Raw genomic sequence first — 72,089 nt, 5'->3', positions numbered from 1 at the left:
TAATTTTAGGGGTCGCATCCGAAAAAGATAGGATAGCGCATAAAACTAATAGGTTAGCGTGTACATCTAGAATAGCACATGGTAACCATCGGGTAGTGCATCCAGTCAATAGGTTAGCACGTAGGGGTGACCTAGCACATAGGGGTCGCAGGGGTTCGCATAGGTAAGGGGGTTTAGCACGTAGGGCTAACCTAGCGCATAGGGTCAAACAAGTAGCGTCTGGGAGGGATAGATTAGCGCGTAGAGTCAGTCGAGCGCATAGGGTAGGTTAGGTGGCGCATTGGGGTAAAGAGTTAGCGCGTAGAGTTAGTCTAGCGCATAGGGTAGATAGATTAGCATGTAGGAAAGACAGCCTAGCGCGTGGGGTGGTTTTAGCACATTGGGTATCTGTTTTAGCGCATCTGAAAAAAAAATTTGAGATGAGCCGAGTTGAAAATTTGTTTTGGTCTGTCTGTCATGATTTTATGTTTTTGTCCAATATGAGTGTTGATATAACTTGTTTTGATTTGCAATTTTCTAAGTTATGTATAGATATCAATGTGTTGTGTTGATCAAAATATGAGTTGTTTTCGTGTTCTGTTTCAAGTTCAATGTGTGAAGCCTGAGTTGTGTTACAAGCCAATATGGGTTGGAAACTTGATTTGTGTTACAAGCTGATATGAGTGGGAAACTTGAGTTGTTTTACAAGTTTATGTGATTTGTGGAGACTTGAGTTGTATTACAAGTTTTGATATGGTTTTTGATAACTTGAGTTGTTTACAAGTTGATATGAAATGATAGGATTTTGAACTTGATGTAGATGAGCAAATTGTTTCATATTTGTTGATGTAAGTTTGATTTTGATATCATTGATTTGATGTGAAAAATGATATTGGATTTGTTTTGCTTGTTGACAGGAGCGATTGGGCGTGGTTCAGTCGCAGGAGAGATTCCCCAAACCATGGACATTGATACCGCAGTTGTCGCAGGCTGACCTTGACATTATTGAGAGATGTGGATTGACTTCTCTCCTGGATATGCCTCGGTTCATTGTGAACCGAGGGTTATTGACAACTTTGGTAGAGAGGTGGCACAGTGATACGAACACCTTCCATTTTGCCACTGGAGAGATGACAGTCACACCTGAGGACTTTTACAGGATCCTGCGTATTCCTGTAGTAGGTGCATTCCTACCTTACGAGCAGTCAGAGGAGGGTGGTATAGAGGCATTGCGCCACATATTCTAGGATGATACAGTCTACGGCTATGAGATCCCATGGCAGGAGTTTCTAGACCTAGATTATGCACCACTGCCAGCCATACTAGTAGGGTTTATTGGTGGATTCCTTTGTCCTGATCGTAGGTCAAAGGGATTCTGAGTGGGATGGGGGCTAGTTTTGGAGGAGATGGTCACTCAGGGCCGAAGGTTTGCATGGGGGTCAGCTATGCTAGCCCATTTATAAAGGAGTCTGCATGAGGTAGTATACCTCGGTTACAGCAGTTTGTCAGCTGGCGTGACATTATTACAGGTATGGTGCTAGGAGCATATTCCAGCAGTGAGGCCACTAGCAGACAGGGACAGGCCCATAGGTGTAGCATATGCCTACGGATACAGGGGTCTAATTGTCCAGCGTAAGCTGGGCAAACTAGAGCATTGGAGGAGGGTTTTTGATGATATAGATATGGTCACATGGCAACCATATACATGATGTGAGGTGTGGGCCGAGGATGGGCTGGAGATGCCCTTTGTTTTCATGATCAGGTTCCTAATTGGGAGGACCCCGTTCGTGATTGAGAGATTTGTGGTGACCCAAGTTTTGAGGTAGTTCGGGCGCCAGCAGGGTATTCCACAGGGAGCTTGCCTTTATGCATGGCGGCAGCAGGATGTGGCTGATTGGGGGCTGACTATTGATAGTGCCGTGGTGGTGGAGTAGTTTGTGGGGTTGGCTGGGCAGATATGGGACTATGCCCCGGAGATTCAGGATGCGGGTATGACAGATGAGTTTGCCTGATTGTTTGCTGCGCGGGTGGTGGCCAAGATATCTGATCCTGAGGAGATGAGGCTAGCATTTGATTCAGATGAGGAGGAGGGAGATGGAGGAGATGATAAAGATGATGGGGAGGATGGAGGAGGAGGACGAGGGAGAGGAGTTAGAGGGAGGTGGGGAGATAGAGGGAGGAGAGGGGATAGGGGTGTGGAGAGAGCAGTGTGACAGGGGAGGATAGATAGGGGGAGAGGTGGATTGGAAATCAGAGCCAGTGGAGAGGGGAGAGTGGGGGAGGTGCTAGCTACGGTGGGGAGTGAGGATGAGCCTAGTCGACTAGCATAGAGGAGGAGGATGGATGTACTCCCACCTCCAGCACCGAGGACAGGCCGAGTGGGAGGGGTTCCTCCAACACAGGTACCACTACGGGTTTAGATTCCTGGTCATATGGAGGATGCATAGATCTGGACTCTACAGGTGACCGTTCAGTAGCTACAGGCCCAGATTTTGACTTATCAGCGGCAGGTTGCTCAGTTGACCACTGAGCGAGACACTGAGATAGAGCGGAGGAGGTGGTGTCGAGCATGCAGAGAGTAGTGGTGGGTGGTCCGATGAGAGACACCTTGAGAGAGTTGGCGCTGAGAGCACAGGAGGTGGAGTATTATAGGTGGCACTATGAGGCTGTAGTACCCAGGGACCGGCAAGTTCAGAGTTTTGCATAGTTGAGATCTAGTTGATCTTGAGCCACTAGGTCACAGTCTGAGAGCTGAGGTGTTACGGGGCCACCGAGACAGGACCCTCCTAGAGATCCAGGGGCGGGTGCATCTGGAGCGAGACCATCTCCGTCAGGGGATAGTCATACTTGAGAGACATGGTCTCCGTTGTATTTTTGAGCATTTATTATTCTTTGTACTGGACATAGTGTTTTGACACATTTTATAGATTTTGATCATTTTTGAGATATATATATATATATATGGCCCCATTTGCTTTGATCATGTGATGTGTTTATGTGGATGCATGTTATGTGGGTTATTTTATGTGATGATGCAATGCTTAAATGTATGATGTAATGTATGATGCAGGATGTATGCTTTTATATGCTATGAGATGTATCTTGAAAATGAGATGTATGATTTAATATGCTGCTAAATGTATTCTTAATTACAAAATGTTAAATGATATGCAACTAATTGTAAAATGATATGCAACTAATTGTTTTTGGAGCATCCCTCATTCTGTATTTGCCATTTGATATAACCATATGTTATTTGCTTTCTTTGTAGGTTTCATCATTTGAGCATTGATTTGTTTAGGATATGTTGAAAATTTATACAAGCATAATGGTATAATTGAACCATAATGACCTGAGAAAAATTTACATGATTTTTGATTTTGCAAGATAGCACAAGCATCAAGGTATAATTGAACCAGGACGACCTGAGTGCGTATTGCGTAAATAGACAAGATTAGATCATTTGTATGCGTGAAGCAGAATCAGGCCTTTAGTGATATTCAATGTATCACATCCCGAGGCATGTATTCACACAGTACAAGCGATCACCTCCTAGACAGAAGACTAAGAAAATATTGGAAATTCTTCATGATCTCTAGCTGTGAAGCATTTTAGTGAGACAAGGAAGAGAATCCAATAATTCAAAAAAGTTCAAAATGCAAAACTAGTCAAGATTTTATGCTTTAGTGCAACATTCAGTACTTCAAAAAATCATCCATCCTTGGTATTTTTGTGATTTGTTTTGTTTTGTTTGGTGATGAAGCGTAGTTTTTGTTGTTGAATGTCAAGCTATTGAGTTTTGCATCTAGTCTTGATGTTTTGAATGTTTGCAATATTGAGACGATTTACATGCCCCTAGCTGAGTGTGCCTCTTGATTGTGAATATGTACAATGATTTCCAAGCCATGATGGATTCGTGATAAGAGGATATATATAGAAAAATCAGGATAGTGACTACGCTAAGTATGTCCTGAATGGATATGTGCTAAGTGTTGGGCGATGGTCGATAGTGTTTGTATGGATAAAATGGTATGGATATAGATGGAGGAGCCATTCTTTCACAAGAGCGCTTTTTTACCAGGTTTTCACCCTTTATTTTTATTGTACTTTGTTCTATGCTTTTTTTGGATTTTTTTTATTTTTTTGCTTATTTTGGCTATTTCCGTGCACTAGGCCACTTAAGTGTAGTACCTTTTCAGATGAATGTTGTTAGTTGGTTCGTCGAGCACATCACCTTCTTAATTTGTTAGCTGATAGGTACCTGATCCATAAACTGATATGACGACATAGGGACCCAACCAATTAGGTTCAAATTTCCCTTTCTTTTCTTGATCTTGCTAATTTCTTGGATTTTCTTTGAGGACTAGGTCACCAACCTTGAAGTTGCGGGGGATGACTTTATGATTGTAGCTCCTGCACATGTGCTACTGATATGCTTTGAGATGAGTGTAAGCATGCTGACGTCTTTCATCTAAGAGTTCAAGTTCTTGCAGTCGGTTAACTCGATACTCTTCATCCGGGATTAATCCTTTCAAAGAGACTCTGAGAGATTGGATTTCTACCTCCAGGGGTAAAATGGCCTCTGATCCATATACCAATGAGTATGGTGTTGCTCCTATAGGTGAGCGGATGCTGGTCCTGTATGCCCAAAGTGCTGGATTGAGTTGTACATGCCAATCTTTGCCTGCATCATTTACTGTTTTCTTGAGGATTTTCAAGATTGTCTTGTTAGATGCTTCCGCTTGACCATTGCCCTGTGGATAATATGGTGTAGAGAACCTATGTTGGATTTTGAATTTTTCACATAGTTCCTGTACATCTTGGTTTTTGAAAGGTCATCCATTATCTATGATGATTGAACTTGGAATACCATATCTGCAGATTAGATAATTTAGGATAAAAGAGGCAATTTGTTTCCCAGTCACTGTGGTCATGGGAACTGCTTCGATCCATTTGGTAAAGTACTCTATTGCAGTTATAATGAACTTGTGTCCATTTGAAGATGAAGGATGAATTTTGCCCACTAAGTCCAGTCCCCACTGACAAAAGGGCCAGGATGTTGTAAATGGCTGCAGTTCCTGTGCTGGTGCATGTATCAGATTACCATGGATCTGGCATTTAGGACATTTCTTAGCGAAGTGATATGAGTCTTTCTCCATTGTAGGCCAGTAGTATCCCATCCTTAGAATCTTTTTAGCAAGAGTAGGACCACTTGAATGTGTACCACAAATACCTTCATGAAGCTCGTGTAAAGCAGAATCGAAATTATTACGATCAAGACAACGAAGAAGAGTACCATCTAGACCTCGACGATATAAAGTATCAACGGTAAGGGTGTAACGAGTAGCTTGTCGGATAAAGTTACATTTTTGGTTACGGGATTGGTCAATGGGTAAAATATTGTGCTTGAGATAGTCATATATCGGTCCATATAACAAAGAATCTGAACCAGTCAAGGCATAGATAACCTGGGATTCAGAATGGTCATAGGCGGGGGAGAACAGTTGCTCTACCAGGAACTCGTAACAACTCTGTTGCTCTGAAATTTGTAGTAATGAAGCAATTGTAGCCATTGCATTGGCTGCTTTGTTGTTCAACCTTGGTATTTGCTCGAAGGTGATGTGCACAAAATACTATTTGAAGTCATCCACCATTCGCTTGTAGGGTAGTAGCTTGTCATCCTTTGTCTGATAGTCGTTGTTGATTTGATGGATGACCAGTTGTGAGTCCCCATAGACTTTTAACTCTATGATTTTCCATTCTACGGCCATTTTGATGCATATAACCAATGCCTCATATTCAGCCACATTATTGGTACAGGGAAACATAAGCCGATATGATCTTGGTATAGTGTGTCCTTCAGGAGTGATGAACAAAATGCCAGCACCCAAACCATGTTGTGTATAGGATCCATCAAAGTACAGGGTCCATTGTTTAGTAGAAAGAGCAAGAACGTCCCTGTCTGTAAATTCGATCTCCATGGTGTGTTTGCCTGGTAGGGGTGCTTCAGCCAACTTATCTGCAATTGCTTGTCCTTTGATGGCTTGTCTTTCTGTGTATTGGATGTCAAATTCACTGAGAATCATGACCCATTTAGCCAATCGGCCTGTAAGAGCTGCCTTGCTGAGTAGATATTTGAGAGGATCAATTTTTGCGACCAGCTTGATGGTGTGTGCTAGCATATAATGTCGAAACTTCTAAGATGCGAAGACCACTGTTAGGCAAGCCTTCTTAGTGAATGTATAGTTGAGTTTAGAGCCATTCAATGTCCTACTGATGTAATATATGGTGCGTTCCTTCCCTTGTTGATCTTCTTGTGCCAATAGTGCTCCCAGTGATATATCTATTGTTGAGATATATAAAATAAGAGGCTTTCTTGCGACTGGTGGTACCAAAACTGGTGGATTCATTAGATACTATTTGATTTGGTAAAAAGATTCTGCACACTTGGCCTCCCATTTGAATGGTACATTTTTGTGTAGTAAATGGTTAAATGGTAGACTTTTATCGGCTAGTTGAGTGATGAATCGCTTGATTGATTGAAGTCGTCCTTGTAGAGATCTAAGTTGACTGATATTCTTTGGTGGTGGCATGTCCATAATGGCTTGTACCTTTGCTGGATCTACTTCAATACCTTTAGCTGAGACTATGTAGCCTAGTAACTTGCCTGATGTAACCCCGAAGACACATTTCTTAAGGTTGAGCCTGACTTAGAATTTCTCCAATCGATCAAAGATCTTTGTTAGGATGCTGAGATGTTTTGCTCTGGTGAAGGATTTAGCTAGTAAATCATCCACATAGTCTTCCATAAATGTGTGCATCATGTCATGGAAGATTGTGGTCATTGCTCTTTGATAAGTGGCCCCTGCATTCTTTAAGCCAAAAGGCATAACATTCCAATAGTACGTTCCCCAAGGATAGGTGAATGCTATTTTATCTTGATCTTCAGGAGCTATTTTGATTTGGTTATAGCCTGAGAAACTGTCCATTAGTGAGAGCATTGCATGGCCTGCTGTGAGATCTACAATTATGTCGATACTGGGCAGAGGAAAGTCATCCTTTGGACAAGCTTTGTTGACATCTCTGAAGTCAGTGCATATTCTGATACTACCATCTGGTTTTGATACTGGAACGATGTTGGAAATCCATTCTGCATAGTCAATGGGTCGGATAAATCCGACATCTAATAGTTTCTTTAGTTCAGTTTTGACCATGAGTGCCACTTGTGGATTCATCTTTCGTAGCTTTTGCTTTACTGGTTTAACTCCTGTAGAAATGGACAGATGATGCATGATTAAGTGTGGATCCACTCCAGGCATATCTGCATAGGACCAAGAAAAGTTAATTTGCTGTTCTTTAAAGAAAATGATGAATGTTGATCTTTCTGCCTCTGTCAGAGATTCTATTTCTGGCTGCTTCCGTGGTACTGATGTTGATTGATTGAGTGGGCTCAATCAATATGGGTGATCACTCATGAAAGTGCTCAGGAAGAGTGTCAAGTCTCCCATCATTAGGTGCCTTAAAGAGGTTTTCACCCTCAGATGCGTCCTTTATTTTTACTTTTTTGTGATCTAGAGCTGCCATTGACTAGTTTTTAGCAGTAGATCTTTTATTTGGTTCATTTTTGCGACTGAGCGACTTGGCACTCCCTAGTTTGTAGACATCGTTATTTTGTTCAGTGGTAGTGCCTGTTTCCGGATTTACGATACATAAGTAATGGATAATAGATTCATCATTTGGGAAAATTGGTATATCATGGATTTTAGGTTCATCCCAGTCGATGAGGTCAGGAAAGACAAGTGGTAAGGAATCATTAGGTGGATCAAGTTTGGCTACTGTGAGTGTTAGGATAGAGTTTTCATCGTGATTGTTCTTGGTTTTAAAGAAGTCCAGGATTTTGTCGAGGTCTTTGATGGTATTATCTTTGACATATACTTGCTCATAATGTTCTTGTTCGCTTTCCTCGACCTCATAGATATTCTGTGGTCCAAATTCAAGAGGTCTATCTTCTGCGTTATGTTCTTCTTGGGAGAGAGATATAGAATCAGTATCACTAGGGATATCTGTAGTAGCATTGGAGCAGGTACCGCATTCATATTCATTGGAATCAGTCTCATAGGCATCATCCCAGATTTTATCTGTGTTGTAAACTGGTATGTTGTATGGTGAAAACAAATCTTTGATGATGGATACCATTTTGATGGTTTTTTTTGATTCTGTGTCAGATCCATCTTCTACTTTCTGAATTTGTTCATAGACCATGCTTCCTCAGGGAGGAATAACGGTATCTGGAGATGACATGATTTATTCTTGAGATATTGGTGTCTGAATATGAGCTACTACTGCAAATAGGGCCTTCTTATGACTTAGAAGCTTTTCCTGATGTAACTTCTGATCTTGATGTTCCCGTGCCTTGTGGATTGTTTCTGCGGATTCAAAGAGTGCTTCCTGCTAGGATTCTTCTTTGTAGTTTGTCTTTACCTTCCATTGAGGTTTGATAGTTAGGTGTGGTGGCCGTTTTAATAGGAACGTGAGTTTAGAACCCAATCCTGCTTTCTTTCTACTAGGTTGTGAAGGAAGATCTATAGGTTCAGTGACTCCTTCTTTGCGTTTCCCAATAGGTCCTTTATCGCCATATCCCATTTGCTTCATGATTAAGTAGCCTTTTCCATACAGGTGTGTTGGTAGAATAATGTCCAGAGCGGCTGCTCTATGATCTTCTTCCTCATCTTTGTATAACCAGCTAAGAATATCCTTATCTTCTGATTCATGTGCCAGAGTGCCTAGTTGGATGAAAGTACCATCAAATTTGGTGATGGACTGAGTAACCAGATGTGTTGATGTAGTAGGCAATCCATGAGATCTAGGTGATGTTGGCAATTTAGCCAAACATAAAGGCTCCAAAGAGTATTCTCCCATACCTTGGTCTTTAATTTGCATTTGCTGTTTGAAGTCTCCCCATAAGGAGTTGGATTTTGTTGTGTGTGGATCTGATGTTGAAGATCGTTGTTTTTCTCTATTATGAGGAACCAAACTGTCCTGGGCTACCTCCATTGCGTTGCAATGTTGAAATGGATTGTGATCAGCAGATATGGATATTTCATGTCCATCATAAGGAAATTTGACACACTGGTGACACGTAGAAGGTACTGCTTGCATTTCATGTATCCAGGGTCGTCCTAACAAAATATTGTAGGTAAGGTCTATGTCCAAGACCTGACATATAGTATCCTTTTGTATTGGTCCCACCTGAATAGGTAATATCACAGTTCCTTTAGAGGACCTTTCCTCATCATCATATGCTTTTATGATAATCTTCTTGCAGGGATCAATAGATTCTTCTGAGAAGCCTAATGCACGGATAAGCTTTAAAGTACATATATTAAGTCCGGCTCCTCCATCTATTAAGACTATTTTTACTCGGTGTTTGCAGACAATGACTTCGATATGGAGAGGATTATTATGCAGATGGATTAAGGAAACATCATCATGTTCGGAAAAGGTGAGGTTATGAGGTCCAGTCATATGGGCGACCATGGCTTGAAATCTGTCTGTATCCAAATTTTGAGGTACATTGGTTTCCAATAGCGCTTGCTCTAATATGTCTTTGTGCCTTGGTGATAGTTTTAGCAATTCTAGTATAGATATCTGAGCTGGAGTCTTGCGTAGTTGGTTAACCAAGTCATATTGGATTTTTGGTGTGGTAGTTGTAGGTGCAGTATGTCCTTTCAAGACATATTTTTGAGTTCGGGTTGTTACATTGACAACTTCATGATCGCGCTGATCTCGGATGGTGATGACATTTACTTGATGCTCTTCAGCTGATATGTGGTTGATGGTGTTGTTTTAGATGTGATTAATATGAGCTCCGTGTGTATCATCTGAAGTTGATGCTCCATCTTTGTTGTAATTAGGGAGAGGATTTTTGAAGGCTCTGTGATCACTATTTGTTTTGAGACCATCGACCGTTAAGTCACCTCGATCAATCATGTCCTGTACTATGTGTTTCAATCTCATGCACTTGTTTGTTCTATGACCCTTGTTGCGATGGAAATCACAATAGTGTGAATCATTCCACCAAGGTGGTTTGATTGGGGGTTCATAGTTGCTGATTGGAGGCAGAGAAAAAATCTTGTTTGCCAAAAGTTCTCTGAATGCGGATTCTAATGATTGTCCCAGTGGCGTGAAGATATGCTTTTGGAAATTGTTCATGTTGCGAGAATTGTTGTTAGGTCCTAGATTCATGTTTTTGCTTTGAGTATCGTTGGTGTTGTTTGTGTTGAGTTGTCCTTGATCAGTGTTTTGTGCATATGCGTTAGCATTTGGAGTAGCATTTTTAGGATTTTTCGTATTTTGAGGATTTCCAGATAATGCAAGCACAGGTTGTTTAGATTTGGGATCATGTGTTTCATTGTTTCCTTCATTTTTGTTTCGAGTCCAAAATCAAGATTTGTCAAGGTTGGTGTTGTTCTGGTTATTGTAGTTTGATGAGTTTGTTCCTTGTAAAATTTGAGTGTTCCCTTTTTGACACAAGCTTCTTCCACTTGAATGCTATTTTCAATCAATTTAGTGAAAGATGGTATGCATTGAAGTTTTAGTCTATAACTCATTTCGCCATTTAAGTTATCGATGAAGATTTCCATTTTCTCCTTTTCAGGAATATCTCAAGGATATCGGGAGACCATGCGTCGCCAGCGTTGAAGGAATACCATGAATGTTTCATTGTTCTTTTGTTTGGTATTGAAAACATCTAGCATGGTTATGGCATGTTGGATGTTATAGGAATAGTGGGTTATGAATTTGTTAACCAGCTCATCAAATGATCTCACGGGTGGTGTAATTTTGGATAACCATTCCATGGTTTGCCCTCCCAAGCTTCTAGGGAATAACCTCATCAAATAGGTGTCATCATGAGCAAATTCAAGGCTCAGTGTGTAAAATTCCTGAACATGATCTCGGGGATCACTTTTCCCATCATATTTATCAAATTTGGGAATGTCTGAGTTTGGAGGAAAAGGCACCATGTTCAATCTTCTATCAAATGGATAAGGACAGATTTCGTTTAAAGAGTACCACACTGTTGTCCCTTGTTGCATATCATGTATTTGCCTTTGCAACATTTGCATTTGTTGAGTAAGGGCAGCTAAAGGTAAACTTTCTTGGTGAGGGAAAAGTTTGTCCCTTGTATTTGTTCTCAGCTGAAAAGGTGTGGTAAATGGTATATGTTGTTCTGGTGTTTCTAGTTCAGGTATACGCATTTTTGGTATGCGGTGTTTAGGAATGCGTTGCTCAGGTATGTGTTGTTCAAAGTTATGGGTTTCTTCTTCTCTTTGTTGTTCTTGATATGCATATTGTCGAGATCCTGTTTTAAAGATGTTTGAGTCTAAATCTTCAGGAAGTTTAACGCCTTTACTTGTAAGCATGAGCAGATATTTTTCTTTGTCATTTTCCATGAGCCTTTCTACAAGCTTTTGGAATGAAGGGTTTTCCTAACATTCTTAAAGAAGTGCTTTAGTAATTTTAGGTTCTTCCGATTGTGGAACTTCAAAAGGATTTGACAATCTGCGATTCATACTTGATTCTGCGTGTGTCTCACTTTGTTTGTTGCTTTGAGAGCGAGTAACAGGCATTTTAGTAGAAACTTTCGGTGACAAAGGGGACAAAATCCTCTTCAATGTGTTGCGCGGGGGTGGGTGGTTCTGGTCGAGGTGTGTTATACGTGATGCACTCGTCGGGCAAGAATGCGGGATTGATCTTTCCACTACGGTTTATGGTTTGATTAAAAGCAGACTTTTGATAGTATGCTCTTGTTTTCAAGGGTTCCTTATCAAATTCGCTAGATTTGTTTTGAATATAATGTTTGATGTGATGAAAGAACAGCCGATGAGATTTGAATAGTTGACGATTGATGTATAAGAACTTGTTTCTCTTGATGAATTTGGAAAAACTAGGTTGTTGTTTCTTCAACATGATGTTATGATAAAGGTTCTTTCTTCTCAGAATAAGAGAATTAGTCATGCATGAGTGATCAATGGTTTCCTTTGATTGGTTTGGATTCAGTTGATTCTTGTTTTAAAAATTTCAAATCTTACTCTATCAAAGTGAAGGCTTTTAGATGCCCCTTCACGACAAAGTGTGTCAAATGATATGGATTAAAAGTCTCCTGATCTGAAAACTTGATTTGACAATTTGAGATTTTTAAACAAGTGTTTTGAGATAAAAATTCATAAGATGATAAAGGATTCTGTTGATACTGATGATGAAATTTCCGAATTATGATAGGAGAGACATCCTTTATGGCGTGATTCATTTAGGATTCTGACAACGTTCGTTTTGATACAAATTTAGCTCAAGAAATAGTTTTAGTGGTTTGTTTTTGTCACTCTGGTTTGATGAAAAAGTGATGTTGATAAAAAAGGCTTCTAAAAATGTTTTGAAATTTTCAAAAAAATTTCGGTTTTACTCTCTGTTTTTCTGTTTTGGGTCACGTGCTAGAACAGAGTCTATATGCGCTATTGAAATTCCTCTATGCACTAAAATAACAAGCACATGCGCTAGGCTGCCCCCAGACACGCAGTAAAGTTTTTGGACTGTTAAAATTGGTTTTCCAACTGTTGAAAAATCTATGCGCTATCCTGGGTCTGCGAAGCGCTAACTATTGGACTTTATGTGCTAATGTTTGGTCTTCACGCGCTAAGCTGTTGCTTCCATGCACTAGGCTATCTTTCTGATGCGCTAAAGAGTTTCAACACTGATTTGACCTATGGTAAAGATGCTACTATTTGAGCCCGAAGTGCTAACTTGAGGTTTGGATGCGCTAACATAAATACTCCACGCCCTAAGAAGTTGCTCTTATGCGCTAAACTGCCTTGAATTTCTTTTGATTTGGTTTTTGTGAATTTTGGATTTTTGTTGCAAATTTTTCAAGTTTTATGGATGATTTTCTAAAGTAATAAATGCAAACACGGCATAAAAAGTATAAACCATTTTGCCTAATCTAACAAAAAGTGTATGTTCTACGAGGATGTGTTCAAATCCCCAATGTTTTAACAGATTTGATACAAATAATACACTTCAGATAGACTCTTTAGTCAAGGGTCATAAATAATATCATAGCCCACTAGTCTCGATACTCCGTCAACTCAAACAACCGTGTCACCCCCTAGAGGGTGCCTGTTTTTTTGCCTTTTGCCAGTAATTAACTCAAAGTGAATCACTTCACAGCTGAGTAGTTATCTTGGGAGATATATGGTGATTAATCTTGGGGGCGGATTCTTCCCCACCCTTGCACTATGATGTTATAAATGTTTGGTTACTAACTCGGTTCAAAGTTTCTATTTCTATGGTTCATAATCAGGCTTCCTGTTCGGCCGTCAGTGATAAACTCCCTCAGGAGGCTTCCCAACCTTTAGAACAAAGGCTTTACGTATCTCCAGGATACTAGGGGAAGGCTAATCACTGCGCACAACCGTTGAAAAGGACTTTCATCACTTTCCACATTTGATTATAGTGGGTTGGAATTCTTGGTGTCAAAGCCATTCCCCACTTAGGTCATTCCCTTCACACCAGCCATAAATGGCTTTAAGAGTTGATTGCAACTCCTCGGGAAGGCAGGCCTGCTAAAGGTTTTATTACTTGAAGTGGAGAAAGTTGTAAGAGTGGTCTGGATTTTTGATCACCCAGTTAAGGGGAGAGCATATTCCTTCCACTTTCAAGACAAAGCAATCAAGTCAGTTTATTTTATCCTTTCAATTCAGTGATTTGCTAAAATCTATGTGGAGATGTTGCTCCACAAAAACATGTGTTTATTTTATCCTTTCAAAGCAATAATTTTTTGATCTATGAAAAGGAATTTTGGTCAACAAAGTAAATTTGATGTTTTGGTGGTCAACAAAAGAAATCGTTTTAAAGAAAATTTCCCACTCCACCTGTAAGAAACTGTCAGAATCCTGCAAAATTGCAATCCACGAGTTAGAAAATCTGGATTTCGGTGGACTTCTACAAGTCTAAATTCTATTGTTGTTACAATTTTAAAATTTTTTTATTTTTATTTTTTGTCTGGGATGCGCTATAGAACAGACTGTACGCGCTACAATATATGTTTGATGCACTAAAACAATATCTTTATATGCTGTACTGTGTTCCAGATGTGCTACACTGTTTTGCTCCCGCGTTGAGACTTGCAGGAAAATTACTGGTTTGATGCGCTAAAAGATAGTTTTTATGCACTGGCTGATGAACTCAATGTGCTATATGGTAAACAGGATGCGCTGTCTGACAGATCCAAAGTGCTAATAGATTTTGTAGATGCGCTACTCTATGTTTCTTCCGCGCTGAGACCTATAGGAAAAGTTTTAGTGGGGGTCATGCGCTAAATAAAGGACTTTACGCGCTATATTAGAGACTCCACTCGCTGAACAGTGGGCTAGATGCGCTACACTGTTTACTGGATGCGATTAACAGTCATTTGAATGCACTATTTTTTTTTTCCCGCATGCCTGCAAAAGAGGTTAGTTTCAAAAACCGATATGATATTTGGGGTCGGGCCCCACGGTGGACGCCAGGAATGTATGTGGGAAAAGTGGGTTGATAAAACTAAATATGTGAAAATATTGCTAAAAACTTGTCCACACACACACAGAGGACTTCTTGATGCAAGCTATGGAGTAATAACGTATTACTCAGCTTCCCAAGGTGGGTCCCATGGTTCTCTATCTTACAATGTCCCTCAAACCAATGTTTTTGCTCTCAGATCACTGAGCAAAATGGTTTAGGGATGGCAAATGCAAGAACAAGGGATGCTTTGATAGTTTTAATATGAAAGGTATGCTAAGCTATGTATGATCTTAAAATGTAATAAACTAGATTATAAGATGACAAGATTAGTATAAATACTATCCTAACATGATATATTAGTCTATGATTTGAGCTAAATGATGAAGAAATTATTCTAAGCATGCATATTTAGACTAATTCCTAATTTCAAAGAAGCTAAAATGATGAGCATAAAATGAGATATGAAAGCTTGAAGGTATTTGAGCATAAGTGTGATACTACAAATTTGGATGATTTAAAATGGAGGAATGAGAGCTCTATTTATAGCAAAAACAGAGCAATGGATGGCCAGGATTGAAAGATTCAATCAAGGGTTGAGTTTGAAAGTTGGGGATCCATGTGCACAATTTGCACCAATGAAATGGTGACAAGTGTCAACATAGGGTTGGGTTGAGAGAAGGGGTTGGAGGCATTAAAGGCCCGAGAAGACCTCATGGTTATCTAGAGGGTAAGGGTCAAGTCTAAGTTAGGCTTACCCATTAGATTAAGAGTTAATCCAAGGATAAATCTTTGTGCAAATGATTAAGAGATAATCATGGTCAAAGCATTAAAGTCCTGATGAGACCCTTGGGTTGGATGAAGGTTGAGTTAAAACAAATGTTTTAACCATGTAAGAGGGTTTGAGTTAACCATTAATGGTTATTGAAGACTTTGGGGGATTAAGTGGTTGAAAGTTGGAAGCCTTTAATGGCTATCAAAGAGTTTGAGGATTTAAGTGGTTGAAGGTTGAAAACCTTTAATGGTTATCAAAGACTTTGAGGTTTGAGAAGTGACTTCCCTTTGCTTAGGGATGTGACAAAATTTAGAGAAGGGGTTAGGCTAATTAGAAGTGATTAGAAGATTCTAGAAGGGATTAGAAAAGGGTTTAGGATTTTGCAAGTGGATGGAGGGATAATAGGATTTAATTGAAATAATTTAATTCAATTTGGTTGCCATTTGGAGAAATTAAATAAATTAGATTTATTCAATTTAGGATAACTATTTAATTAAATTTGTATTTAATTAAAATTAGATAGGGGGGATTTAATTGAATAAAATGATTTATTCAATAAATGGTATAGTGAATTTAATTTAAATAAATTGAGTAATTTACTTAATTAAATAGAGGAATGCAGGTAATTTAATTAAATTAGATTTAATTAAATAGAGAAATGAACATAAAATATTCATTAGGAATATGGTCATTTTATACGTCTACAGTTACCATCTCGGATCTTCTCAAGCAGTCAAGCTTCTTTCGGAGGATCTATCTCTTATACCAATTGTTGTCAACAATAATGAAGGAAAACTGAGAGGGGAGGTGAATCAGTTTTCACTGGATCAACAAACTTAATCTAAAAGACAAATCTAATTAACTACAACAATATAAAAGATAAGCAAGTTGATAGCACAACACACAACACCAAGATTTTGACGTGAAAAACCCGGTTAAGGAAAAAACCATAGTGGGAACCTACCCACAATAAAATGATACTCTGTAGTAGTATGTGAAATTAATTACAATGGAAAATGCACTGCATTCAGGCTCACTACCTAGAGCTCATTGCTCAATATACAATAACCAAGGCTACAACCTTCAGAGAAGGTTCACTACCTTACAAGGAAGTCTCGCTTACAAAATGTTCGGATAACAATCTGGAATCAAATGAACTGTAAGAATAGCATTTGCTAATGCCTGATGACAATTTCAGTTAAGTGTTGGCATTGCACACTCCAATAAGAATTGTAGGTATTGAAGGTGTTGTCATTGATGGCAACCTTGCAATCCTATGGCACCAGCAGGCACCGGCACTGACAGACTCTTCACCGACAAATAGTTCACTGGCAACGACAATAATGATTACCAACACCCTAGCTGACAGGATTTTGATTATTGTATATTGTATTTAATTGTAATATCTTTTGTAAGCCAACATGGCATATTGTAATAAGACTCATATATAAGTATGAGATCTTTTAGATCATTTTGATATATAGGATATATACACATGGATATGTAGAGTGAATATTAAGGCAAATATTGTAGAAAGGTTTATGGTTATTACATGAGCTTAACCTAGTACTGAACCTGGCATATCAGATGCTTTTTGTAGTAGTACATTACATTGGATTTCCATAATCCATTTTTGTAAGTCAATGAGACTTCCTTTTGTATTTGAGTAGTGAGCTCTAGGCAGTTGGCCTCCCTGCATGTGCAGGCACACTATTGTAAGTAATATCCATTCATTGGCCAGTGAGTGAATATTGTGGGTCACAAATCCCACCGAGGTTTTTCCCACACCGGGTTTCCTCGCCAAAAATCTTTTGTTATGGTGTGCTTTCTATGTTGTGTTTATTGTTTATATTTACTGCATTAATTCTTGTTTACCAGTACATTGTTTTGGAATGCAAATTATTTAATAAGGTCAGAAAATCTGATTATTAGTTAGATACTGATTCACCCCCCTGCCTTCTCAGTATCTTTGAGAATCCTAACAATTGGTATAAGAGCCCGGTCCTCTATTTTCAAAAGCCTAACAACTTGAGGGAGATTCTAACACTGATACAAATGGAAAACTTGAGAAAGCAATTGGAAACAACTCTTGGAGACTATGATGCAGAAAAGTTGAAGAATATCAAACTTGAAGATGATCTGAAGACTGCATAGGAATTCATTCATGGACTTCAAGAAAATATCACTATTGCTAGAAACAAAAGAAGAGAACTTCATGAGAAGATGCAGAATGATGATGATGAAAAGGAAACTCTTAATGACCTTGTGAACAAGTTGAGACAAGAAAATAGTGCTATGAAGAATGAGATGTAAGATATGACTATGAGGTTTTGTACAGACATTGAAGACAGAAAGAAGAATGAAGAAGACTTGACTAGGAGACTCAATGATGCTAGAAATGAAAATACAAGACTTAGTCATGAAAATGATATGTTGAAGACAGATTTGATGCACACACAAAATGATAAAATTGGACTTATGAGATAGAAGGGAATCTTAGAAAATGAGTTGGCTATTGCAAATCAACACAAAGAGAAATTCAAGAAAAGTTTAGAGGAACTTGACAACATGCTGAAAAATTAGAGACATGATGGAGATACTAATGGACTTGGCTTTGAAGTTGGTAAAAGCTCTGGTACTGCAAATAATCATGATCACAGTAAACCGGTAAGACAACCTAATGCCTACAAATTTAATGGGAAATTCTTTAACTGTAACAAGTATGGTCATAGAGAAAATCAGTGTAGATTTAGAAACTATCAGAACACTAATACACCCACCAGTCAATGTTCCAAATGCAACAAAATTGGTCATAATTCAGAAAATTGCAGAATGAATGGAAGATATTATGTTTGTGGAAGATTTGGACACCTATCTTACCAATGCAAAACACATATCGGCATAGGATATGGAAAGGCTATTCAGAAAAATAATGTGACTTGTTATGCTTGTAACAAAATTGGACATATTGCAAAATTTTGTAGAAGTAAGGCATCACCGACAAATAATAATGGACCCAATTTGAAAGGCAAAGAGAAGGTTGATGAGGTAAAGAAAGAATTTTCAAAACAATGGATTAAAAAGAGAGATCAAAATGTTGATGAGACTATTCCTTCACTAGTAGAATAGAGTATCACTCCACTTACAGGAGATTCTTCATCTAACTGAAAAGAAACCTTTTGGGGGTATGGCAACAAATTGAAAATCATGCAAAGTTTACCCTCGATTGATGGTGAGAAGATGAACTTCTTCTTTACCGGCAAATGTGTTAAGTTTCACTTAACCAACAAGCATTTATTGTGGTTGTTGAAGGAAAAGATATTATAAATCAATGTTTTTAACTCTTTTTCATTCACCAAGCATTCAAATTTCCTAAGAGTGCGAAAAACCTGAGCGAAGGCATCCACAACGAGAAGTGAAGCAAAATATTTCAAGCATCCAAACCTAAAAGGCAGATTAAGGTATTTATCAATGGCTTCCTCTTCTGCTCCTGAATTCATTGCAAACCCTACTGTTATTGAAGTGGTTAAATGCCCTAGGCCCGTATTCAAGATTATACCTGAAGTAGCGAAACATGATGATACCCTAGGTGCATTTTCTAAAATCCCTAAAGAAGTTGCATATGCAGAAGACCCAAGAATATACATACATTTCCATATTGAGAAACTAGGTTCAAATGAAATCATGAAAATGTACAAGAATGTTATTTGTGATGAGAATGGAGTTGTGAAACTAGAACATAAGATTATAGAAACCCTAGGTTTTGTGGAAATCCTTGACATTCTGAAATTCCCTAAGGAAGTTGTGAGGATTGTACTAAGTAGAGTTCATAGAGAATTCTTTTGGCTTGACTCTATCCACAAGATCACAAGAGAAGTAGTTAGGGTTGTGACTGGCTTACCTTCCACCAATAGCATGCCAGATAAAACCAAAGAAAGTTTCAAACAACACAGTGATGACTTTAATTGGTGCAACCCATGACAATAGATCCTTAAGAGTTAACGATGTGAAAGATGACAATGTTAGGTTCATTAGCATGATATTAGGATATAAAACTACACATGCTAACAGATTGAACTCAGTTTCCAATCTATGTAACAAGAGTGCAGATGATATGGTTAACAATGATGCTAAAATAGATGTATGTGAATGGTTGAAAGATGAGTTAATTGATAATCTGAAGAAAATTAAAGGAGATAAGAAAGGTACTTTCAGATTTGGCAATCTTCTTGTATGCCTAATGCTATATATTACAAAAGAAGTTCCCGGTATAGGTAGGAAAGACTTTGGTTTTGACATACTGGTAGGTAAACAACTGTTGGATACCTTCACCGGCATGGGAACTGACAAGGAAAACAAAATAACTAAATATTTCCAAGCATTTAAGGCTAAAATGAAAACAAGGAAAAGGTTACCTCAGAGTATTGTTGACAAGTATCAAAAAGAAATTTGTTTTGTAATTAAGAAGGATGAAATTTGGATGGAAGCAGTTCTTCCCAGAACTGTTTGGGTGATAGAGATGGGTTATGAGGCTGATGTAAACATAATTGAAACATATGCCAAAGCCCTACTTGAAGCCCCTAGAGAACCAGAAGAAAAAGTGTTTGGTAATGTTGAAACCATTGAAAGTGGTGTGCAAACACTTAAACAGAGGGAGAAAAGAGAGAAATATATCAGGAGTGCAACTAAACAGGTGAAAGAGATTAAGGAAAAAATTATGAATATTACTGGTATCAAAGAGAGTGATCTGGAAGGGTTACAACTGGAAGCTCATCTCTCACCGGTTGGAACTTCATCAGAAAGTGAAATCCTAGCTGAGTTTAAAAGAGTAGATAGGAAGAGAAAACCTTCACCAGTACTCTCTCCTACACCAAAGAAGGCAACAAAGAAACAATAGGCAGTGAGGCCCCCAACAAAGAAAATGACACCTAGGAAGAAAAAGGAAAAACAGGTTATCCCTCCTCCTGACAATCTATTAAATGAAATTACAGATGATGGAAACTTATCAAATGTAAGCAAATTATATGATACTTTTACAAATGAAGAAAAGGAAAGATAGAAAACAATATCATCTTACACCTAGACATCTACAAGAAAGTTTTGATAGAGGTTGTAGATGATTTACCTAGTGATTTGTATAGGCGGCTTGATGCTAAAGGGTTAGCCATTATGGAACTAGACAAGAAAATCAAGATTGAGAAATTGCTAGTTGTTCACCTTGTGAAATCAGTTGAGGAAATTGATGAGCTGATCAGCGAAGCTAACAGAACAATATTTTCTAGTGGTCACCAGCATGTAAGTCTAATGGTTGGCAGAGTAAATGAGATCTCTGAAGAGACAATAGATAAATGGGACATCTTCTTTATGGAGAAAGAGAAACAAGAAGAACTCAAAAGACCCAAAACTTTTAAGGTATACCAAAAGGATAAGGACAAAGGAAAAGGCAAAATAGGTGGACCACCAAATATAAAAGTGACAGACAATTTACCACCACCTACTATTACTCCAATGGTTCAGACAGATGCAACACCGGCTACTAAGGATGTGGAGACTCCACATGAGGATACAAATCCTGAATCTGAAGTTTTGTACACAATGAACATTGATACTCAGGAGGTCAATATTGTGGTTGATAAGGAGACTACTGGTGAGAAGAAATATGTGGCTATTGAGCCACCGACTGAAAATATTGAGGTAGAGACACATGCAGAACAAACAATGGAACATATTGAGATTGGGGTTAGTGAAATGGTAGCTGATACCATTGATGCAAACATTGAAAACTGACAGATAGGATACCGGTTACAGAAAATACAGAGAAGCCTACTGAGTCACCGGTAGTGGACAGTGCAAAGGTGCAAACAGAGAGACCGACAGTGGATACCACTGAAAAATCATCAGAGGCACCGAATGATAACATTGAGAAACCATCAGAAAAACCAGTAGTAGAGAGCATAGAGAAATAGGCAAAGACCCAAAATAAGAAACCCATTGAGAAACAAGCAGAGAAAAAGGTTGAGTCACAGGTACATACAGAGACAGTGCCACCGGCCACTGCTGAGAAGCCTAAACCTTTGCTAATAGAAATGCAGACACAAACTGACCCTCTAGAGGTCGAGGCAAGCAAAGTGGTTACTCACACCAACAACATGCAGATTGTGAAGGTAGTTGGACAGCCATCTGGTACTTCTATGATAGAGTTTAGACCAACAAATGTAATAGAGGTATTATAAGATTCAATTAAGAAAATCATAGATTGCAATGCATTGGCATATAAGGCTATAGATGATACCATCCCCATTCTTAAATTGATTGTACCCAAGTGCAATGTAGACAATAAAGATTATTTGAGTCAATTAGACACATTGTCTAATTACATCACCGATAACATATTGACTGTTGATCAAATAAATGAAGAGACATTTAAGGAGAAAATGAATAAGGAAAAACATAAATTCTTTGAAGAAATAATAAAGAAGTGCATGAAACACATTGACACCCTCTTACCAGAACTGAGCAAAACAATAATGGAATTTAAGGAACTGTACAGAGACTCCAGCAAAACTAATCTTCTGGCAGTGGACATTGACAAGGAGATCAACAAAGTACAAAAAGAAATAAATGATATAGCTGACAATATCATTGGTTCATCAGAACCAATATCAGTTATAGAATAGGAGATAGCTGGATTTGAGGAGAAAATTAAAAATTTGGAAAACGAGAAGGAAAGAATAAAAGGCAAGGCAAAAGAGCTTAAATGCAAACTCGGTCCAAAATTGGAGAACCTCGTCTCTTTGAGGAAAGAGATCTTAGAGGCACTTATTCAGGGACAAAAGACACTAGAAGAGCAAATGCATCACCTCACCGGTACAATTCAAAGAACTGAGGTAGCATTAAAGCTTAGTAATAGGTTCACTCAAAGCCTGAATTTGGTATTAGCAGACCTATTTCAGATTGGTACCAACCGGTTACAAGGCTCTAGCTGAGAACTACACTCATTTGACAATTTTTGACAACCTTTGTCATTGATGTCAAAGAGGGAGTAGTAGAGAAAGAGAAAAATCCAATGACTTAGAGATCATCTCCTCAAGGGGAGCACACAGGTTTGGTAAGAATTTTGGACTTCAATTTTTTGATGCAATTTTGAATTTTTCTCATGAGTGTTGCCATCAATGCCAAAGGGGGAGATTGTTGGCATTGCTCACTCCAATGAGAATTATAGGTGATTGAGGGTGTTGTCATTGATGGAAACCTTGCAATCCTATGGCACTGGCAGGCACCGACACCGACAGACTCTACACCGGCAGATAGTTCACTGGCAGATAGTTCACCAGTAGTGACAATAATGATTATTGGCACCCTAGCCGACATGATTTTGATTATTGTATATTGTATTTAATTGTAATATCTTTTGTAAGATGACATGGCATATTGTAATAAGACTCATATATAAGTAGGAGATCTTGTAGATCATTTTGATATATAGGATATATACACATGGATATGTAGAGCGAATATTAAGGTAGATTTTGTAGAAAGGTTTATGGTTATTACATGAGCTTAAACCGGTACTGAACTTGGCATAGCAGATGCTTTTTGTAGCAGTACATTACATTGGATTTCCATAATCCATTTTTGTAAGTTAGTGAGACTTCCTTTTGTATTTGAGTGGTGAGCTCTAGGCAGTTGGCCTCCCTGCATGTGCAGGCACACTATAGTAAGTAATATCCATTCATTGGCTAGTGAGTGAATATTGTGGGTCACAAATCCCACCGAGGTTTTTCCCACACCGGGTTTCCTTGCCAAAAATCTTGTGTTATGGTGTGCTTTCTATTTTGTGTTTATTGTTCATATTTACTACATTAATTCTTGTTTACTAGAACATTGTTTTGGAATGCAAATTATTTAATAAGGTCAGAAAATTTGATTACCGATTAGATACTGATTCACCCCCCCCCCCCCTCTCTCAGTATCTTTGGGAATCCTAACATTAAGCACATATGTTTTCTCTGCACCACACCAATCTCTGCTCAATCACAATGCTGAAGGATGTATTTTCTTGTTCACACCTTTACTACTCTCTGATAACATAGACACAACACCTCACCACAATTTACATGACTTTGTCACCTATTTATACAATTCATCAACCTTGACAACAAGGTCAATCAAACCCTTAACTCATAATTACAAAATTACATCACATGATACAAAGATCGACCACCGGACCAATATAATAATATACATGACATAACATGGACCTAAACCAAATCTCCAAACATGCAACACCATCGGAAATCATGACTAGATCAATCACAACACTCTACACCTCCAAGAATACTGAATAACATGAAGAACATCATCGATTCATGAAAATCACCAACAAATCACACAACGACTAATGTAGATCATCAAAACAAATAGGGCATAATTAGGAAACACCAGCAAGCACATTATAATCATCTGTAACAGCTACACCAACACCACTTATTAAATCTTCATCGATCAACATCTAAAACTCAAGAATACTCAAATAGCAGCAACTGTCATGAAGAAAGATAACTTGTGGAGCACCAAATCATGAACCATCTGAAATGAAGATACACAAGAACATCCCAAACACTCATTTCATATTTTGTGGTAGTGAAATGATAAAGGTGATGTGTAACATATTTGGCTACATAGTTTCACCTCTACTTGTTGATCTTATAATGATAAAAGTGATCTATTAGATTTTGTTGCATATTAAGGTGGCATGTCACATATCAAAAAGTAAACTTTTAAATTATTGGGATAGTCGATCCAACAAGTCTTATTTTCATTAGTTATGGGATACTTTATGGAATCCTACATGGGTCTAATATTTTATCATTGAATCATGCAATACTATGTAGTTTTAAATTGAACCTATGGTATGCTCAACTTATTTATGTTGCAGGCATTCCAAGTAAAATATACATTTTCACCTTAGGGCTACATGTCCTATTTAAATTTAATCATAATGAAATGGAAAAAGGTACCCATGAGCAACTTTTTATTAGGTTGTTTCTTCCTTGGCTATTAATATTAAGTTGACTAATTAAGATTATTTAATTTTTTATTATTTAATTGATCCTTGCAATGAACATTTAGCCTTTTGTGTCATGACCATATTAGTTGGAAACTATGTGTGTATATCACTTATGGAATTGAGCTATATGATACTAATATAGATGTTCTATAGGGATCAAGTTGGAAAATGGGTGAAATTTTAAAATATTTGAACAACTCTTTATCAAGGAAATAGATAACACCTGTTTAAATTTTTAACTTAAATCACTTAAAAGATACATATTTTGAATTCCAAGAATCTAATGTAAGCTTATGGATTGTATTTTTTATATCTAGTTTATGTTTATATTTTTAAAAATATTTAAAAATACATTTGAAAGAATTTTAGAAAAATTCAAATTTAAATTTTTAGTAAATATAGTAATGATTCTATGGAAGTAATAGCTACCATTTCTAAAGCTATATAGGAGGTTAAAGGTATGTAAATTTCATAAATTGTAGGAAAATTTTGAGAAATGTACGAAAGAGAATCAATTTCTATGTTACTTTGATTAGATAAATGTATTTAACACATTCATATTAGTTAAAATATGTTATATTTATAATATTATATTATTTTATTTTATCAAAAATTATTAAATCTTAAATGTATTCTATGTTTTTGATAAACAATTTTTTAACAATTATGCTTTTATTAAATTCTTTATTTTTATTTTTTCCATATGATCAATTGATCAAGTAACATATGACAAGCATACTTCTAATAAAATAAAGAACTTTTTATTGCAAATAGGTCCTTTTTAATACCATGTGAAATAGTAAGGATTATTTTCTTGTAATAGTAAATAACTTTTCAAGAGAAATCAATTAGATTATAATGTTAGGTGGAGGGTTTAATGACATTGGTAATAGTTGCAGTCTCATCCATGAAAACATCTTTACACTTAATATAATATTTTCATTGATATTTTCTATGAATTAAATTTAAGAAAGTTTATTCAAGTTTTTTAAACATTGTGACAAATTGAAAAGGTCAAGTAAAATATTAAATAACAATATGTTATTGGTTTTAAAACAATGGGGTGGCTAATTTTATATTTTGTAAACCTATATTTGAATAAATTTGAATCTTATTTTTTGGAAAAAGGCTACTTAAGAATGTGTCCAAGCCTTAAAAGGTTCCTTCCTTTCCCTCATTTGTATTTTGCAACACATGTTAGTTCTATGATACATTGACTGCACTCCAAGACAATCCCTTGGACATGTACTTTATTTATTTCTATAATTTATAGTCCTTTTTGTATCCATTTAAAAAAATTACAATTCCAAAGTGTTATTGAATGGTTGATAAAAACATATACAAATAGTTCAATTGGTCAAGGAATAAACATTGATAGTTATCTTAAATAAATTTTGTTATAACACATATACAAATATTTCAACAGGCCAAGCAATAAGCACTTATAGTTATCTAAAAGAAATTTTGTAGAACACCCTGTCTAAGGTCTAGAATCACCTCCTTTGCATAATATTATACACAAATAATTTTATGAGACTAAAATTCCTTCTTGTTCATGTTTAGACTAAGACTTACAAAACTAAAGTAATGGGCTCTTTCCAATGCTACTCATTTGAAATGATTTTTTGAGAGAGGAACAAATCCGAAATGGATACTTTGGATTAAGTAGAATTCTTCTGTTGGCATTATACACTCAGATGAGAATGGTAGATGTTGTCATTGCTAGCAACACAATGGCAACAAGGTTCATTAGGGTTCTACAGGTTATACCGGCAATAGACTTCGCATACCGGCACCGACGGCTACAACAAAGATCATTCACACCGGCATCCAGTTTACACCGGCAGTAGATCATACCGACACTCTAGGCCAACATGGATATAGTTTTGTTTATGCGAAATACATTGTAATGAAATTAATTATTTGTATAGCCGACATGATGTATTGTAAAGACTCATATATGTATGAGATCTTGTAGGTCATTTGTAGGAATATTTTTATATGTGGAAATTATTGTAAGGTGAAAGCGATAGGATAAAGATATGATACTAGATAGTTGTTTATGCACTTTGATGTATTTATTTTGAGAGCGAAGATTATTCTATAACAAGGTTTTGGCAGAGGTATCAAACAGAGCTTAAACCGGTATTGAATCCAACATTGCAGATGCTATTTTGAAGCAATACATTATATTGGATTTAACCATCCAATTTTGTAGTCAGTGGAACTCCAGTTTTGTTGTTGTGCAGTGAGCTCTAGGCAATTGGCCTTCCTACATGTGCAGGCCCCTATTGTACTGAGTAATATTTATTCATATGGCCAGTGAGTAAATATTGTGGGTCACAAATCCCACCGAGGTTTTTTCCCTGCCGAGTTTCCTCGCCAAAATATCTTGTGTTATGGTGTGCATTGACGTTGTCTCTCTTATTTCTCTTTACTGCATTATTATTTGTTTACCGGTATATTAATTTTAGTTATATAATTGCAAATAAGTTTAAATATTTCATCTACCAGTCTGACACTCATTCACCCCCCCCCCCCAAGTGTCTTTGGGATTAACCAAGTATCTAACAATTGGTATCAGAGCCTAGTCCTCTATTTGTAGAAGCCTAATAGCTTGAGGAAGATTCTAAAACCAGTACTGATGGAAAATTTGAGACAACAGTTGGAAGGAGCTCTTGAATATTTTGATGCAGAAAAATTAAAGAATATCAAACTAGAAGAGGAACTCAGATCTACTCGGGGGTTCGTTAAAGCACTTCAAGAAAACCTGGTCATGGCACAGAGTAAGAGAAAGGAATTGTGTGAGTCATTGCAAAAACAAAATGATGAAGAAAAGGAGACTCTTAGAGATATTGCAGACAAACTGAGACAAGAGAACAATAACATGAGGAATGAGATGCAAGACCTAACCATGAGACTATGCAAGGATATTGAAGATAGAAAGAAGAATGAGGAAGATTTGGTTAGAAGACTTAATGAAAGATTAGATGAATCTCTAAGGCTTAGTTATGATAATGATATGCTTAAAACTAAGTTGATTCAGATGCAACATGACAAGGAGGAACTTATAAGAAAAGTTAGTACCTTGGAAAGTGAGTTGGTAGCTGCAAATGAATACAAAGACAAATTCAAAAATAGTTCAAACAAACTTGATGGTATGCTGAAAAGTCAAAAACCTGATGGAGAAACAGTTGGACTTGGATTTGAACATGAAGAAAGTTCTGGAACTACAAACAATCATGATCACAACAAACCGGTAAGGCAACCTAATGCTTATAAATTCAATGGCAAATTTTTTAATTGCAACAAATTTGGTCATAGAGAAAATCAGTGCAGATATAGGAATAATCAGAACACAAATTCATCCACCGGTCAATGTTCAAAATGCAATAAATATGGTCATAACTCAGATATGTGTAGAATGAATGTAAAATGCTATGCTTGTGGTAGATTTGGACATCTATCTAATCAATGCAAAACTCAAACAGACCAAGGTTATGGAAAAGCAATTGAAAGAAACAATGTAACCTGTTATGCATGTAACAAGATTGGGCATATTGCAAAATTTTGTAGAAATGAGAATTTACCAGCAAACAACAGAGGATCTAATGAAAAAGGCAAGGAAAAGGTAAATGAAATCAAGCAAGAATTTACAAAACAATGGATCAAGAAGTAGAGATCAGAGAAATGATGAGTCTGTCTGATGGTATGATGAAAGAATAAGTATCCGATAGAATACTAAGAGGGGGGGTGAATCAGTATATTGAAAAACTGATACAAAGTTCCCAAACTCAAATTCAATCACACAAAATAAACATATCTTAGTCAAGATCAATATTCATAAGAATACTTGACATCAACTGGTTTGACTGTTATGACAACTTAACAGTAAACAAATTCAATCTTGTAAACATCAACAATGCTTAATCATAACTCAACATATTCATCTCTCAATGCTTCCAGTTATCATGCCTTATCATAAGTTAATCAAATCAAGAAATAAGATCATAACCACAAAAGCATTCACCACTTGACACAAATGTTTATACGTGGAAAACCCAAATAGGTAAAAACCACGGTGAGATGAGACTCACAAGGATAGCTATCTGAACTCTTCTGAAGTTCACCCTTTTAGGAGCCAAGCCTGTTAAAGCTTTACAATAAGTCCTGTTAAGAACTAATTCCGGTTATGAATCACCCGATTAAGGGATTTACAAATATGCCTTGCTGAAAAGAACAATACCCTGTTAGGAGTAACCTCGTTGGAGGATTTAAGAATCCAAGTTAATGGACCACCTTGTTAGAGGATTTACTGAGTAACCAAGCTTGTTAGAGCTTACCCAGTTAAGGGATTTCAATTCTGTTGTAATTGTTAGAAAACAACAGGTTTTCTCAATCTGTCTAAATAGCACTACATTTGCTTGATCAGATCCTTTTAAGCTTCAATTTGCCTTCACTCAAAGTGCAGATCCATTCACCAGTTAGGCAAATACACACTCAACAAGGTTTCTGTCAATCTTGCCAACAACTTTTACAAACAACTTCATTGACCTTAAATACAAATCAATTAGGTCGGTAACACAACAAAAACCTAATTCTCATCATCGATATTACAAACAATTCGGTACAATCTTGACCATTTAGAAATTATAACAATCTCTTCACATTCTTCAAGAAAATTCCAACCGCTCCATGATCACCGCTTCATCAAACTTTGTAACTCATCACGCATTGTGCATTAGATGCAATCCACTTTGCTCCTTCCCTAGACAATAAACAAACGAGCCAAAACAATTTGAACTTATCCTCATATAGTGATCACATGTGTCTCCATTATTACTGCTCATTAGATAATAAACCAACAAACTTGATCGGTTAGGGTTTAACAAATGATAGGGTTTATCAGTTACATTGCATAGAAAGGTTTAACCCTTTCACACCGATTTACTGGTTCAACTCAAAACCTTAACATACTGGTTTACAACATCTTCCACAAATCTCTTCTTCTCGGTTACTAGCCAATATCAAAAACAACAATATCAACAATAACATGAATACCATTACTGATTCAATTGACATCAATGACAACATATCATTAATGCAATCTCTATGCAAAATGCCAACAAACTAAAAATGCAAACACTATCTTTGCACTGGCAGAACAGAGCAATCCTGCACTAGCAGGAGGTTCTTCATCTAACTAAGGAGTAATCCTTAGGGGTAAGGCAACTAATTTAAGATCATGCATTTTACCCTCAGATGGTGGTAGGAAGTCTTAATTCTTCTTTACCGGAAGACACTTTAAGTATTCACTTAACCAGAGAAGCATTTAATGCGGTTGTTGGCAAAAAAATTTGGTTATAAAGCCAGATAAATATCTCATTTCGACTTACCAAACATTCAACTATTCGAAGAGCATGAAAGAGAGAAAAGGCATTCAAGAGGCAAAGCAGCAAGATATTTTTAGGGCATTCAAAGGATTTCACTTGAAGAGAAAGGTATTTATTCAATATCATGGCTTCATCATCTTTTGTTCCTGAATTCATTTCAAACCCTACTATGGTGGAAAATATTAAGTATCCTAGACTCATTTTCCAGATAATCCCTAAGATAGAAAAGTTGGATGACTCCATTGGTGCATTTTTGAAAATCCCAAAGGGAGTGGCATTTACTGAAGACCCCAGGGCATACATTCATTGTAACATCAATGATTTAGGGTCAAATGATTTGAAAAACATGTTCATGAATGTTATAACTAATAAACAAGGTTTAGTCAAACTGGAGCACAAGATTGTTGAAGACTTAGGATTTGTAGATATCTTGAACATTCCCAAATTTCCAGATGATATTGTCCATTATGTTCTTAGCAGAGTTCATGGTGAATTTTTATGGCTAGATTCAATTTTCAAGATCACTAAGGAAGTTATTAGGGTTGTTACTGGTCTACCTTCTACCGGTACAAGGCCTGATAAGAAAAAGAAAATTCCAAACAAAGAGGTTATGAGCTTAACCGGCGCAACATCTGATAATAGGTCACTTAGGGTTAGTGATATCACTAATGAAAATGTCAAGTATGTGAGTATGGTCATTGGTTACAAAGTTGCTCATACCAATAGGCCGAATTCTGTTTCCAGTCTATGCATTCACAATGCTCATGAAATGGTGAAAAACAATGCTAAAATTGATATTTGTGAATGGTTGAAAGATGAACTGATGGAAAATATGGGTAAGATTAAAGGTGACAAGAAAGGAACTTTCAGATTTGGAAATCTACTTGTATGTCTAATGCTTTATTTCTCAAAGGAGATTCCAGGTATATGACACAAGGACTTTGCATATGATATCCCTACTGGAAAGTAGATCAAGGAAGCAATTACCGACATAGGTTCTGAAGGTGACAAGTAGGTAAAAGAATATTTCAAGAAATTTCAAGCTAAAATGAAGGAAAGGGTAAGAATCCCTCAAAGTATTGTTGAAAAGTATTATAAGCAGATATGCTTTTTTGTTAAGAGAGATGAGACATGGATGGAGGCAGTCACTTCTAGAACTATTTGGATAACAGAGATGGGTTATGAAGTGGATTTGAACATTCTTGAATCTTATGCAAAGATACTTCTTGATGCACCAAGGGAACCTATAGAGAAGATATTAGGTACTACATAAACCATTGAGAGTGAGGTATCTATACTGAAGCAGAGGAAGAAAAGAGATAAAATAATGAAAGATGCTTCGAAGTTTGTTGTTGATGTTAAGAAAGGGTTATTTGGACTTGATCAGATGAGTGGTGTTGTTGAAAGCATGAAAGAAAGTAAAATTGAACAGCAACCAGTAGCACATGTTTCACCACTTGTTACCTCATCTGAGACTGACAGTGACAAGGCTGCAAAATTCAAAAGGGTAGAAAGGAAGAAAAGGAAATCCTCACCAACACCCACTCCATCCCCAAAGAGAACAAGAACACTCAGAAAGAAACAAAAGGCTATGAGAGAGCCCAGTGATCAGAAGAAGAAAGTTTCATAGAAGCCACCAGAACCTAAGGTAATAGATACTCTTTCCCCAGAGGAGCTTGTTAATGAGATAACTCAAGATGGAAATCTTGGAAATGTTAATAAATTTTATCATTCATTTGAATATTTTGATAAGGATACCATTGAGGAAAGTATAATTTTATATCTAGACATATATAAGAAGGTACTTATTGAGGTTGTAGATATTATTCCAAGTGATTTATGTTTGAGACTTGAGGCTAAGAGAATTTCTATCATGGAGCTTGATAAAAATTTGAAGGTTGAGGCTCTGTTGGCAGTTCACCCTATTAAGTCTAGACAAGAGATAGATGATTTAATTGTTGAAGCCAACCAGACAATTTTTGCTAGTGGTCACTAGTAAGTTAGCCTCATGGCTGATAGAATAAAAGAAATAGCAAAGGAAACAACAGATAAGTGGGATATATTCTTTGTTGAAAAAGATAAGAGGGAAGAAAAAGATAGACAGAAAGTTGATAAATCCTTCACTAAGGTATACCAGAAGGGAGACAAAGGTAAGAGTAAGGTTGGTGGTGTTCCTGATCTAACCATAAAGGATAACTTACCCCCACCGGCTGAAGACACCCCACCAGTAGTGGTAGAGCCACCAGTTGAGATACAAGATCAACATGAAGAAAGGAAATCAGAGGAAGTAAATGATCAATAATGATGAACAAAAAATACCCTAATCAGTACTGAGAGGGGGGGGTGAATTAGTACATACAAAAACTTCTCAATAACTTATCAAGTTAAAACAATGCTAACTGGTTGTCTTCATCACTGAACTTAACCATGGAAATACCAGTTAAACACTGTAAGACTTCAGACAGCTAAACCAGTCAAACTAAATACTTCAAATAACATTCAACACTTGATAACTACTTCACCAATATACTCATGCATGTGTTGTATCAGTAATACCATAACCATTAGCTTTACATGCATATTGACCTAAACAAAGATTGCTCAATCATCACATGAAAAATGCACAACTCATGACACAAATTTTCCACGTGGAAACCCAAATGGGAAAAACCATGGTGGGGATGAATACCCACAAGCTTGTTTTGAACTCTTTTGAAGCTCACTCTGTTAGGAGCCTAGTCTGGTTAAAGACTTTACAATAAGGTTCCTGTTAGGAACCAATCCTGTTAAATATCACTCGGTTAAGGGATGGCTATATACCCTGTTAAAGGTTGAAACCCTGTTAAAGGTTACCTTGCTAGAGGATTTGAAGAACTCAATGATCTTGAGTCACCTGGTTACAGGATTTGCAATAAGCTTGTTAAAGCTACCCAATAAAGGGATTTTCCTACTATTGAAATGGTTAGAAGTCAACAGGTAAAGCTCTGATCTGATAGCAACACTATTGGAAAATGCACACTCCAATGAGATATTGTAGGTGATTGAAGGTTTTGTCATTGATGGCAACCTTACATTCCTATGACACCGGCAAGGCAATCCACCAGCACTAGCAAAGTCAGATTCTACACCTTCACCTAGAAGAAATAGACAGAACAACAAGCAGAGCAACAGGATAATACAGAGTCAGTGCCACCAACAATAGCTAAGCAAGACAAACCTTTGCTTAAGGAAATGGAAACACAAATTGACCTACTAGAGGTCACCACAAGCAAGGAAATTGCTCCCACCAATGGGATACTGAGTGTTGGCCCTTCAACTATAGGATTCAAATCAACCAATGTAACATAAGTTCTTTTAGATTCCATAAAGAAAATAACAGATTGTAGCTCACAAGCATACAAGGCTATAGATGATACCATTCCAATTTTGAAAATGATAGCTCCAAAATGTAATGTAGATAATAAAGATTCTCTGAGTCAACTTGACACTTTGTCTAAGTATATTATTGAAAACACTATGATAGTTGAACAAATAAAAGAGGAAGCATTCAAGGAAAGATTAGAGAAGGAAAAACATAAATTCTTTGAGGAAGAAATAAAGAAGTGTATAAGGCAGTTTGACACACTTCTATCAGAACTGTGTAGTACATTGAAGGAATTTAAGACTTTGTACAAAGACACATGCAAAACTAACTTTTTGACAGCTGATATAGATAGAAAGATCAACAAGATACAAGAAGAAATTAATCAACTAGCTGGCAATTTCATTAATTCATCAGATTCATTATCAATTTTTGAACAAAAAATAACAGGTTTCGAGGAAGAACTATTAAAGTTGGAAAGAGAAAAGGAAAGAATAAAAGGTAAGGCTAAAGATCTTAAATAGAGACTAAGTCCAAAATTGGACTACCTCGCATCCTTAAGGAAAGAAATATCTGATGCTTTGGTTCAAGGATAGAAAACACCGGTAGAGCAAATGAAACACCTCACCGGTACAGTTCAAAGGACAGAGGCCGCAATAAAAGATAGCAAAAAGTTTCTTGAAAGTCTGAATCTGGTTTTGGCAGACCTTTTTTAGATTGTAACCAACCGGTTACAAGGGTGAAGCAGGAAACCACACTCTATTGACCCCTTGACAACCTTTGTCATTGATGCCAAAGGGGGAGTAGTGGAATGAGAAAAATAATCAGTAAAAGACTCAACTCAGGGGGAGTACACATTCTTTTGGTACACAGTTTTTGGTAAAAGTTTTGGACTTCAATTTTTGGTTACACTTTTGAATTTTTCTCATGAGTGTTGCCATCAATGCCAAAGGGGGAGATTGTTGGCAAATGCACACTCTAGTGAGATATTGTAGGTGATTGAAGGTTTTGTCATTGATGATAACCTTACAATCCTATGACACTGGCAAGGCAATCCACCGGCACTAGCAAAGTCAAATTCTACACCGGCACACAGACCACCGACACCGATAGTGAAAGGAAGCATACTAACACAGAAGCTGACAGGAATTTTGTTGATAATATATTTTGTTAATTATTGTAAAATCATTGTAAGATGACTTGGCAAGTTGTAAAATAACTCTTATATATAGGAGAGTTCATTGTAGAACATGTATGTAATCATGGAGGAATGTAATTAGGCAAAATAAGGCAGACCTATTATGCGAATTATAGGTTAAGGGTTTATGTATGAAGCAGAGCTATAAACCGATACTGGATCTGGCATAGTAGATGCTATTTTGAAGTAGTACAAGACATTGGATTTAATTTAATCCATTTTGTAAGTCAATGAGACTTTCTATTTTGTAATTGAGCAGTGAGCTCTAGGCACTTGGCCTTCCTGCATGTGCAGGCCCCTATTGTAGTAGTAATATTCTCTTATTGGCCAGTAAGTGAATATTGTGGGTCACAAATCCCACTGAGGTTTTTCCCACATTGGGTTTCCTCGTTAAACTACTATGTTATGGTGTGTTTTTCATGTGGTTGCTTTAATCTCTATTTATTGCATCACTTTCTATTTACCGGTATACAGTATTAATATTCTCTACATGTTTTAAGTCAAGAAAATCTACTAACTAGTTAGATATTGATTTACCCCCCCGTTCTCAATATATATGGGATTCCTAACAAGCACTACTTGCTAAGGCAGATCCTTTTCAGCTCCTCTACTCTGCAATCACACTATGCAGTTTTCCACTCACTGGTCTGGCAAGTATCTCATCACTCGGATACAAACATAACATTTGCCAACACAAACAATAACAAACATCATCAACCTTATAGACAACAATTAGGTTAGTAGCATAAACCCTAAACCCTAAACATTTTAGGTTTACAATTACAAGCGGTCCAATCCTGACCATTCAAACACTTTGCTTAGAATAAAATAATCTCAAACAGATCACAAGTCATTCTGCATCATCCATTCTTCATGGCATATGGAAATCAATAACCCATCACGCTCTCTTCACATATCGCTAAGAAGAATGTTCATTCTCAAGGTAGACATTTAATGCAATCGATCTTCACATGCAAGATCTTCAAGGAAATCTTTCATGTGCACAAAACTGACGTGGCATCTCGATCTCATCCTTATCTCTTAGCTAACTCATCATAGAATGTCACCGGTTGCATCGCACAAGCTAGATTACCAAACCAGAAACCCTAGAGCTGAGACCACCAATCGGTAGTCACACTTAGTGAAACCCTGACACCGGTCTACTTCATCCCTTCATATCGGTTCTCCCACTTGAATATCAATAACAACATCTTCCAATCTTCATACTGGTTCACCTGCACTTATTGACATCAATGACAACATACATTATCATCATACCGGTTCATCATATGCCAACAATCTCCCCCTTTGGCATTGATGGAAATACTCAGTGTAGCATTGCAACTATAAACAACATAGACCAGTGCAACTATAGCATATATCTTCTCCCATATCATATATCTTCATCACTTTAGATATCTTCTCCCCCTTTGATAGCAATGCCAAAGTGGAGGCACAAGATTCCATTCTCCACTATGATGCTCCCCCTATGGAGTAGCATCCTTCAACACATCAATCCTGAAAGATTTGACACTATAGTACATGAGTGATGCGGAGCACACATTTTTAATTTACTTCATGAAGGGGCAGAACCCCTAATTCACCTCTCAAATAGGTAAATGTAGTTTTTGGTAGTGAATATGTTTGCTAGCTGTTCCTTACTGGAAACATGTTCTAATACAACCTCTTTGTTTTGAACCTTCTCTCTCAAGAAGTGATACTTGAGCTCAATGTGCTTAGTTCTAGCATGCAATACCGGATTCTTGGAAATATTTATTGCACTTTTGTTGTCACAAAATATACTCACCGGTTCAGATATAGGTACTTTGAAACCATTCAATACATGTTTCATCTAGATTGCTTGAGTATAGTTCATAAATGTTGCCACATACTCCGCTTCAGCTATAGACTGGGAAATACAGCTCTGTATCTTACTCGTCCATGAGACTAGTCTTCCATCAAGAAAGAATACTCCACCGGTTGTGCTCTTCCGGTCGTCCACATTACCTGCCCAATCTGCATCGGTATATACTTTGAGATTAAAATCACCATTGTATGGATACCACAATCCATAATCAACTGTCCCTTTCAGGTATCTAAGAATCCTCTTAACTGCTACCAAGTGGGATTCTCTTGGACTTTTCTGAAAATGGGCCACAATGCCCACTGCATGAGCAATATCCGGTCTGCTATGTACCACATAGTGCAGCTTATCAATCATTGACCAGTACTCCTTCTCATTCATCAACGTTGAATCATCTTCCTTAGTCAATTTGCAGCCGGTCACCATCGGTGTAACAACCAGTTTGCTCTCCTCCATGCCAAAGGTCTTCAATACCTCTTTGACATACTTGGACTGGGTAATAAAGATACCCTCTTTCATCTGCTAAATTTGGAGATGAATGAAGAAATTTATCTCTCCAATCAGAGACATCTCAAACTCTTTCTTCATTTCATCTACAAATGCATGGCTCATTTCATCATCTCCTCCAAAGATTATGTCATCTACAAACACTTCACTGATCACCTTCAAATTTTAGGTAGATGTTGTTGTCCTCACTTGTTCTCTGAAATCCTATCTTCACAAGATGAGAGTGTAACCATTCATACCATGCCCTTGGTGCTTGTTTCAATCCATATAGGGCCTTATGTAGTCGACACACCATGTTACTATCTTCTGATAAGGAAAACCCATTCGATTGCTCAATATACACTTCCTCTTCTAGGATTCCATTCAAGAATGCAGACTTCACATCCATCTGGTATACCTTGAATCCCTTAAATGCTGCAAATGCAAGTAGCATTTGAACACCTTCCCATCTAGCCACTGGGGAAAAGGTTTCTCCATAGTCTTCTCCCTCTTCCTAAGCATATCCCTTTCATACAAGTCTCACCTTGTTCCTTACAACTGTGCCTTCTTCATTCAGCTTATTCCTGAAGACCCATTTGGTACCAATGACATTCTTGTGTTCCGGTCTGGGTACTATTGGGGCTTCAAATTTCCAAATAATTTCAAGCACCCTACTATTAAAAATGGTGTTCACTTCATGGAAATGACACATAATGGATGATTAATGATTTGAACAACTAGAGTAAAGGAGGATATGAATAAATTAATTCCAATGGACCCCATGAAATACTAGTGTTTTTGATCTATAGAAAAGATGATATGAACAGAGAATTAAAATGAATGAAACATGAAAATATAATAAACACCTATTTTAGAAAATCAAGTTTCCAAGCTTCAGTAAAAATATTAGATCTGTACAATGTGTTTTTGGCTGTAGACCATACAAAAGATCGTAAGAAGGTTGAAAAGCCTGTTATTTCAACCTGCATGAAAGACGATGTCAACTTGGAATGAAAATATATGCAAATATCAAATCTGATGAAGACCCATTTTAGAAGTGGACGTTTCCTACCATCACAAAAAAATTTAGATTTGTATCTAAAGATTAAGGCAATCGACCAAACAAAAACCCAAAAGACAGCTTAAAGAAAGGTTATTGACTAACTAGTTTGCATATTAATTTCAAAGGGTTTTGTTAATTTTAATGTAAAATGGTGACTTTTCAGCCCAAAAGGGGTATGGTTCCCATTCAACCACATATATAAGTGGTTAAAAAATGTAGATATGAGGGGTAGAGTCACAAGACCAACATAATGTTGTAAGGATTGAATATCATTTTGTATTAGAGAAGTCTATAGGAAGAAGAAGTATCATTTTGTGCAAGCAATCTGTAATGAAGTATTTACAATTGCAGCTTATGTATGCAATTATTTCTTGAAGATTAATATACAAGGTTCACTATCTCTTTTTCCAAATATTGTGTACACTTTTGTGTTGATGAGTTATCTTTGTCCTCTTGATAAATCTGTTTATAGATTTTCTATGATGTGAATCACATGTTGTTGCATTAGTGAAAGATTGAGTTCTTATTGTTTGTGTAACACATAGTGAACCTTCATAGTTGATAAGAAATTTTCTCTTGAGTTGACAAGATATTTTGTCCACAAAGTGTCATATATATCCCTGGATAGAGGCACTGGTTTGTTATTGATTTTTCAAGCTTTTGATCTGTATGCATTCAAGGTCCTTGACAAAAAAACATTCTTCCCAAATCCTATATGAATTGATCTATGTTTATGTCTTTTAGGTCCTAAAAGCAATCTCATTTTCAATATACATTCACAATCATTTCTTTTCAAAGGCATTTATTTAAAGCACATAATAAAGCATAATTGCAAACAACAATTTGCCAGTTTGTAATTTGCCAAAAGGCTTAAATCCACTTTAAATAATCTCTTTTGTGCTTGAGAGTGTGAGGTATACCCGCCCCTAAAGTGAAGAGGGATTTAGTATTTGACTATCCCTATTCATTGGACAAGGTTTATTGGAATGCTTGAGGATTCAGCAAGTCTTTGGGTTTTCCACTTTGTGGTTTTGGGCACCAACAGGTACCAAAGACCATGTTGCATTCTTTTCTATCTGGTCCAGCTCCTCTTCCATTACCTTAATCCAGTCTTCATCTGTAAGTGCCTCTCTAGTGGTCTTAGGCTCAAATTCAGAAATCATGCAAGAGTTTTCTTTCACCTTTCTTCTTATGAGTATCCATGCATCTTTATCTCCTATGATCTGCTTTGGATCATGATGTAGTTTCACATATCTAGGAATGACTCTAGCTGGTTCTACTTTCTTTTCCTCTTCTTCTCCTTCTTCTCCATCTTCTTCTCCACCTACTGTAGCTTCTGCCGATATAGGAACACTGAGGTCTTTGCTTGTTTCTTTCTTAGCCAGTTCCCAGAAGATTACACCTGGTTCATCTTGCACTTGCTCACTGTTGGTTTCCTTAGGTTTCTCAAGGGATTCATCAACCCTGACATTGATACTCTCAACAATTTTTTGAGTCCTATTGTTGTAGCACTTGAGAGCTTTTCTTTTAGTGGAATATCCCAAAAATATTCCTTCATCACATTTAGTATCAAGCTTGTTCAGATGCTCACCTCTCTTGATATAACACTTACTGCCAAATACTTTAAAATAACTCACAGTGGGAGTCTTCCCAGTCCAGTACTCATAAGGGGTTTTATCTTTACCTTTCTTGATGAGTACTCGGTTCATAGTATAGACTACAGTGCTCACTGCTTCTCTCCAAAAAGTGTGAACAACCCTTCCTTGGATCAACATTGTTCTGGCCGCTTCAACTACAATCCTGTTATTCCTTTCTACTATGCCATTCTATTGTGGTGTCCTTGGGGTCGACAACTGCCTCTTGATACTATTCTCTTCATAGTACTTGTTGAATTCATCAAAAGTGAATTCACCTCCTTGATCAGTTCTTAGGAATTTTATCCTTTGACCACTTTCGTTCTCTACCAATGCTCTAAAGGCTTTGAACTTTCCAAATGCCTTAGACTTGTCTTTCAAGAATATGACCCACATCATTCTTGAGTAGTCATCAGTAAGAATCATGAAATACCTATCTCCTTGAATACTTCTAGTTTTCATTAGACCACACAGATCGGTGTGCACAAGATCAAGTAAGTTCTCTGCTGAAAAAGACTTACCTTTGAAAGTTGAGGAAGACATCTTCCCAAGTTGGCATTCTTTGCACAAAGAATTCTTTAGTTTGTTCAGCAAAGGCAATCCTCTTACTGCCTTGATCTTACTGGCTTTTACAATATTGTCAAAGTTTATATGACAAAGTCTCCTTTGCCATATCCAACTGTCATCAAACTTCACCATCAGACACTGACTAATCTTGGCATTCAACTAAAACAAGTTACCTCTGGTCTGCTTACCATTGGCAATAAGTTCACCACTCTTTCCAATTATACTGGAGAATCCACCTTTGAACTGCAGAATGAGTCCTTTGTCATTTAGCTAAGCAACACTCAAAAGGTTATGCTTCAGACCTTCTACCTAGTAGACATCATCCACACTGCTCATTCCATTCGGTGAGATGGATCCTTTACCTTTCACCAAGCATGGTTCATCGTTGCCAAATCGGACAACACCTCCATCATATTCTTCCAGAGACAGAAACTTTCTCTAGTCACCATTCATGTGGTGAGAACGCCCACTATCAATAATCCACTCATTAGAGTTGTCAATGCGAGAGACAAGGGCTTTCTTGTCAGACACTTCTTCCTTTACAGCTACAAACACTATGTCCTCATTCTCTTCATCCTTAGATTCTTCATCAGTAACACCTTCATCCACTGCAACAAGACAATTTCTCCTACCTCCTCCTTTATACTTTCTAAACCTCTCCAGTTTATCCTTATTGTCATTGTTAGGATAGTTAACAAGTATATGTCCTATCTTATTGCAGGAAAAATATTTTAAAGGAAGCTTACCTCTGTATTTTCCAGTGCCTTTTGGAAGTCTCTTGGCAAGAAGAGCTTCAAACTCCATTAAAATCTCTTCATCATCCATATCTCTGCATTGCCTCGATTTATAACTGGTACTTACTTCTTTTCCTTTTCTAGTTGGTGTAGTAGATGCTCTAAAGGCTGACTTAGTCTTTTGAACACTACCATCATAGCTATTCAACTCATATGCAGTCAACTTTGCAATGATAGAGTCTAAGGATACCTTGGTTTTGTCGCTAGACCTTAGCTCATGAATAGCAGCAACTCTGATTGCATAGACCGATAACAATGATCTCAAAACTTTACTGACAACGGTGGCATCATCAATTGTTCCACCAGTGCTCTTGATATCTCCAACCACAGTCTTGATCCTTATGCCATATTGTTGAATGGTCTCTCCTTCAACCATCCTCATGTCTTCAAATTTTACTCTAAGGCTCTCTTCCTTAGCTTGCTTGACATTCTCATCACCACCATAAATGGTTTCTAGAGTGTCCCATACATCCTTAGGATTTTCCTTATCTTGTACATCAATGAGCTCAACATCGGACAGGCTGCTAATAAGGGCTTCCATGACTTGCCCATTTTCTTGAGTCTCTCTTTGCTAATCATCAGTTAGAGTGCTAGTTGGGATAACATAGACATTATCAACATAGCTCCAGTGTTGAGCACCCAAACTCTTGATATAAATCTTCATTCTGTCCTTCCATATTTTGAAGTTATCTCTATTGAACTTAGGACCTTCCCTCTTCATCATTAAAGAAGGATATTTTACCTCAAGTGGTTAAGCTTATATCACTAAGGACCTGGAGTTGCTCTGATACCAATTGATGAATAATGATGAACAACAAATACCCTAATCGGTACTGAGAGGGGGGGGTGAATCAGTACATACAAAAACTTCTCAACAACTTATCAAGTTAAAACAATGCTAACCAGTTGTCTTCATCACTGAACTTAACCATGGCAATACCAATTAAACACAGTAAGACTTCAGATAGCTAAACCAGTAAAACTGAATACTTTAAATAACATTCAACACTTGATAACTACTTCACCAATATACTCATGCATGTGTTGTATTAGTAATACCATAACCATTAGCTTTGCATGCATATTCACCTAGACAAAGACTTCTCAATCATCACATGAAAAATCCACAACTCATGACACATAGATTTTTCACGTGGAAACCCAAATGGGAAAAACCATGATGGGGATGAATACCCACAAGCTTGTTTTGAAATCTTTTGAAGCTCGCTTTGTTAGGAGCCTAGTCCGGTTAAATACTTTACAATAAGGTTTTGTTATGAACCGATCCTGTTAAAGATCACCCAGTTAAGGGATGGCTATATACCCTGTTAAAGGTTACCTCGCTAGAGGATTTGAAGAACTTAATGATCTTGAGTCACCTAGTTAGAGGATTTGCAATATGCCTATTAAAGCTACCCGGTAAAGGGATTTTCCTACTATTGAAATGGTTAGAGGACAACAGGTAAAGCTCTGATCTAATAACAACACTACTTGCTAAGGCAGATCCTTTTCAGCTCCTCTACTCTGCAGTTTTCCACTCACTGGTCTAGCAAGTATCTCATCACTCAGATACAAACACAACATTTGCCAACACAAACAATAACAAACATCATCGACCTTATAGACAACAATTAGGTTAGTAGCATAAACCCTAAACCCTAAACATTTTAGGTTTACAATTACAAGCGGTCCAATCCTGGCCATTCAAACACTTTGCATAGAATAAAATAATCTCAAACATATCACAAGTCATTTTGCATCATCCATTCTTCACCACATATGGAAATTAGTAACCCATCACGCTCTCTTCACATACCGCTAAGAAGAATGTTCATTCCCAAGGTAGACATTTAATGCAATCGATCTTCACATGCAAGATCCTCAAGAAAATCCTTCACGTACACAAAACTGATGTGGCATATTGATCTCATCCTTATCTCTTAGCTAACTCATCACAGAATGTCACTAGTTGCATCACACAAGCTAGATTGCCAAACTGAAAACCCTAGAGCTGAGACCACCAACTGGTAGTCACACTTAGTGAAACCCTGACACCGGTCCACTTCATCCCTTCATACCAATTCTCCTACTTGAATATCAATAAAAAATTCTTCCAATCTTCATATCAGTTCACCTCCACTTATTGACATCAATAACAACATACATTATCATCATACCGATTCATCATATGCCAACAGTAAAAAACAGACAATATTGATCCGGAGTCAAACATTTTGTTTACAATGAATGTTGACACTCGGGATATCAATATTGTAGTAGATAAAAGTTCTATTTCTAAGAATATTAAGAAGAAATCTAAATCTCTATATGTTGACACTTAGCAGAATGTAGAGAAACCGGCAGAGAAAGAACAAGAACAAATCACACCTGAACCGATAGTGGATAAGAGTAAGGTAGAGAAAGAGAAAGAGGAAGTGGTTAAGGCAGTTGAATAGGTATTTGATGAAGCAAAGAAGAAAATCATTACAGAACCAAGCACATCCACAATGGATTTCAAACCAACTAATGTGATAGATGTTTTATTGGATTCAATTAAGAAGATCTTTAAATGCAATGCCTTAGCATTTAAGGCTATTGATGACACTTTACCAATTTTGCAAATGATAGCACTAACATGTAAGGTAGATAACATTGTTGGCTCTATAGGTAAATTAGACACATTGTCTAAATTTATTTCTTCTAACATTCAATCTATAGATAAGCTTAATGAGGAGACTATTCAAGAAAGGGTTAATAAGGAGTGTATGTGGGAAAAGTGGGTTGTTAGAATTTAAAACGTGAAAAATATGAGAAATACCAATCCACACACACACACAGGACTTCTTGATGCAAGCTATGGAGTAACGTGATGTTACTCAGCTTCCCAAGGAGGGTCCCATGGTTCTCTATCTCACAATGTCCCTCAAACCAATGTTTTGCTCTCAGATTACTGAGCAAAATGGTTTAGGGATGGCAAATATGAGAACGAGAGAGATTTTAACTGTTTTTAATATGAGATGTGTTATAAGCTAGATGAGATGTTAGAAATGCAACAAACTAAATGATAAGATGACAAGGTTAGTATGAATACTATCCTAGCATACTATATTTAATCTATGATTGAGCTAAAATGATAAATCAATTACTCTAGCATGCATATTCATGATTAATTCTGATCTAAAAGAGGCTAAATGAAGAGCATATATAAAATGAAAGCTTGAAACAATTTGAGCATAAGTGTGATGCTTCAAATTTGAAAGATGATTGTTAAGAATGTAGGAATGAGGGCTCTATTTATAGCACAAACAGGGCAATGGATGGTCAGGATTGAAAAGTTTAATCAAGGGCCAAGTTTGAAAGTTGGGGATCCATGAGCAAAATTTGCACCAATGAAATGGTGACAAATGTCCACACCAGATTGGGTTGAAAGAAGAGGTTGGAGGCATTAAAGGCCTGAGGAGACCTCATGGTTATCTAAAGGCTAAGGGTCAAGTCTAAGTTAGGTTTACCCACTGAATTAGAAGTTAATCCAAGGATAAACCTTTGTGCAAATGATTAAGAGATAATCATGGTCAAAGCATTAATGACCTGATGAGACCCTTGGGTTGGGTAGAGGTTGAGTCAAAACAAATGTTTTAACCATGTGGGAGGGTTTGAAATAACCATTAATGGTTATTGGAGACTTTGGGGATTAAGTGGTTGAAGGTTGGAAGCCTTCAATGGTTTTCAAAGACTTTAAGGGTTTTGGTGGTTGAAGGTTGAAAACCTTCAATGGTTATCCAAGACTTTGGGCCATTTTGAGAAGTGACCTCCCTTTGCTTAGGGATGTGACAAAGTTTAGAGGAGGGTTAGGTTAATTAGAATCGATTAGAAGATTCTAGAAGGGATTAGGAAGGGGTTTGGGATTTTGCAAGTGGATGGGGGGGGATAATAGGATTTAATTGAATTAAATGATTTTCATTCAATTTGGTTGTAATTAAATAAATTTGATTTATTCAATTTAGGATAACTATTTAATTAAATTTGAATTTAATTAAAAATGGCTAGGGGGATTTAATTGAATAAAATGATTTATTCATTAAATGGTATAGTGAATTTAATCAAGTGATTTACTTAATTAAATATAAGAATGTGGATAATTTAATTAAATTGGATTTAATTAAATAGGGAAATGAACATAAAATATTCATTTAGGAATATGGTCATTTTTATACGTCTACATTTTGCCCCTCTTTGAAGTGACGTGTGTGCACATGTTATTTCAAAGAAAAATGATGTGTTTTTATGATTTATGATCAAATGTAATTTTTGTGTCGCTCTTTTGATTTGCCAGTCATGCCCCAGATTCGATGCGATGCCCCAGATTCGATGCGATGTGATGCCCCAGATTTGATTTGATGTGTGATGCCCCAGATTCAAGATTTGTGTCGTGTTGTCATGATTTTATGTAGTTGTCCAATATGAGTGTCGGTATAACTTGTTTTGATGTGAGATATTTCAAGTTATGTATAGATTATCAAGCCGTTGTTTTGATCAGAAACTGATGTATTTGCGTTGTTTGTTTCAAGTTCAATGTGTATGAAAGCCTGAGTTGTTTTACAAGCCGATATGGGTTGGAAACTTGAGTTGTTTTACAAGTTGATATGGGTGGGAAACTTGAGTTGTTTTACAAGTTTGTGATTGTGGTACTTGAGTTGTTTTACAAGTTTTGATATGGTTTTTGAGAACTTGAGTTGTGTTACAAGTTGATATGAAATGATAGGTTTTTGAACTTGATGTAGATGAGCAAATTTGTTTAATGTTTTTGATGTAAGTTTTATTTTGATATCTTTGTGATGATGTGGAAACTGATATTGGATTTGTTTTGAGATTTGATATGATAATGCCCCCTCGGGAGATCGTTCGTGCACACAAAGCATGAATGATCTCTCGAAAGAAGAAGAATGTTGTTTGAAAGATGGAAGAGTAGATAGTGATGGCATGCATGGGTTTGATAAGATTGATTAGATTGATGAGAGCAAGTCTTGTTTCAGGTATGACACCTCCTGTATAAGACATGGATGATCAATCATCTGGGTTTAGGAATGATATCACCTGTATAAGATATGGATGATTGAGTGTCTGGTTGCAAGAATGATACCGCCTGTATAAGACATGATAGAAGATAGTTTGGAAGAATGATAGAAGATAGGTTGGAAGAATGATAGAAGATAGTTTGGAAGAATGATAGAAGATAGTTTAGAAGAATGATAGAAGATATGAAAGTGAAGAAAGATTCTATGATGATGTGATAGATATGCATGCGAGGGATGCAATGATGAATGATGAATGATATTTTGAAAATGAGATGTATGATATGATATGCAACTAATTGTAAAATGATATGCAACTAATTGTAAAATGATATGTAGCTATGTGTAAAGTGATATGCAGCTATGTTTTTGGAGCATCTCTCGTTCTGTATTTGCCATCCGATAGAACCATTCATTTGCTTTCTTTGTAAATATCATCACTGAGCATTGATTTTTTTAGGATATGTTGAAAATTTATACAAGCATAATGGTATAATTGAACCATAATGACCTGAGAAAAATTTACCTGATATTTGATTTTGCAAGATAGCACAAGCGTCAAGGTATAATTGAACTAGGACAACCTGAGTGCGTATTGCGTAAACATACAAGAGTTAACCTTTGTCCCATACAAATCCGAAATGTCCTCAGCAATATGCCACCGGATTTCTTCATAGGACAAATTTGCATGGTAAAAGACTTCACTCACAGATAGAAGACAAATAAAACATCACATTCCTTCCTTGCTTCTCTAGTCGTAAGACATCTTGGAGGTGCTCAGGAGATATGATAAGAAAAAAATTAACAACCATAAGTAATCATGCATGCTATTGGAAATGTATTCTTGTCAATTAAAACATCTTGCAAAATAGATCTTTGTTCAGTTGAAATCAGTTCAAGTTCGTGATGTTTAGCCTTCTTGCATTGTCATTTGTCATTTGTTGGTTGTTTTGATCCTTGTTGTCTTGCTACGTTTTTGGTCTGATGTTGAAAATCTTGAAGGCGAAATGCCCCTAGCGAGGTCAGGATTTTGCCCCTTGTCATTGGTACTACTTTGATATGGATATGTATACTGATCACCTAGTCATGGTGGGATATTATTTGGATAATTGTTTTAGATAAACCAAGGACAGTGACTACACTAAGTATGTCCAAGATTGATAAGCATTTGTGAATTTTTGGTGATGTCTCAGATGGATGGATATGATATGTACAATATGATTTGTGAAACATGTATTTCCATCAGTTGATAAAGATAAGGCTAACTATAATAAAATCCAGCAGTCATACTGATTGATGTCATTGTTATGATTTGGTTGATGACTGATGTATAAAAACTTATTTCTCTTGATGAATTTGGAAAAACTAAGTTGTTGTTTCTTCAACGTGATGTTACGATAGAGGTTCTTTCTTCTCAAAATAAGGGGATTAGTCATGCATGAGTGATCAATGGATTCCTTTGATTGGTTTGGATTTAGTTGATTCCTGTTTGAGAAATTTCAAATCTTACTTTATCAGAGTGAAGGTTTAGTTGTCCCTTCAGGATAAAGCGTGTCAAATGATATGGATAAAAGCCTCCCGATCTGGAAACTGGATTTGACAATTTGAAAATTTTAAACAAGTGTTTTTGAGATGAAAATCCGTAAGATGGTAAAGGATTTGATTGATACTGATGATGAAAATTTTCCGGATTATGATAGGAGAGACATCCTCTATTGCTCGATTCGTTTAGGATTCAGACAACTTTGTTTGACACAAATTTTGCTTAAGAAATAGTTTTATGGCTTGTTTTTGTCACTCTACTTTGATGAAAAATGATGTTGATGGATGGATTGATTATCAAGACTTGATGATTGATAGGAATGTCTAGATTCAAAGAGTGAGTACCCCGTATAAGACTGATCTGTCTGGTTTCGAGTGTACCTATCCCTGTATAAGACATGTTTGATGTTGATGTTGATTTCAAGAAATGAATTGATTAACAAGACATGTGATAAGTTTGATTGTAGACTTTGAGAGTTTTCCTGTTGTTGATCTGATTTGATGGATGGTCCATGTGTTCATGCTTTGATTTTTTTATTTTTTATTTTTTATTTATTTTTATTTTTTTGTTGATTTTTGGTTTTTGGATATTTTGATTTTTTTGAGTTTTGGGATATTTTGATTTTTTTTTTTGAGTTTTTGGATACTTTGATTTTTTTGAGTTTTTTGGATATTTTGATTTTTTTGAGTTTTTGGATATTTTGATTTTTTTGAGTTTTTTGGATATTTTGATTTTTTTGAGTTTTTGGATATTTTGATTTTTTTGAGTTTTTGGATATTTTGATTTTTTTGAGTTTTTTGGATATTTTGATTTTTTTGAGTTTTTGGATATTTTGATTTTTTTGAGTTTTTGGATATTTTGATTTTTTTGAGTTTTTTGGATATTTTGAAGAAAGATGTATTTGGTTGCCCCAATGTATATCAAGACAAGGAATGGATGAATGGATGACTGAACCAAAATAGATTTGTTGTCCATAGTTTTGATCAAGATCAAGGATGAAAAAGGGGATATGGATAGAGATAGGATATAGATAGCACTGGATGATGGAAGCAATGAATAGATAGGATAGATAGATATGGATTAGAGTGAAGCAAGATTGTAGAAAGAATTGGAGGATAGAAGAAATGAATATATAGGATAAGGGATATGGATTAGAGGATTTGGGAGATATGGTAGGAAGAATAGAGTAGATGAACTTTGCCCCCAAGCATAGAGGTTTCCATTTGCAAAAAAGGTGATATGTAAGATTGTCATAGTATTTAGCACCATCTGAATAAGTGTTCTCGAACTTTTCAAAGATAGAGACCCAACCCACACTTGGAACCTCTGGAAAATTCAACTGAACATTTCTAGGAACTAGGAAGCAGACTCAAAAGGGAAGAAGAATCCCAAACTGGATCAAGGTACTTAGTCTTTGATTACCCATGTGTGTGCAAGTGGGTTCATTCTGGCTCATATGATCATTGTAATCTTCAGAATCCAACATGGCTAGCTACATGAGTTACCTTGACTTCAAAAGCATCCTGGATAGAGCCTCGCTGCCAGCGAGCGTCCATAGCCCCGACGAGGTTATCGCTGTAATCTCACAAATATTGCTCCATTGCCAGCCAGGCGTCCATAGCCCCGATGGAGTTACTTGCATGTTCCCATAGCTAATCATTTTGATATTGCATTTCATTGCATTTTGCTTTTCTTGATATTCATTTTCTTGCTCATTCTTTTGATTTTTCTTTTTTTTTTTTTTTTTTTTTTTTTAATTTCTTGCATTGGCTTGTAAGTGATGAAACTTACATGGGTCTGATAATTACAGTGGTGCTGAAGCAAGATTTTAGATTTTTCACGAGCCATGTCTTCAATTTAAGAGATCACAATGATTTTTAGAGCAATCGATTAAGTGTATGAGATATAGTAATCAAAAGATGTCGGTACCAAGATACGATAAGTGGTTCTTTTCTGGATTGAGTGTGTATCCCAATCAAAAGAAAATGCTAAAGAGGAACAACCTCGGATTCTGAAGCATTTCATGAATAGATATCTAAGAAAAGGACTGAACATGAGATTCGAGCATGGGCAAGTATGTGACAAAATGACACAAATGCCTTTTTCACAGATGAAGGATGTATGCGAATGATTGAATGAAAGGGATGGAAGGATAGAAAAGAGGTGTTGGATAATAGATAGAATGTTTTGAAGATTTGTGCGAGGATAGATAGAAATGTTTTCAAGATGAGTGTTGGTACTTGAGAAGTGATGAAGAGATGGAGGAAAATTGAATTTTGGGACAGAAGGACCCTAAATAGATAGAGGAAATGATAGAAGAAGTTTTGGAAAGATGTTTAGATAGAGGATTGAAAGAATTTCAAAGATGTGCTCCTCATTGATCTTTCTTATGGATCATTTGAGGTGATGGATTTGTGGATGGAGGGAAGTAAGGACCCAAGATGGATGGAAGGGATGGAGACTTTGATTGTGGAATGAAAGGACCTAAGATAGATTTGGAGGATGAAGAGATTCCTTGATCTTGATCTTGACTTGGAGTAGGATCATTTGAGTTTGTGCTTTCCTCGAATCTTGTTGGATGAAAGTCTTTCCTAAAGATAGTTGAAATGTTGACAACCATCTCAAAAGATGTTTTGTTGGATATGGAAATCTTCTGCACTTTATGATTCTTCCTTGTTTGAACTGACTTTTGAGTTTGATTGTTAGATATTTTGCAAGATATTTTAGCATTTGTGACAAGAATACATAGCACACATGAAGACAATGATCATCCTAATGCTAAACATTGAGTGTATATTCTTTTGAGGATGTGTTCAAATCCTCGATGTTATCACTGGTTTGATTTACAACAAAAGACACATCAGATAGACTCTTTATTCAAAGGTCATTGACAATATCATAGCCCACTAGTCTCGATACTCCGTCAGCTCAAACAGCCTTGTCACCCCCTAGAGGGCGCCCATTTTTTTGCCTTTTGCTAGAAATTAACCCAAAGTGAATTGCTTCACAGTTGAGTAGTTATCTTGGGAGATATATGGTGAGTAATCTTGGGGGCGGATTCTTCCCCACCCTTGCACTATGATATTGCCAATGTTTGGCAACTGACTCAGCTCAAAGTTTCTATTTCTATGGTTCGTAATCAGGCTTCCTGTTCGGCCGTCAGTGATAAACTCCCTCAGGAGGCTTCCCAACCTTTAGAACAAAGGCTTTACGTATCTCAAGGATACTAGGGGAAGGCTAATCGCTGCGCGCAACCGTTGAAAAGGACTTTCATCACTTTCCACATTTGATTATAGTGGGTTGGAATACTTGGCATCAAAGCCATTCCCCACTTAGGTCGTTCCCTTCACACCGGCCAAAGAATGGCTTTAAGAGTTTTTCAACCCCTCGGGAAGGCAGGCCTGCTAAAGGATGTAAATGCTTGAAGTACAGAAAGCTTAAGAGTGGTTTGGCTTTTTGGTCACCCAGTTATGGGGAGAGCATATTCCTTCCACTTTCGAGACAAGGCAGATAAGTTGTTCTTTTTAGCCTTTAAGACAATGGTTTGTTAACCTCTATTTGGAGATGTTGCTCCAACAAACATGGTGTTCTTTTTAACCCTTTATAGCAATGATTATTTTATCTATGGAAAATAGATCGTCAACAAAGCAAATTTTGATTTTTGAGGTCAACAAAAAGGAAAAACGTTTTATTTGTAAAACAAATCTCCTCGCTTTTCCTGCAAGAAACTTGTTAAAAATCCTGCAAAAAGAAATCGGTTAGTTTGGTTCGGGGGACTTCCACAAGTCTAAAATTATTTATTCGGTTACACAATTTTTGGTTGGTCTTCTTTTTGATGCGCTACAGAACAAACTGTACGCACTACAATATTGGGTCGATGCGCTACTGTCCTGCTTCCGTGCGCTATTCTGTTTCTCAGAAGCGCTACTCTGTGGCTTCGACGCACTAATTTATGAGTTGGTTTTTCCGCGGCCTGTTTTTCGAGAAATTTGGAATTTTAATGTGCTAACTGTCTGTTCAAATGCGCTGGAAGATCGATTCTAAGCGCTATTATTTTTGGCCCATGCACTAATATGTCAGGTAGATGCGCTGATCTATGTTTCGCCGGCGTCAATACCTACAGGAAAATTTGTCAATAATTTAATGCGCTAAGGAACAGTTTTAACGCGCTAAGACAGAAAACCCACGCGCTAAACAGTAGGCTAGAAGCGCTAAACTATTAGGCGGATGCGCTATTCTGTTTCTTAGACGTGCCAATTCTAGTTTCCCGCGTACCTGCAAAAGTCTTCAAATTCAAAAAATGATAGGTTATTGGGGTGCATGCCCCACGGTGGGCGCCAGAAATGTATGTGGGAAAAGTGGGTTGTTAGAATTTAAAACGTGAAAAATATGAGAAATACCAATCCACACACACACACAGGACTTCTTGATGCAAGCTATGGAGTAACGTGATGTTACTCAGCTTCCCAAGGAGGGTCCCATGGTTCTCTATCTCACAATGTCCCTCAAACCAATGTTTTGCTCTCAGATTACTGAGCAAAATGGTTTAGGGATGGCAAATATGAGAACGAGAGAGATTTTAACTGTTTTTAATATGAGATGTGTTATAAGCTAGATGAGATGTTAGAAATGCAACAAACTAAATGATAAGATGACAAGGTTAGTATGAATACTATCCTAGCATACTATATTTAATCTATGATTGAGCTAAAATGATAAATCAATTACTCTAGCATGCATATTCATGATTAATTCTGATCTAAAAGAGGCTAAATGAAGAGCATATATAAAATGAAAGCTTGAAACAATTTGAGCATAAGTGTGATGCTTCAAATTTGAAAGATGATTGTTAAGAATGTAGGAATGAGGGCTCTATTTATAGCACAAACAGGGCAATGGATGGTCAGGATTGAAAAGTTTAATCAAGGGCCAAGTTTGAAAGTTGGGGATCCATGAGCAAAATTTGCACCAATGAAATGGTGACAAATGTCCACACCAGATTGGGTTGAAAGAAGAGGTTGGAGGCATTAAAGGCCTGAGGAGACCTCATGGTTATCTAAAGGCTAAGGGTCAAGTCTAAGTTAGGTTTACCCACTGAATTAGAAGTTAATCCAAGGATAAACCTTTGTGCAAATGATTAAGAGATAATCATGGTCAAAGCATTAATGACCTGATGAGACCCTTGGGTTGGGTAGAGGTTGAGTCAAAACAAATGTTTTAACCATGTGGGAGGGTTTGAAATAACCATTAATGGTTATTGGAGACTTTGGGGATTAAGTGGTTGAAGGTTGGAAGCCTTCAATGGTTTTCAAAGACTTTAAGGGTTTTGGTGGTTGAAGGTTGAAAACCTTCAATGGTTATCCAAGACTTTGGGCCATTTTGAGAAGTGACCTCCCTTTGCTTAGGGATGTGACAAAGTTTAGAGGAGGGTTAGGTTAATTAGAATCGATTAGAAGATTCTAGAAGGGATTAGGAAGGGGTTTGGGATTTTGCAAGTGGATGGGGGGGGATAATAGGATTTAATTGAATTAAATGATTTTCATTCAATTTGGTTGTAATTAAATAAATTTGATTTATTCAATTTAGGATAACTATTTAATTAAATTTGAATTTAATTAAAAATGGCTAGGGGGATTTAATTGAATAAAATGATTTATTCATTAAATGGTATAGTGAATTTAATCAAGTGATTTACTTAATTAAATAGAAGAATGTGGATAATTTAATTAAATTGGATTTAATTAAATAGGGAAATGAACATAAAATATTCATTTAGGAATATGGTCATTTTTATACATCTACAAGGAGAATGGAGAATTCATTGACAAAACCATTAAGGATTGTACGAAACAGATTGATTCTTTATTACGGGCACTGAACTTCACTATTCTAGAATATAAGTAATTGTATAGAGAAGCTTGCAAACCTCATCATGTGACAACAGACATTGATGAACAGATTAAGCAAACATAGAAAGAAATTGATGACATAGCAGATAACTTGATTGGTTCTTCGGAACTGACATCTGTTTTGGATCAAGAAATGGCAGTTTATGAAGAGAAAAATGAAAATCTGGAAAAGGAAAAGGCTAGATTAAGGATGAAAACCCGAGAGTTGAAGAACAAACTTGGTCCTAGATTGGACAACCTGTTAACACACTGGAATGGATTATCTAAGGCATCGATTCAAGGAGAAAGATCACCGAAGAAACAGATGCATTATCTCACCGGGATGATCAGGCAGACTGAAGATATAATTGTTGATAGTTCTAAGTTTTTGCAAGGTCTTAACTTAGTGCTTGTAGATATTTTTCAAGTTTAGCATAACCTGCTACAAGGTTCTAGATAATTTTTTTATTCTTTTGACATCCTTTGTCATTGATGTCAAAGGGGGAGTGATAATGAGAGAAATGTACAGAGAAAGGCATAGTGAAAGTGGACAGAAGGAGATCATTTGCTTAGGGGGAGCACTTTCAGTTTTGACATTTTTGGTTTTTTGTTTTTTCTCATGAGTGTTTCCATCAATGCCAAAGGGGGAGATTGTTGGCATTATAAACTTAGATGATAATGGTAGATGTTGTCATTGCTAGAAACACAGTGGCAACAGGGTTCATCAGGGTTCTACAGGTTATACCAGCAATAGACTTTGCATACCAGCACTGATAGCTACAACAAAGATCATTCACACCGGCATCTAGTTTACACCGGCAGTAGATCATATCGGTACTCTAGGCCGACATGGATATAGTTTTGTTTATGCAAAATACATTGTAATGAAATTAATTATTTGTATTGCCGACATGATGTATTGTAAAGACTCATATATGTATCAGATCTCGTAGGTCATTTGTAGGAATATTTTTATATGTGGAAATTATTGTAAGGTGAAAGCGATAGGATATGATACTGGATAGTTGTTTATGCACTTTGATGTATTTATTTTGAGAGCGAAGATTATTCTGTAACAAGGTTTTGGTGGAGGTATCAAACAGAGCTTAAACTGGTACTGAATCCAGCATTGCAGATGCTATTTTGAAGCAGTACATTATATTGGATTTAACCATCCAATTTTGTAGTCAATGAGACTCCAGTTTTGTTGTTGAGCAGTGAGCTCTAGGTAGTTAGCCTTCCTGCATGTGCAGGCCCCTATTGTACTAAGTAATATTTATTCATATCGCCAATGAGTAAATATTGTGGGCCACAAATCCCACCAAGGTTTTTCCCCTACCGGGTTTCCTCACCAAAATATCTTGTGTTATGGTGTGCATTGATGTTGTCTCTCTTATTTCTCTTTACTGCATTATTATTTGTTTACCGGTATATTAATTTCAATTATAGAATTGCAAATAAGTTTAAAGATTTCATCTACCAGTCTGACACTGATTCACCCCCCCCCCCCCCCCCCCCCGTTCTCAGCGTCTTTGGGATTAACCAAGTATCTAACATCTTCAAGCATGATGATAATGCTTACAAAACTATGAACTTTCAAACAAATGCATTAGATACAAAATTCTGCACAACAATAGTGAACTACAATTTTTAAACCTTAAAAACCTATTATGTCAAAATTTCACACACACATGGAGACATAAACAACACATAAAAAAACCAAAAAAATACATAAAAAAGGGAAGGAAACATTTGGGTCAATAAACAACATTGAGAAAAGAATGGTCGCTCTATTTCAATCTTCATTTGCTTTGCGACAGTAAGAATAGGGTTATGTCCTATGTGGCGGTAATGTCCCCTATGGTGGCCTCCACTACGGTCTCCTCTACAGCTGCTACTGCAAATCCCTCAAAACCTCCTAGAGCTACTACCCAAGCCATTTTGACCTCTACGGCTAGAGATATTATGGCTCCCCTTTTGGTGTCGTATTCTACAGTTGTAGGGTTGAAGACTTCGGCAAATACTCAGACGGTTGCAGTTGACTCTTTTGTTGCTAGGTTTGATTTTGCCATTTGGATTGGTGGGGGTGCGATGGGGATTTCTTTCAAATCTGGTGGTTTGAGTAGGGGTTGGAAGGATAGACCTCAGCAAGGATTGTTGAGATGGAATGTTGACAGAGGTTTTATTCTGGTTTCTATTGCCATCTCCATTAAGTTGAAAGTGAAGATGGAAGAGGAAATAGACTACAATATCTATATTTTTTCTACTCATTGAGTTATCTTTTGGTTTAGAGGCTTTTGGCCCAGCCTCCCTCAGTTGCATGATTGGATCTCAGAACATTGGGAGCCTCTCATAACTGGTAAAGTTCAAATTTATCCTATGGCTAAAGGGTTTTTCATAGCTAAGTTTGATATTGCTAAGGATAGAGACGTTATTTTATGTGATCATTATTTTTGCTGGGAGGACAAATTTATGTTGATGTTCAAACCTTGTCATGTGGATTTTAATCCCTCTTCTAAAACTTTTAACAAGATACCGATTTGGGTTCGATAACCTATTATTCCCCTTCATCTTTGAGTTGATCCTCTTTCGGAGGATGTGGGTGAAGCCCTTGGTGACTTTTTTATGGTGGATGATGAATCTTCTGATATTGTTCACTCCACCTTTGCCCATATTCTGGTTGAAATGGATGTCTCAAAAGGGTTGGCTGCTAAGATTGAGCTCAAATCTTCTAAGGGTTCTTGGGTTCAATCTTTGGACTATAAGGGGTTACCTTTTTGATGTAGAATATGTTTTAAAATAGGTCATGTGGTTGCATAGTATGAATTAGAGAAAAAGACTATGAAGGCCTTGTGGTGGAAAGGGGCTTCAGAAATACACTATACGGTTGAGAAAAATTCTGAGCAACATAGGAGTTTTTCTTATGTGGTTGATGTGGATTCATAGGGTGTTATGGATTCCCCTCTAGTGAATCCTAACTTGACATCTTTGGATATGTCAAAGGAAGGGAATTTTGAAGCAGAGATGGTTGCAGATAGTGTTTCCCCAAATGTGAGTGTCATTGTGCCCCATGTTGCTATGTCTTTTGATAGCATTCCTGCTATGAATCTTGGGGAATCTTCTGATGTTGGGAGGAAATTTTTTTATTCCTCTGATAGGAGGATTGCTCTTTCTGCTAGTTCTTCTTCTTAGCTAGATGGTGGACCTTCACTGGCTTGGCATGGTAAGGCAACTCAGGTGGAGGAGGGTTGGATTACTGTTAAGGGTAAGAAAGTTAAACCTTCAAAACCCTCTTTTGATATGACTCTTTAGTCCCACAAGAGTAGTGCATAGTGTAAATCCTAATGGTTTCTAGTTGGGGGAGCCTTGGCTAGATTTTTTCTAGCTTTTATCTACTTCTAATTTAGGTCGTGGGAACCTACTGTTAAAACCCATGTCATTATTTTTGGGAACTCTTTCCCTAGTTCTCACTGTCTTTGCCCCATCGGTGTTTCATTGTATTTGTCTTGTATGGGGTTGTTTTGTTGTTGAGATTGGTTTGGGCTTAATGTCTTGTTAAGTCAAAACTTATCTACTTTTGTAAAGGGTTTTGGGTCCCTTCAAAACCTATTTTTGCCTTAATCAAAAACATTTGGGTCAATAAAATTAAAGAGTACACCATGTGAAATTTATGTCTATACTTTGTATCATACCCAAAATGTAATAAAAACAAAATAAATAGATAGAGGAGTTATTATATGGTTGGAATATTTCTCCACAAGGAATACCAACGAATAAAGAAACAAAGCTACATGTTCTATTTAATGCATAACAACATGACATAACTAAGAAAGATAGAAATGGACTCTATATTGTATTCTTGTGATAAGAATGGTAGAGGGTAATATAATGTGATGAAATAGGTGATCTCATCTCACAACAAGGGAAACTCAATATAAATGTGTAGATATTTTTCTTGTATTATGATATAGGTGATCTGAACAAAATAATAGTGGAATAATAATGAGTTAGACAAAGGTGAATCCCAATTTCATGTATAATCCAAAGAAGAAATAGTTACATTAACAAGAGTAAGAGTAATGGTAACTATGTTTATAATATGTTTGATTTTAGTTTGAAAGGATCAATATTCTTGGGGGAATGTGCAAGCACTTGATAATATGCATAGGAAAAAGGTGTTGATTGGATTTACTTATGAATTTATTATGTGGAGGAGCAAAAGGAGTGATCAAATGAAACTTTAGAAGCATTGATAAGATACATCTCTTGTTGAGATAAAAGGATAAAAGTGTGAATATTTTGAATGAGTTCAAAGGAAGTGGAAAGAGTAAAAGACAACCCATTTTGAAGTGCAGAATGGTACACTTTTTGAAAATAAGAAATGATAAAGGCATTGGAAAATGAAGAATATAATATAGAGGGAAGGGAAGGTTGGTAACCTAAACTCATTATAACATACTGTAGTCTAGGTTTTGTAGGGACCTTAACTACTTAAGATCATTACTTCATTGCATTCATGTTTTGTAAGGACCACCATAATATTAAATTAACATGATTCACAAAATACACATAATTAAAAATAAATTAATGTCACATGTTCAAATATAGATGAACAAAGTCATGAAATTATATTTTGACATAAAGGTTGAGTACATAAAATAATAACAAGGCAAAATATAGGGAAACATATTTCTTTACAATAGACCACAAGGTTGAATACAATGAGTACACAATGTACAAATCATGATGGCAATCTTGACATGAAATATTGACACCTATATCCCTTGAGTACACCATGGGTGAGAACATTGTTAGAGTGCTTATCCATTGAACCACAAAGCATTTACACTCCACCAAAATTCTTCTTAAAATGTAAAATACCCAACCCATCACAAGGATGCCCAACATTGCAATATTGGTAAGGGTAATGGAATCTATGTGGTATGACATATCTACATTATAATGCAAAAACTCTACTTGTCTATCTAATATCAATTCAATGATTTGAGATCCATCTTAAACACAAGGATAAACATGGTAACTTTATTATGATTTCCAATGTTAATTTAATAGAAGACTCTAGAATACATACCTGCATACAAGGAATACAAGAACACATAAATGCATACAAGTGTACAACCTTCTAGGTATGTCTACAAGTCTACAAAAGAACCTATAGGCTTTCATAAGCATCTATCTATGCATGTACATCATTTGAAAATAAGGTTCACACATGGAAACCAATTCAAGTGTATTGTTAGGTAAGAAAATAATCACTATATTTTCAACTTCTTGCACTAATATGCATAAAAAGCTTACGAATGCATGAATAAGTATACAAAACACTAAAGACTAGTGAAAAAGAGAATTACAAGAGGCTACAATAGCACAAGAGAATTCAAGTCATACAAGTGCATGGGTCAATGCATGTCCTCATGATGTAACTTAATAAAGATTGAAATATAACTTTAAATCATAGTTATACTAAGATATGCATAACTACAAGTCTAAAGAATATTAAGAGCATATTTCTATGAGATGATGACTAATAGTTCATGCCTTGTTCTCTATATTTATAATACAACTATGATTTCCAAAATGAATTTTGCATGATTCAAGTTCAATTACCTATAAACATTAAATTAAGACAATTGTGATAATACCTTAAAAACCTTAAGTCATTAATATGAAAGCAAGATCATTACAAATCAAATCTTTCTGGTTACAATTTGATATTTTGTGTTCACTAATAGAAGCTTTATAAGCAATCATCTGCATCAAGACATTCTACTACACCATAGACTAATGTATCAATGCATAAATAAATACTTTGGCAAGATACAAGTCCTTTGTATATATTCTTAACATTTACCATTTTACATAACTACGAGGTTTTTTAGGAAATTATTTAGAAGGAAGCTTATTCTTCAATACTTCTATATGCATGAAACTAGAAATGTTTGATGTTTCTAGAAATGAATTGAGTGGGCCCATTCCAACAATGTGGTCTCCTAAAATGAAAATATTGATGCTCAATAACAATTTGTTTAGTGGCAATATTCCTTCAAGCTTAGGAAAATTATCTGAACTCCTTTCTATTAAATCTTGCAAACAACAACTTAATTGGAGTTATTCCTATGATCTTGTTTGAATGGTCTTACCTCCTTTTTTAGATTTGGTAAATTAAAGGAAGCTTACCACATGAGTATAGTAAGATAGGTGAATTATATTCATTAAATGTTCATAGTAATAATCTCAATGGATCATTGCCCTCCTCAATAGCAAACTTCTCACAGTTACAAGTTCTTGATATTGGGAACATCTTATTTGAGGGTGAAATACCAAAATCACTTAAAAACATCTCAAAGTTAAGAGTATTGGTGATGAAGGAGAATAATTTTGTAAGTACTATTCATCAACAACTTGGCCAATTAACAAACCTTCAAATCTTGTTGCTTTCTTCAAATTAATTCTCAAGTTCAATTCTGTTGGCAACAATGCAGCAAATTGAAACAGGGGGGGGAGTAAATCAATTTGCACCAAAACTTACCACAACTTAAATCACAAAACAAATCTAATAATTAATAGTTAAATCATGAAACAACACCACATCAATAACACACATAACACCAATACTTTTGATGTGGAAAACCTAGCTAGAAAAACTACGGTGGGAACCTACCCACAATAAGATAATATCCTATTAGGAGTAAATGTGAATATTACAATCGGAATGCACATGCATTCAAGCACACTGCCTAGAGCTCACTGCTCAAAATAAGAAACCTAGAAAGGCTACAACCTTAAGGGAAGGCTCACTGCCTTACATGAAGTCTCATCGACTTACAAAAACATTTGGACTACAATCTAGATCATATGAACTGTGAAAATAGCATCTCCATATGCTTGAGTACAATTTTGATTAAGCACACAATATGCTCTACAACACTTCTCTTCTCTGCACTTCTGAAAGATCAAATCACTTGTTCGCACATCCAAAATGATTCTTCACTTGCATACACAATGCAGACACTTGTAAACATACATATTACATGATTATTACATACATTTATACAAGACATCAACCCATGAAATAGAGGTCGGCCAAACCCTTAATACAATTTACAAAATAATATCCTCACACACTACAACAATACATGTGGACCAAAACAATGTTAGTTAAGATATAGTTTGGGCCTAAACCAATACCACAAATACACAACACCTCTAGAAATTACATCTCGATCATCTGCAACATGCTACAATCATCAAGATATCTCATAACATGAAGAACATCACTGGACAAGGAAAATATTTAATAACACGCATAATAATCAATACAAACCACCAATATGCATAGAAAATGAGCTAGAGATATTCAAAAGCAACATGAATTGTATCAAAACAACCACAACAACTCAAATTACTAGAATCATCATCATCTCTCTAACGGAGCATAAGAACATCAACATAACTGACTGTCAAACTAAAATATTTTCTTGCTGACCTCCAAATCATGAACCACTCAAACTGAGGATACACATCAATGTCCAAAATACATCCCACACATCCTCAACAAAAGATATAACAATTCTAAAGAAATATGGAGCACACACTAGGCTACTGAATAACATGAACAACTGCATAACATCCTCAATACTAGATCTCATAACTTGATCAAATAAACATACAAACCTCTGCAAATGGGAGTGAACCATCTATATACAATATACTAGAAACCCTTTAAACCACATCAACTCATCTACAATACGCAGGCTAAACCAACTCATTCCATCAAACTGCAACACTAGAATACACATAAAACTTTCCACATATGTTGACATCAATTACAACATATCAGCCAATATGCAATAATATCCCCCTTTGGCATTGATGGCAACATATAAAAGTGGAAAACAATCAATGCAAAGAAAGAAAAACTCTGAACAATCTCCCCTTTTGACAAACAATTTAAATCTCAAAATGCTTTACTCTCTTATAGTTTTTAACATGCTTCTCTCCCCTTTTGACATCATTGACAAAGGCTCAGAAATCAGGCTTCTCTCCCCCACTTGAATTAGCTTCACAAATATATACATCTGAACCACCAACAATGACACTGACTACTCCCCCTAAGTAGCAACCTTATTCACCAATCCAGAGCATGAAATATCTTTGTGAAATTCATCGGACTGATGAAAATCCATGCACCTTAGTTCTCATTAGGAGGGGAAATTACCCCTAACTTCTCTCTAACATACTCAAAAGTATCTTTAGGCAAAGGCTTTGTGAAGATATCTGCAATATGTTCCTTTGTAGATACATACTCCAATCTGACTTCTTTCTCTTTCACCTTCTCTTTGTAGAAATAAAACTTAATTGATATATGTTTTGTCTTGGAATGTAAGACCAGATTTTTAGAAATATTGATAATACTTGAACTATCACAATAGATAGCAATAGGATCATCATAAATAACTTCTATATCCTTCAACATCTACTTCATCCAAATTACCTGAGAACAATTTCTAGCAGCAATAATGTATTCAGCTTCTACAGTAGATAAAGGAAATAGCATTCTACTTCTTAGTTGCTCAAGAAACCAACTTCTTTCCCAAAAAATAATGCACCACTTGTAGTACTCTTCTAATCATCAACATCACCTGCCCAACTAGCATCTATAAAAGCACTCAAGGTAAAGTCATCATTCTTAGAATACCACAAACCAAAATCAGCTATCCCTTTTAAAAATTTGAATATCCTCTTTATAGCAATAACATGAGATTCCTTAGGATCAGCTTGAAATCTAGCAACATGACACACAACATTCATTATATCAGGTCTAGGATGAGTTAAGTACAAAAAACCACCAATCATAGATCTATATCTAGTTTGATTAGCTTTCTGGGAGTCAAAATCCTTTGTTAGCTTACATCCAATCACCATAGATGTACCAATAGGTTTAGAGTCTTCAAGAAAATTTTCTTCAACAATTCCTTCACATATTTAGACTGAGATATGAAAATACCTTTATCCAACTGAGTAATTTGCAATCCTAGAAAGAATTTCATTTCACCAATCATAGACATTTCAAATTCATTCTACATCTATTCAACAAATCTCTTACTAGGCAATCATTTCCTCCAAAGATAATTGTTACCAAAATTTTGCACAAGCCACATTTGGTGCCCTAATGAAGCCTTGCATTCGTTCATTCTGAAAAGATCAAATCATGAACCAGGGGGAAATGCTCTTTTTTTTTTCTAACTTGTTTGCTTCATGTGCAGATATAGGAAAGTAAGACAACATGTGGGTTAAAATGTGGCTCCCATGAGGGTTGAGCTCAGCATGTTGTAGATCACAAAGATATTATGCTCCATTGTAGATGAAGTGGCATAGCTATTAAAACCTTAAGGCCAAAAGAAACTCAGAGAAAAATGCAATCAACCTGTGCAAGCTTTTACTTGGGCACCAAAGAGGGTTTTAAATGGCCTTAGATTTTCCAAGAGGTTTCAGTCGCCAGGCAAGAAGACCTTTTATCCCACATTGGCTGCGCAGAGGGAGTTTATCACACTTAAATATAAGGCCACTTACAACTATAGTGTCAAAGCTTACGGGCTTTTGGCAAGAAGAGGTAGCTCATGGCCTAGTGGACCCTATGCACTCGCATCTCAAGGTGTCATAATTTTGTGACTGACTAGGAGGAAGAGACTAAAGAGCGAGCAAGTTGAAGAAAGATCAATGGTGATCGCAGAGATCTAACGGCTATCGCTATGTCATAATGAAAAGATGCACACTGGATTATCGCTACGACTTGGTGACTGATGACATGGTAGAACAAAGAGTATAAGACCAAGGATAGGTGGCAAACATGTGGCAGTCCAGTGCTTGGTGACATGGCATAGATGGGCAACATCAAGAAGATCTTGTCCGCGATGAGTCTCGAAAGAGTTTCACCGAAGGCTCAGTTTCATCGACATAATAATATCGATGAAACCTTAGGTTCGATGAGACTGGTAAACGGTTCACCGAGAGAGTAGTTTGGCCAAAAGAAGAGATCCGATAGAGCAAGATGTGTGGCAACTGATGACATGGTAGACAGGTGGTGCTCAAGCGGATCTCCAGAGCCAATCAAGTGATGACACATGGGTACACGCGGCACAAGAGAGAAGATCAGTCAGTGCTAAAGATTGAGCAAGTTCAAGAAAGATCAACACTATTCTGAAGGTTCTAAGGGCTATCGCTATACTGCTATAGAAAGAAGCTCGATGGTTATCATAGCGACTTGGTGACAAAGAACGTGTGGAAAAGGCAAAGGGGAGGTAAGTGGCCAAGAGGTTAAAGATCGAACAGTTTGAGGTTAGATCAACGACAGTTGCTATACTACATGACAAAAATGCTCGACAATTATCCCCTGCGACTTGGTGACTGATGACGTGGTGGTTGAGGTGGCGCCCAATTGGATCCAAAAGCGGTGACATATGGTGACACTGTGGCATAAGAGAAAGTGCTAAGAGAGGCTAAGGATTGTGCAAGTCCGGAAGATCCGACGGTTGTCGCTAAGGCGCAAGGAAAAGTTGCATGCCCGATTATCGCTGCAACTTAGCGACAAGGTGGGTCTAGGTCCAATGGCAGTTAAGATGGCAGTCAAGATGAAGAACCAAGGCAGACCAAGTCCAGTGGCAGGTCCAGATGGTAGAAAAAGTAGACCCACGAGCAAATAAGAGACTGACACATGGAAAAAGTATACAGACGAGCGGATGTATATATTTTTAAGTCCACTTTGAATTGGTTCAAAAGTTCAAAGTACATTATCGTCACTCATTCCCATGGGCCCAGGATGAAGAAAGAAAACAAGTAGAGATAAAAGCAAATGGTGGGGCCCACTAGAAAGTAAACAAAAATTTACTGCAAGCGGCCATGGTTCATGCAGGCGATCCAATGGCTGGCAAATAAAAGTTGCACGGTAGACTCAGAACTGGTTGTTTGAACGATGAAAAGCCTGCCAAGCAAAGAAATGATTTCTGCATGAAAGATTAATGCAGATGTTTATTGCTTGTCTGAATATGCAAGTGTTGCATACAATTGGAAAGCTCGCGAAATAGGAAGATCATTTCCACAACCATTTTTAAATAGAAGTTTCAACATGGAGAGCAGTTACTAGACAATGCATAAGATTTTCTCAGTGGGATTTTTTTTTTAATATAGTCACAGTTTAGTTCATCATGCAAATTTCATATGGGGATAACTATTTTTTGCATTTAGATATGCGGATTTTTAAACAGGAGGATTAGTGGCAGTCCTTTTGAGCAGAAAAGATTATTATTTTATAGATTATGCATGAGTTTTTATGCCATTTTTGGGGCAGATTCGCCCAAGGCTTTTCTCATGCAGTGTTTTTAGGGTTTTTGAAGGGGCTTCATCATGATTTCTATATATTCTTTCTCTCCTTTTTTCCCTCTAGTTCTTTCTTATTCCTTACACATACAGCAAAAAGCATTGTATCTCAGCACTTTTTTTTCTTCTTCTGTTTTTAGCATTGTAATAGAGATTATTTTCAGTTTGCAATAGAGAGTTTTAGTTTCCTTGTCAATTATTTCTTATTTTTCCATTGTTAGATGAATGATTTGACGAAGTCAGTGTGATTTAATTCTGAAACCTTTTCTTTGTCTCATTTAGGCTTTGCAGAAATAGGAAGATTTCATAGTAAGTTCAGGTTGTGGGTTGTGTTCATTTGGTTTCGAGTTCTTTGCATGTTTGTGAAAAATCACTTTTCCTACATGCAGAAGTTAGATAACTTCGATCCTTCACATGAAATGTTTATGAATTTCATGATCTTATTTGATTTGTGAGCTAATTTTTGGGTCTTGTTGCAGCTGGTTATAGTTCTAGGACAACAAGAAGAACTGCATCATTTTGGTGTATCACCTCTATTAGGATAGTTTTTTCATTACATGCAAGACTTTTACCCTTTTCCCAAAAGAAGTTAGTGTAGGAGATCCATCAGAATAGGAAGCCAACCTAATCTCCAGAGACTCACCTTCACTTTGAGCAACCCATAGGATTGAAGGTATTTCCATGTTTCATAGGATTGCTTATTTTTGAACTTAGCATCACAGGCACAATCATCAGTGACAACAATAATGTCATCAACAAAAACTTCAACAATCAAGATATTATTATGATCAATCTTGAAGTAAATATTACTATCAATAGTACCTTTATTGAATCCAAGCTTCATTAAATACTTATCCTGTTGGAATCCAAGAACACTGAGAGCGGGGGGGGTTAATCAGTGTTCTACCAGAATGTTCAGTTTTAACCTTATTATAACATGCATTCACCAACCGATAAACCAATACATATATAATTGAAAGGAGTAATGCAATCAATGAACCAATCACACAAATGAACACCATAACACATAGAGTTTATACATGGAAAACCTCAAAGAGGAAAAACCACGGTGGGATTTGTGACCCATAATATCAATTCATTGGCCATATGAAGAGATATTACATAATATGGGGTCCTGCACATGCAGGAAGTCTTACCGCCTAGAGCACATTGCTCAACACAATGAAGTCTCACTGACTATAGTCACTTTGAATAATGAAACATAAAACTAAAATTATTTAATGCATCTTCTATGCTTGATCAAGTTCTGGTTCAATCTCTGACTATTCCGATTCTAAAACCCTAAACCCTTACTGGAATAAACTTCTCTCTGTGAGTGCCTCCAAAATCATCTACAGATCACTATAGAATATTGATCTCTTGCGCAAATGACCTCATATACATGATCTTTGCATTACTGATTGAATCTTACAACCTTATCATCATTATCATATATCAAGATGATCTAATAATTGATCTATATACCCTTACAGTCCTTCATGACTCATGTCGGCTTACATAGATAATACAAAAATGATTATTCATGTTAGCTCAATACATATATACATAAATAACAAAGTGAATTTCTTATTGTCGGATCTCCAATGATGTCGGCCTCCTATACTAGTACTCAATTTGCTGGTTATTATCCTTGCCTGATCTGCAAATCATGTCGACCTTCAATACCAGTACCCATTAGTGATGTTAGCTTGAAATACATGCACCTAACCTCCAAATGATGTCGGCTCTGAGAGTCGGTTACCCATAGAATCCTTCCTACTGGTGAAGATATTTGTCGGTGTCGATGAAGTACCAAACCAAAGAATGAAGTTGGGATATGTTGTCATCAATGACAACATATGAAACCAATCAAATAAGTGTCAATTGCCAATAATCTCCCCGTTTGACATTGATGGCAATACTCATGTGAAAAAATGATAATGGTTTCCATTTGTCGGATTCACCCTAAGACTCCCCTTGAGCTGAATATGTCATCTGTAATCATGATTTGTACAAATACTCCTTATCTCTTGATGTCAAGGATTTATTTTTCACCTATACTCCTCCCCCTTTGACATCAATGCCAAAAGTCACCAAAAATGAGAACAAAGAATGAATAAAATTTTGTACAAATAATGTGTCCCAAAACACCTTACCGGAGCTGAATATACTTGAAAATTTTTGGATAGGCTTTCTCCAAAATCTCTAGATAAGTGTCCCAGTCGGATTTGAATGTGTCGAATACTGATACAAGTCCATTAAGAATATGAGTAGGGGACTCTTTCTCCTGAAGCTCTCTCGGTGTGGGATTCCCTATCATATCTATGCATTCCTTTTTATGTACACTCAAGGAGTCCAACCAGGGACTCACCAATCCTCAGATCCCTTTAGCTCTCCTAATGATTTTGTCTTTATCCCTTTCAAGAGCTGAAATTTGTTCTTCTAACAACAAAATCTGCCCATCAATAGATGTAGTCAAAGAATTGAAACCATCAAAAGAATTCACTATACTTGCAATTTTATCTTGAGCATCTTTAATGCCTTTATCTATATTTGCAATTAGTAATCCGATGTTACAACATACTCTGTATATATTTGTACATTGCCTTAAAGCATTATCAATTAATTTCAGTTTGTTAGTAATCTATTTCTTATCTGATTCAATCATTTGATCAAAAGTGGCTTTCTTAGCTTGAGTGAATCTTTCCAATGCCTTTCGGTTAGATATTTATTGTAAAGATTGAAAATCCTTAGAGATGTGCTCAGTAATTATTTAGAGCTTGCCAGATGGGCTTTCTCCTCTGTCAAACTGGCACTCCAGGACAAGTTTGTGCAAAATTGGAATTGACTGATCAAATATTCCCTTGTCTACTGACCCTTCCTTCATTGTCTTTTGAGAAACTATCATCATGAGCTCAGTAGAACTCATCTCAGTTATGCTCTTCTGCTCTACCTAGGAGGTGTCAATTGACAACAAAAATGTGCTAGCTACCGGTTCCCTATCAGATTCCTCTCCCTTTTTCTCTGATGGCTGTGTAGAAGCACTTATTTCAGTTTGAATTTCTTTTTATTTTTCACCTTCAAGATTTCTCTCTTTATCCTTCTCCTCTAGTTTATTTCCTTTAATAATATCCTCTTTTGCATTGGTGGCTTCACCACTTGGTGTAGTATCTGTTACTGTTGGTTGCTCATTAATTGTATCCTCAATCTATACATTCTGATCTAGAGGACTATTGTCCTCAACATCTATAACCTATACATTGTATATATCTGCCAGTATATGTACATTATCTACTTTTGTCGGTATCTCCTCTTTGTCCTATACATTTGAATCGATCGGGGGTTCTACATCCAATTCCTTAGTATCTTTAAAAATTGTGGGTGGGGCACCCACTACACCTTTGCCTTTCCCTTTAGTCAAGATGTCAATAGTGTCAGTCTTAGGATTGGCTTTCAGTGAAGAGAAGAAACCAATTTTGTCAACAAAGAATTGAACCCATGCCTTGTGGGTTTCACTAATTATTTCCTTAACCTTGCACGCCATAAGGCTAATTATCATGTGCTTGCTATGGAAAATTGTTTTGTCTGCAACTTCAAGGGTCATATCCAACTCTTTTGAAGTAATTGAACCACAAGTAGTTAATAACTCTTGAATTTTTGTGTGCTTGTCCTCCTCCATAGCGGATAATCTCCTAGCATCTAGATTATTATATAGTTGTGTCAGTATTTTCCTTTCAATTTCTAATAAATCCTTCTTATATATATCTAGGTGTAACAAAACTACTTCCTCAATTTCTTTCTGCTCATCATCATCTAAGTGTTCATAATAGAATTGTGTATTTTTTAAAATTTCATCCTTGGTGATTTCATCTATCAGTTCTACACAAGTCTTAGGAGGGATTATATTTACATTACCAGTTTCAATAGAAAGGTCTATGTCTTACTACTTCTTTCTTCTATCGATACCAGATGGCACAGAAGGTGTAGGAGATGTTTCCTTTGGAGCTCTTTTATTTGGAATAGGTCTCCTCTCTGTAGGTTTGTTGGTCGGTACCTTGATTGTGACCTTTCTTACCGGTTACTTCCTTGCCTCCTCCTTTGCCTTCTCCTTAGGCTCCTCACCTTTCTTTCTCAATACCCTCTTGAATGCTAGAGGAGTGCCATCTTCAGTTCTAGAGTCTGATTGAATAGGGGAAATGATGATTTCAGGCTCTTTCCTCTTCCTTCCTTTTGTCGGAACAACTTCCATTAAGGCCTTGATGTCTTTGAATACTTTTTCAACAAATTTGTTGCCCTTACCTGATTGTTTCTCCCTCTTCTTCCAATTGAATTCAATTTGAACCTCTTGCTCCTTTTGCTTTGCAGTACCAAAAGACTTTTCAACCTCATCAATTGGAGCATCAATCAACATTTTAGCATAAGCATCTAGAATCATAGCATCAACCTCATACCACATCTCTTCTATCCATATCTTCTGAGGTTCAATTGCTTCCATTAAGGTTTCATCCTTTTTTACCATAAAGTAAATCTTGGTTGAGTATTTGTCAACAATGTGTTTGGGAATCCTCTCTCTGGATTTCATTATTTTCTGAAATGCCTTGAAATAACTCCAAACCTTATCATCTTACAGGCTTCCCAAGCTAGCAATGGATTTATTTAATTGTCTTCTTACTAGGATGTCAAATGCTCACTGTCTCTTTCCAAAATCGGGAGTTTCATTAAGGAAGAACAACATTAAGCTGAAATGAGATTCCCATACTGGAATACCCCCTTTTTCTCTCCTTTAATCTTTCCAAGGTTAATGATCAACTCATCTTTCATCCATTCACAAAGATCTATTTTCTCATTTTCCTTCATAATTTTATGTGCGGCATATATGCAGGAGCTAGAAACAAAATTGAGATGGTTGGATTGAGTTTGTTAGATGCAATAACAGTCCCAAAGACATTGAGAGGGGGCGGGGGGGGGGGGGGGGGGGGGTGAATCGGTATCTAACCGGTTAATGGAATATTTGAACTTATTTATAACTTTGCAACCCAAATTAATGTATCGATAAACAAGTAATAATGCAGCAAAGAGAAATAACAGAGACAACATAAATGCACACCATAACACAAGATATTTTGGTGAGGAAAACCCAGTAAGGGAAAAACCTCAGTGGGATTTGTGACCCATAATATTTACTCACTGGCCAATATGAATAAATATTACTTACAATAGGGGCCTACACATGCAGGAAGGCCAATAGCCTAGAGCTCACTACTCAATGAAAGAGCCTCACTGACTACAAAATGGATAATTAAATCCAAGACAATGTACTACTCAAAATAGAATCTGCAATGCTTGATTCAGTACCAATTTAATATCAGTCAGAAACCATAACCAAAAACCTTGTCGATGAATGAAATTCACTCTTCTCTACTCCTTATTTGCTCATAAGATGATTACATCAATATGCATATACAGTTATTCGGTCTCATATACCGCTTGCATTCATTACCTAATTACCTTACAAAATGACCTAAAAGATCTCATACATATATGAGTCTTTACAATACATCATGTTGACTTACAGATAATTAATTATATTATAAGACAATTCACATAAATAAAACTTTTTCCCATGTTGGCCTGAGTGTCGGTATGCTTCGTTTCCAATGTAAACTAGATGTCGGTGAATGAACTTTGTTGTGCCTGCCAATGCCGGTAAATGATGTCTGTGTTGCCAGTGAACCTATAGAATCCTGTTACTAGTTGGTTTCCATCAATGACAACATCAACCATTCTCATTAGAGTGTAGAATGCCAACAGAGTTACCCTATACCCAATGATCATGCTACCAAATCTGATGTCTCGGCCAGTGATGGTGTTGACCCTCATCGATCGTCAGTCCAAAGTTGTGCCGGTGAGTTTGTTAACTTGATCATTTGAAATCTTTTTCTTCGGACACTGACCAATCTGTGGCAAACAGGTGATGGCCCTAATGGCCTCCTTTGTGATCTTATATGGCCTATCCAACCAAATTAACTCTCCATGTACCTTGCTCAATACATACCATATGATCTCATCTTCGAATTTAGGGATATCATGGATGCCAGTAAACCCTAGATCTTCAATGTGCTTATATTCGGGTTTGATCTTACTAGAGTCACCCAGCAACTCATTCATGTACATATTCTTGATGTCACTAGCACCCAGATCCTCAATGTGGCAATGAATATATGCTCCAATGTCTTCCACATAAACAACTCCTTTTGAAACACATGAAAATGCACCAACCGAATCATCCAAGGTGGCAATATGCGGGCATGGCTTGAAAAATGGTCTGGGATGATCCTTAACCTCAACAACAGTTGGATTTACAATGAAAGTAGGAACATAGGATGATTCAGCTTCCATGATGAGAGATGATTGCGATAAATACCTAAGAAATGGTTGTTGGTGAATAACCCTAGAGAATTCTTCCAAGTGTCGGTGGAATCGCTGATGAATATTTTTTATCTCTCTGAATCATCTTAGACTCGCTCTGTATCACTCTTAGTCTCTCTGAATGCAAGGTGATCAGAAATGAAGTGGATTCAACCTTTTACCTTTGAGAAACCCTAATTTGACATTGATATAAATGTCTTCCAGTGGAACATACCGGATCTCGGTCGGACATCTCCATGCCTGATAAACCTTTTCTAATGTCTGGAAGTTTCCTCCAGATCTCCTTCTTGAGGCTTATGTAATATTTTCATGAAATTTTCCTACCCCTAAGGCATCTACCTTAGTTACTGAATGAGCTTTCTGTCGATGCAGGACCAATCTACTCTATCAGTTGAGTAATCAGAGCAGTTCCATTTTTTGATTGATCATCTGACTTCCTGAACCATTTTTTGGTATGATCTTTTTCAGATTTCATTGATATTTTCCTTCCCTTTATCATTTGATCCATCATTGCTAACTGGTGGATTTTTGCTTCTACAAAACTTGGCTATGTGTCCAATCTTGTTGCATGCATAACATGTAAGATTGTTCTTTTGAATTTCTTTGCTATAACCAAAATAATTGCTTGACCTGCATTGATTAGCCATATGTCTAAATTTTCCACATGCATGACATTTTGCATTCATTCTGCAATCTTTTGTCTTATGACCATACTTATTGCATTTGGAACATTGACCGGGAGTACAACTATAGTTTTGATTTTCTCTATTTCTACATTGCCTAGCCATATGACCAAATTTATTACAAATAAAGCATCGACCATTGAATTTGTAAGAATTGAGCTACCTTGCCGGTGTCCTTTGATTCCGGTTTTTCTAATCATTCTGCATACCGGATGTTTGATCTTCATTTGCAATACCGGAGCTTTGACCTTGTTCAAATCCAATTCCTCTGGAATCTCCATTCTTCCTTTAGATTTTCAATAGTTCATCAAGCAGTGTTGAACTAACCTTGAATTTGTCC

This window comes from Cryptomeria japonica, chromosome 11, assembly GCF_030272615.1.
Source record: "Cryptomeria japonica chromosome 11, Sugi_1.0, whole genome shotgun sequence".
NCBI lineage: Eukaryota > Viridiplantae > Streptophyta > Pinopsida > Cupressales > Cupressaceae > Cryptomeria > Cryptomeria japonica.
The sequence above is the reverse complement of the archived record's forward strand: the minus strand, read 5'-3'. Positions refer to the sequence as shown.